The sequence below is a fragment of the Petaurus breviceps genome, unplaced genomic scaffold (genome assembly GCF_028583685.1).
Source record: "Petaurus breviceps papuanus isolate PSGF00001 unplaced genomic scaffold, PetGlider_PUasm1.0 90740, whole genome shotgun sequence".
Classification (NCBI taxonomy): domain Eukaryota; kingdom Metazoa; phylum Chordata; class Mammalia; order Diprotodontia; family Petauridae; genus Petaurus; species Petaurus breviceps.
In genome coordinates, this window is record NW_027187330.1 from 10,238,019 (window position 1) to 10,310,107 (window position 72,089).

The 72,089-nt window shown below is 38.4% G+C and overlaps 1 protein-coding gene and 1 long non-coding RNA gene across 3 annotated transcripts; one reads left to right on the top strand and one right to left on the bottom strand.

Annotated features, from left to right (window-relative positions):
- Positions 1-13,355: 13,355 nt before the first annotated feature.
- GHITM (growth hormone inducible transmembrane protein) lies at positions 13,356-27,714 on the bottom strand. 2 transcript variants are annotated; one of them, XM_069067313.1, is made up of 9 exons: positions 27,569-27,714; positions 24,170-24,343; positions 23,225-23,324; positions 22,571-22,682; positions 21,643-21,784; positions 20,517-20,625; positions 18,238-18,426; positions 16,968-17,139; positions 13,356-14,754 (listed from the first exon to the last, which is right to left on the bottom strand). In XM_069067313.1, exons 2-9 carry the CDS (start codon positions 24,305-24,307, stop codon positions 14,670-14,672), a joined length of 1,047 nt encoding a protein of 348 aa, XP_068923414.1. In that variant the 5' UTR covers positions 24,308-24,343; positions 27,569-27,714; the 3' UTR covers positions 13,356-14,669. The 2 variants fall into 2 exon arrangements, with proteins under 2 accessions (XP_068923414.1, XP_068923415.1); XM_069067314.1 differs by lacking the exon at positions 27,569-27,714 and adding an exon at positions 27,356-27,512.
- Positions 27,715-30,249: 2,535 nt separating this feature from the next.
- LOC138145459 (uncharacterized) lies at positions 30,250-41,073 on the top strand. The gene is made up of 3 exons (XR_011164234.1): positions 30,250-30,517; positions 31,974-32,116; positions 40,062-41,073. It is a non-coding gene; the product is annotated as an uncharacterized lncRNA (long non-coding RNA).
- Positions 41,074-72,089: the final 31,016 nt, after the last annotated feature.

Below are 72,089 nucleotides of genomic sequence, written 5' to 3' on the forward strand. Positions count from 1 at the left end.
CCCAATCTCCCACCCTCTCCTCTTTCAATTGTGATTCCCTTTATGGTTTTTATGTTTGGACCTTGGAGGTAAAAAAGGTATTGGAAACACAGAATGGGCCCATTTTAGCATGTAGCCAGAAGAATGTCCTTCCCTGTATACAAGGACATCTGTGATTTCCTCAGAATAGAGAACTCTATGGCACAGCGAGTAGAGCCAGCCTCAAAGCCAAAGGTTCATCAAGTCCTTCATCTGACACATATTAGCTGTGTGATTTCCAACACATCATGTAAGCTCTCGGGGTTATAGACAATTCCTAATCTCTGATTATAAATTACAGAGAAGGTGCCAACTACATTGGTAGAGGGAATTTCCTCACTTGAGGGTCCCCCTATTCTAATGAAATCACAGGTCTGGTCCCTGTTCCTTTTCTAGGAAACCCCTCCTCCACCTCCTCCCCTGATTTAGTATATACATCTTAGAGAATCTCCTTAGACACACAGAGGTAAAGAATCTTACCCAGCTGGTTCAGATGAGAGGTAGAATTTGAACCCAGGTCTAAAGTCTGGTATTCTATTGACTATGCCGTGCTGCCTGACTGATGAAGAGTTCACTAGCAAATGACAAATTTGTTTCTAGAGCAGATAGGATTAAGCCCATTTATGTAACAAGAGTAAAAGATGAGGTTGAGAAACTGTGTTATAATTCTATTTGCTTTTAACATTTCCAAGGCAGCTATCAACTTCTTAAATTACCCAGGGGGAAAAACACCCTCTGGCTTTTGCAGAAGATTCAAAATATTCAGGGATAGGTGAGGATAAACATTAGCAGCAATTCCTGTTAGTTTCAGCACAATTTGAATGGAAAATGATCACTTTGGCTGTTTAGAAAAACAAAATATAGCAACCTTACAAAGACTAAATGGAAATAAATCAACCTTCTTGTACACAAAATTTACTTTTTTTCCCTTTGGCTTCAAATTTTCAGCACCTTTCTTGTGTCTGAAGGCCTAACTGGTGCAGCTGCCACCATAAGTGTTTTTCCTGTTTCATTGATGGACTCTGCGATCATAGCACTCTCTGTTAGGGAACATTTTGGTCACTATGGTGGACTTGGAAGACTGGAAAGGAGAGAGAATGAGTTTTTAGTGTGCAGAATGCTTGAGGGTATAGCCATGGAGGATGCGTAGCATTAACTTGGGTAGGAGGTGATACTTCTAAAGGAGACCTAAGGGGAATCATGGAAGATTAGGCATAATAAGACCCCATTTTAAAGGTTGGGGGTAGTCCTGGATAGGGAGGACACCAGGAGAGCACTTCCAAGGATCATGTGAAATAGATTCTCAGGCAGCTGGCTGGAGGGCTGGGGAATATAGTTCAGGAGGTCAACAAAACCAACTTAGAAATTCCCAGGGGAACAATGGATTGAGTAGCATATTGTAGATTGAGATCTACAATCTTACTCCTACATTTTGCAGGAGACCAAGACCCTCAGAATTCTGAGTAACTTTTCCCCAGGTTGTACAGGTAATAAGTAGCTAACCAGGAATGTAAACCTAGGTCCTCTGACCCCTGAACCAATGCATTTTTCACTATGTCTCTGTAATAATGATAATAATGGAATTTATGTTGTACTTTAACAACAACCCTGAGGAGTAGGTGCTATTATTATTTCCGTTTTACAGATGAAAATGAAGTTGAGGTCACTTGTCTGGGGTCACGGATTAGTAAATGTCTGAGCAGGATTTGAACTTGTCTTCCTGAAAAGTCCAGTGCTCTATTATCATGCAGTAAGCCATTTTGCTGCCTCAAATAAGAGTTCTTTCTATGAGATGATCAGGTGAAGTTAAAGACCTTTCCTCCCAGAAAAGAGGTAGAATTAGGGACAGAGGCAAACTCCTCAGGTGTCTAATTCTTGAACAGTTAAAAGTGAGGAACATTCTTAGAGGAACCAGTGGGACCCAAGTGAGAAGAGATGTTTGTCTGGTGCTGAGATGTGGTAGGTCATTGGCTGTGACCAGGAGCTGCTTTCTGAGAGGGGTTTGAAGGCACATCAGTCAAGGCTCTTTGGGATTTCACAAGCCTTGGCAAGAGTTAGTGTTGCCACACTCAGGCAGTCCCAGGGTGACCTGGAGGGCAATTAATTCACTGGGGGCTTTCCACTTAAGAGGTGTGTTCACATAAAACTTGTAACAATGAAAGTAGTTTCACATCAAACTTCTCCACCCCTTCACTTCTGTAAAGCATCCAAGTAAAATCCAAGGAGATGGTGTATTTGGTAGAAAATTAAGTTTCCTGTTCTTGTGGGGCATTTTATGGAGATTGCTGACACAGGTTTTTCCTTTTTCACAATAATCACAGGCATTTGGCATAATAAATATAAAAAAATACAAGAAGCAGGTACTTATCCAACAACATAGATACAGTGAAAGCAGAAACATGCCCTCAGACTTTTAAGAATCTCTTAAGTCTGCTGTTCAGGTCTGCAGGGTGTGATAGATGCTTGTTGATTCTTTTTTTTAAGCAATTGGGGTTAAGTAACTTGCTCAAGGTTACACGGCCAGTTATTTTTGTGTGGGTGCCAAGTATCTGAGGCCGGAACCGATCCCGGGTCTCCCGACACTGGGCTGGTGCTCTTACTCACTGTACCACCTGGCCGCCCCTATTGCTTGTTGATTTTTACTTTGACTGATGCCTTAACACAACCTGTTAAAGGCTGTCTGTATCATCCTTCCTCTCTCCACCCTAGAAAAAAATAATCCCAACCTCTTCTTACTTTCTCTGATTTTGTTGAATCAGAGAAAGTAAGCCATTTCCAGTGGCACCTTAGCTGGAAACTCAGGTGTTTTTGCCTCTTCCATTTATCACACCCTACATCTAATCCCTTACCAAATTTAGTCAGTTTGATCTCTGCAGTAAGCCTCACATCTGATGTATTTTCCTTATGACTACAGCCCCATAACTTTATTCTGGACTATTGGAATAGCTCCTAATCAGTCTCCTGCTTCATTTTACACTAATTACCTCCATACATTCTGTTTTCAACCAGCCAGCCATTGCCTGATCTCATCCTGCTTTTATCTTCCTCTCTCCAGTCCTAGAACAGTGTCCCTTCATATCCTTAGTCTGATAAAACTTCTCTTTTCTTTCAGGGTGGAGCTTGAGTCATCTCTTCCATGATGTATTCTCCTCATTGCTGAATCTCCCACAGCTCTCTGTTTGATCTCTTGTGTACTTATTTCATCCTGATTTATATTTATCCTCTTTCTAACTAATAGTACCTTGAATTCAGAAACCATGTCCTTTTTTCACCTTTGTGTCTATGTAATACACTTTTCATCTTTGCAAGCATGTTGACAACAAATTGTTTTCATCATTGATGACAGTGGAGCTGCACTGGATTCTGAGACCCACTGTGATATATGAGGAAGGAAAAATTATACTGAAGAATGTAAAGTCCTGGGGAGTTCTTGAGACTCCTAGAGCAGGTTAAGTGGTTTGTCCAGTGATCATGTAGCTCACCTCTCATAAGAGGTGGAATCTGAACCATCTTAATTCCAAGCCATGTACCCCATTCATGACACTCAGCTGCCTTCTGTGTACATGCTGTAGGCAACACCATTTTTTTTTAAAGCAATCGGGGTTAAGTAACTTGCTCAAGGTTACACGGCCAGTTATTTCTGGGTGTGGTGCTGAGTATCTGAGCCCGGATTTGATCCAGGTCATCCCGACACTGGAGCCAGTGCTCTTACTTGCTGAGCCACCTGGCCGCCCCAGGCAACACCATTTTGAAAGCAAAGCATTATAGAAGGCGTCTCCAAGAAAAGAAGATATAAAACAATTAGAAAATGCCAGGGGTTATAAATTGCTTTAAATGACAGTTTTTTAAAATCTCAGAACAGGGGATCTTAACCTGGGTGCATGGACCCACAAAGAGGTGTGTAGATACATTTCAGGGGGGTCTGTGAATTTGAATGGGAAAAATTACTTATTTTCAGTAGCATTTAACTGAAATTTAGCTTTTGCTACAATTAGGTCCTTTGGCTTAGAGGGAATGGGGGTCATTCACAATTCTTGAGCAAGGGACTGACATGGGAATAACCATGCTTTAGGAATATCAGTTTGGCAGTTTTGTGGCAGATGGATTGATGAAGGGAGAGACCAAATGCAGGGAGACCAATTGGAATTGCAATAAACAGCCAGGAGATGATGAGGGCCTGAACTAGGGTGGTTGTGATCTGAGAGGAAATGAGATGGATGTGAGAGAATGTGAAGAGTAAAGCCAACTTGGTAACGAAAGGATATGGGCAAAGGTGGGAGGACTGAGAATGAAGAATCAGAGGTGGTGCTTATATTGTGGACAGGGATAATTCAGAAAAATAGTAGGGCCTCTGGCAGAAATAGAGAAGCTGGGAAGAGCAGTGGGTTGAGGAAGGAAAGAAATGTTTTGTTTTGGACATGTTGAGTGCCTAAGAGCCATCTAGGTGGAGATGTCAAACAAGAAGATATATGTCCACCAAAGATGTTTGCCACTGTGATGGAAGAGGTCCTGTGCAGAATCTGAAGAGGATAGAGATGGCAAATTCTTCCAGTTGCTTTTGTTTGATAACATGGTGCTGAATGCAACAAAGCCCAAGAATACTAGAAGGCTGGATCAATGAGATCCTATGTCATTCAAGAGATTTGCTTGATAATCCACAAATGTTTTTTGAATGTATGAAAAGTTCCTATTGCCATAAAGTTGGATGGACAGTCCATCACCACATAAATTTCAGAAAGACAGGTAGACAATGATTTGGACCCAGAATTGAACTGGAAGAAGAGGGTAGGTTGGATTGTACTGGGGAACTTACATAGCACTTTGAATAATCCCAAGTTCCTTCTTAACACAAAACCATCCTTTTAGCATCAATATTCTATTAGTGATATTGAATGGCTATGAATTATGAAACACCACAATCTGAAAAGAATTGAAATGACTAGTTGCCTAAAAGACAAAGGAGAGATATATGATAGACATAAGAAGGCTGCAGTAGATTTCCAGTAGTGAAGAAATGGCATAAAACTCAACCAGGAAATATATGATTGGAAAAAGAGATAGGCTAGACAGAGAGCAAGAACAATGGATAAGACAGACTTGAATGAAATAATGTTTTCATGGAACACTCCCATGGAAATATTAAGTGAAAACCTTTAGGTGCATTTGGGGATGGGATTATGCTGAAATTTAGCTTTTGCTATAATTATTTAAAAATATTATGCAATTAGCCATTAATTGCATGACAGTCACTCAGATTATCCTAATATTCCATGCAGGGAAAAAAAAAAACAAAACTAATGTATGAAAATTCCTATTGTCCGGACTTTGATATACAATTAGTTGGACAGTCTATTGAGTTATTCATCAACACATTTATCTTGGTGAAGTTATGAGAAAATATAGACAAGAATTTTATAGAGTGAGAAGTCATAGATGAGTTGTGGTCTAAACTAATGAAGAGAGATGACTCACAGATTCACTGGGTTGTAAATTTAGTAATTGCCGTATTTATTCCTTTATCTGGGGGTAAGCCTCAAGAGGCCAGTGAACCTATCTTAACTAAACTGCCTAACACAGTGCTATGCATAAAGTGGGCACTTAACAAATGTCATTTGCATAAATGATGAGGACATATATGGAACCAGAAGGTCACTAAACACAAAAATCATAAGAGATCTAACTTGGTAAAACAGGCTTATTTTTTTATAATCTCATTAAATACAAAAGTTGATATATCTGAGTCATAATTCATCGGTAAACCAGATTATAAATAACCTGATTATTTTTTTCTATTCATTTTCTCATAAGGACATGGTTTCACGTCAGAAAATGTGTTTCATTTAAAAAAAATCTGTAGCAACTAGCTACTTCTGATGACTTAGAGTGGATCACTCAAGAAGGCCATAAAAAAAATGGGCCTGTAACACCCAGTGACACGTTTTCTTTACGAATATAAGTAGGAATACCTACTTATTTCTACCACTTCTTAGAAATGCCAGGGATTCCCAGAAGTACACAGAAGAGGGATAACTTAAACACTTAAAAGAGTTGGTAGGTTTACTGGATACACATCATGATGAGTTTACAAGAGAATTCCTTACCACCAAGTTAATTTGATTAATTCAGCTGAGATATCCAGGCTTCCTGCATTTACCTTATTTGACATTCCTTTACAGAATTATTTATTGAATTTGAAATCAAGACAATGTTTTAGATGTTGAAAGGGATATTAGGGGCATTGTGCTGGGTGTTAAAGGAGTCAAAGTTAACCTCATTTTAGTGTTTGTCAGTTATTCACCAGATTTGGAGGTTACATACCACTAATTGTGGTTTATCAAATCTGGGGGATACACATACATGCCATTAGTAGTTGTTTACCAAATCTAGAGGGCACACACATCTTTATCAAACTATACCACTCAAGTTCTTATCTTATTACAGAAAAACTAATAACTATTCAGTCACAATGGAGTCAGTTATGTCAAAGCAACAAATTTATTCTCACCACAGGGCATATGAAAAATGTTTTAAGAACACATACTGTGGATTTTACAAATGCCAGTGGTCCATTAGCGAGAAAGAATGCACACACATTCCCCTTGATCTGTGCCCCTAAATCATCTTCTGTCTCTTTACAGGGGCATCAAATGTCATCCTTGAGCTTCAGACCACCCCAGACTGCAAAATAAGGTGACTCCTCATTCTATCATTCATATTCAAACAATTGCCAAGGACTGTCATTCTGCCTTCACATCACTATTACATTTCCTTCTTTCTTTTGACACTGGATCTTCTCCATGCTGGCCCTCATCATCGCGTGCCTACCACACTTCTGGTTGGTCTTCTTTGCCTCATCACTCCCCACTCTAACCCACCCTCCACTTGGCTAAAAGTGATGTTCCTGAAGCACCGGATTGCCCATGTCACTCCCACCCCATTTCAATAAACTCCAGTGGCTCCCTATTACTCCTAGGGTCAAAACCCGTTTGACTTTCAAAGCCCTTCCTACCCTTTTGTCTTATGTTTACTTCCCTCCATATATTCTCTGGTCCAGTAGCATCGCACCTGTTCTTCACACAGGACCCTCCCTCCACATCCTATGTGCTTTTTCACCGTCTGTTTCTCATGTCTAGCATTCTTTCTCCATTTCCTTAAGCTTCCCTGACTTACTTCATCTCAGTTAAAATCCCATCTTCAAGGAGCCTTTCAGAGTCCCCCTCAACATGAGTGCCTTCCTTCTCTAACTAGACCCAATCGATCCTCTTGGCTTCGTTCGTACACAGTAATTTGCCTCCGTCTCCCTCGCTTGACTGAAGTTCCTTGAGGGAAGGGCTTCTGCCCTTCTTTGCATTCCCAATGCTTAGCATAGTGCCTGGTACATAGTAGGAGTTTAATAAATGCTTGCTGACTTGAAAAATAGCGGGAAGTGAGGTCCTGCCCTACTGCGGCCAAATAATGGTTTTAAGAAATTGGAATTAGAAAGCATATGTGATATTAAAATAATTAAAGCACTGAATGTCATGTAGATGGTAAAAATTTGGTGGGAAGACCATTGCAGTAAGGATTCAAAAATGCCTGTTTAAAAAGTCCTAGCTCTGTTCTCTTTCTGTTCTTACCAAACCACTTCAGCTCTCTGGAGCTTACTTCTCCACTCCACCCAATGAGGGGGTATAAGGAGACCCCCATCTAAGATCTGTTAAAAATTCTCTAACTACAACTATGGTGGATCCAGCTTTAATCATCAGTAAAGATCACTAATCCTTGGGAAGGGTAACAAAGCAGTACTAGAACTGAAGGGGCCTCAGAAAGTCCTTTCATATTATTTCCCCTTCCTTTTCTCACGAGCACCAAAGAGTGGGTGGTGAACAGGAGAGAGAAGGTAACACCTTCGTTCAGGCAGACCTGTTATCACACTTACAAAGCATGAAACTGTCTGAAACCTACTTTTTTTCATTTGTCTCTGCTTTCGTGTCAATACAGGTGACAGAACTGGGGGGAGGAGGGTGTTCTTGAAGATTATGCTGTACAATCCCTTCATTTTATATGTGACAAAGGCCCAAGTAGGAGAGGTGACTTCTCCCACCTCCCCCCCAAAAGAAGAATTCTGGATTTGGTCAAAATTGAGAAACTAATGTAACCCAAGTTTCTTTTTCTTTTCTTCATTCACCCACTTTTTCATGTGTTCCTCCTGTCTTTCCTGATTTTTACTTATTTAAATCTGTGCTCAAGACAGGCTGGGATATCAGTCATTTACACCTTATTATAAATTTGCACCTCTGTGTGTTGTCTGCTAGAAATGCTTGAATTTTATGTTCAGTCTCTCAGCATGGAATAAAATGCTGATTATTCTGTTTAAAGAATTCATTTATAAGTCTGGGAGAGAGGTATAAATAATCAATCAATCAATAAGAATGTTAAGCCAAGTACTGTGTTGGATGCTGGGAAAACAGAAAGTCAAATAATTTCTACACTGAAGGAGTTTACACTCACTCTGTCAAGGAAGACAACATGTAAACAAATATATATGCAGAATAAATATATGCATGATGAATTGAAAACAAATACAAGATACTTCATATGCCTCTCAGAACTTATGAGTTCTTAACCAAACAAGGAATAGAGACAAGTTCAAAAGACAAAATGTAAAGCTTTGGCACAGACAATATTAATGTATCTAGGATAAGAGAAATAGTTAAATGGGAAAAAAAATTTTATATCAAATTTCTTTGATAAGAGTTTGGCATCCAAGATATTTAAATAATTTTTCCAAATAATTTTTATTGATGATTTGCTTCTTACATCATCATAATTATTCAAAGTATCCCTCCTCTTTCTCCTCCTCCTCCGAGAAAGTCATTCCACATAACAAACTGTATTTTTTTACAGGAAAAAAAATCAGCATAACATTGAAAAAGTCTAAAAACCTATCTGATGTATAACACTCATGGGCCTCCCATCTCCACAAAGGAGTAGGTGTCCTCATCTCTTCACTCAAGTACTCCTGGATCTTTGTAATTTTGAGTCACTTCTGATTTTTTTTTGGTGTGTAGTTCTTTCCCATTTACATTGTTGTAGTTACTGTATGTGGTTTTTCTTGGCTATGCTTACTACACTCTGTATCAGTTCATACAGATCTCTCTATGTTTCATCATACACACAATTCTTTACAGCACAGTCATATTCTATTACATTCAGGTACCATAATTTGTTTAAATCATTCCTCAGATGAGGATCCACTTGGTTTCCAATTCTTTGCTATATATAAACTATGTACATACACTTATTTATATACATATAAACCTACATACATATATGTGTGTCAGTGTATCTAGCTATAAGCATTTCCCGATAAGTGGTCAAAAGACAGGAAAACAAACAGTTCTCAAAAGAACTACAAAGTATTTGCAACCACATGAAAGAATGCTCCAAATCACTAATAAGAGAAATGCCAATCAAAACAACTGAGGTTTTATCTCATACCCTATACAAGGGGCAGCCAGATGGCATAGTAGAGCGCAGGGTCTATGGTCAGGAATCTAGCCTCAGAATCTGAGGGGCCCTGGGCAAGTCACTTAACTTGTTTGCCTCCGTTTTCCAATCTGTAAAATGGGGATAATAATAGCACCTACCTCCTCAGATTGTTGTGAGGATTAAATGAGTAATTGTAAAACGCTTGGCACACATAGTAAGCACTATATAAATGTTAGCTATTATTATTATCATTACACATTGGCAAAGATGACAAAAAAAATGGCAATAATCAATGTTGTAGGGACTGTGGTGTGATTATAGATTAGGCATACTAATATACTCTTAGTGGAGCTGTGAAAGGACATAACTTTTTTTTTCCAAAATATTTTTTCCCTCAATTACATGTAAAAAGATATCACCATTTTGGAAAGCAATTTGGAATTATCTAACTAAAGTGACTCAAATCTCCATGCCTTTTGATCTGGAGTCTTTCACTGGGTCTTAAGGACCACTGATAAGAGGAAAATCTCCATATACACCAAAATATTTATAGCGGTTCTGCCTGTGATAGTAAAGAATTTAAAGTAAGTTGATATCTATTGATTAGGGAATGGTTAAACATAATGCAGTACATAAATATAATGAAATATTACGGGGCTGTAAGAAATGATGTACAGAGAAGCACCGATGTATCTACACAAACTGATACATAGTGAAGCACAGCCAAGAAAACAATATAGATAATAATCACACCAATGTAAATAAAAGGAATCACCACACACCAAAAAAGTAAAGTGAATGCAGCAAAATTATAAAGATCAAGCATAACTTGGCATATCCCTTCGTGGATGTGGGAGGTCCACCATTAACACAATGCACCCATTTTTGGACTTTTTTTCAATGCATTGATTAGCTTTGCTGATTTTTTTCCTCTTTTCTTTTTGTCTTTAAAAAATACTATTTGTCAAAGGGGCTAAGTGGTACAGTGAATAGAGCACTGGCCCTGGAGTCAGGAGGACCCGAGTTCAAATATGGCCTCACTTGACACACTTACTAGCTGTGTAACTTTGGGCAAATCACTTAAGCCCCAACTGCTCTCCAAAAAGCAAAAAACAAAAACAAAACAAAACCAAAAAAAACCAAACTATTTGTCATATTAGAAGGTTCTTTGGGAAAGCAAAGTAGAGGGATACTGGGGAAAACTGATGATATAAAAAACAAAAGACAAACAAAAACTTACTAAAAAAAATTACCCTCTCAGAAGGGCAGCAGCTGCTTCATGTCACTTTGGCAGTAACGTGTCTCAGTTACAAGACTAGGGGGAATCATTCATTTATCCAATATACATTGATCAGATGCCTACCAGATGCAAAGAATAATCCTTGCAAATTAATTTGATGTCACTTGGGAAAGAAGTCTCCAGTGGAGTGGCTCAGGGATCTCTGCTAGGCCCTGAGCTGTTTTATCTTTAGCCACTGACTTGGATATAAGCATAGGATGACCTATATAGGAAATTAGCAGATAACAAAAAGGAATGAGAGATATTAAGCACATTGGATGAAAAGTGTTAATACTGAAAAAGATGTTGCTAGGTGGGAGCTTTAGGTCAAATCAAATAGGATAAAATGGAACTCAATAGGAAAAAAATCAATTATACAAATATAAGCTGGAGAGGCACAGCTGGACAACAGTTTATTGGGAAAAAAAAGGTGGAGCCATGGATAGAGCTATTGACTTAAAGTTGGGAAGACTTGAGCCAATCCTGCCAACATTTACTGGTTGTTTGATCCCAGGCCTTAGGTTTGATCACCTAACCTCTTTTAATCTGTTTCCTCAACTGTGAAATGGGAATAAGAGGGCTGTTGGGAAGATCAAACAAAACATTTTTAAAGCACTTTCCACACCTTAAAATGCTATGTAAATGCTATTATCTGGGGATTTTCGTGAAGTATGAGCACAAAGGCTACCATGTGATATGGTAGGTACCAAAGGAGGCAAATTTAATCTTAGGCTTCATTACTGGTGGCATAGTGTTCAGAAATTAAGATATGATCATTCTGTTGTACCTCTGCCCTGGCTAGATTATACCTGAAGTATCATGTTCAATTTTTGGAGCCATATTGTAGGAAGTACATTGAAAGGCCCTGAGAATTTGCCATATGACAATTAAAGTAGAGGTTCTAACACTTGTTTGGTCACAGACCCCTTTTGATAGTCTGGTAAAACTTATGGACCCATTCTCAGGACAATGCTTTAAATGCATAGAATTACAAAGGAAATATATTGAAAGTTAATATTCAAAATAATAAAATTCATGGATACTGAAATCCATTCTCAGACTCCTTAGTGATCTGTGGACCCTAAGTTAAGAAGCTTTTAATTAAATGAACTGGCGATGGTTAGTTGGAAGAAGACTGGGTATCTGTGTAGGTTTGGGTTTGGGCCAAATGGTAACAATCTTCAAGTATCTGGAGAGCTATGATATGGAAGAGGGATTTGACTAGTTCTGCATGGCCTTGGAGGGCAGAACTAAGTTCAGAGGGTAGGAGTAAGGAAAAAAAAATCTAACAATTAACATTTTAACCAGAAATGGAATGAGTTGTCCATCTCAGGAGACAGTAATTTATTCTTTATTGGGTGTCTTTAGTCAGAGCTTGTATGACCACTTGGGTGTGCTGCTGAGGGTGTTTAGAGGTAGGGGGTCATGGTTGTACTGGTGTCATTTCCTTCCATTTACATTGTACATACAATTTTTTTTTCTTATTGTGAAACCCCATGTCATAAAAAAGTAACTCCTTCATGGGAAAGGCTGGAGAGATCAGAAGCTCAGAGATGGCAGATGAGAGGCAAAAGATACTTTAAAAATATATTGCTCTCACAAAGAATGCAGAGTAGGAAGAATTCTGCAGTACACTACATAGTCTGGGACATGTTTTTTTTTGTGTTGTTGAATACAAAAATTTGTATTCAGGTTGGCTTCCTTCCTAGATGATAAAAAAAAGCTTCAAAATGCTTCATCTCTCCACCTTAAGGGCAACAATGAAGAATTCCTTAAGATACTACCCTCCCTCCCCTCTCCCCCGCCCCATAACAACATATTTAAAAAAGATAGAATTGGCAAAAGTGAATCCTGACTTGTCAAGAGGTTGGAAGGTAGAAGAATAACATAGGCCAAAGAAAGATCATTGCATATTTGAAATAAAAGGAACTAATCTCTCTCAAGTTAGAAGAGGGAACGATAATACTGGGTTGGAGTCAGGATCCAAAATGGTCTTGACATGCTAGAATGTTGGGTTGAGTCGAACTAAATTTAATAGGGATACATGGAATATAAAGTTCTATAACATCTTAAAAAAAGAACAAGTTTGTTAAATACAAGATAGAAGTATAGCTCAACAAGTCTGTTCATTGGTGGACTGAGAGTTTAATCAATCAGCATAAGGAAGTCAAGAGAGCTAATGCTGCCTCTAAGCTGTACTGAAAGAATTAGTACCCAGGAAAGCCCTACTGCACTCTGCCCTGATCAGAGCACATTTATATTGGAAAACTAACCTCATTTTTCTAGAAATGTCACCTTTTAAAGATGTTTATTTCTCATCTACATGAAAACCATATCCTCTAAAAACTGAAAATTACCTCTTGTGCATTAAGGCAGTAAACTACTACCACTACCTTAAAGGTAAGGACATGAGTGAAGTAAGGACTCTCAAAAGTTTTCTTTTCTTGTAAATCTAAAATCAATTAAAATTTCCACAGTATAAAACTGATAGCATCATGTCTATGGTTTTGTTTTTTTTTCCAAGGAGAGCCCCAAACCATTTCCTTTCGTGTAAGTGTAGTTCTACTGGAGAAATTACAGACCAATCAACTATCAAGCTAGATCTTTATTATTTCAGAAATAAGCACATCATATCTTTTCAATGGATAGATTAGCTATTTCTGGATAGCTGGTGATAAACACATCTTGCCAGAAATAGTAATCATATCATTGCAACGAACTTACAGACTCAAATTTCACTCATTAAAAAACTTTCAAAAATAACTTATTCTTTATCATAAATTAACAAGCTTTACTTACAATGAAGTTTTTTTAAAATTAATTATGGACTGAGGGGGAAAAATCTATGGAAAAATTAACATTAATGCAAACGATTTTAAGAAAACAGAACTAATTTGGCCTCTAATTTTAGCATTTAGTGGGGAAAGGATGCAAAAACATTGATCTCTGATAGTGCTGGAAAGGAAAATGATTCCCTATCCTAAAGGACAAACAGGATCCTTTTAAACAGTAAAAGAAAAAAATAAGCCACAATCTTTGACCTATGTTGAAAAAGCAACATCTACATGTGTCATACACTTACTGCAAGGTTGGAATAGGCAACCTATTTGATACTTTTGGAGCTTTAAGTTTAAAGCAAAAATATGTCTCAAAATAAATAGTTCTAGATGATTAAAAACAGAACTTATAAACTATGATAGAAATACTTGGGGTAAGTTAACATTGTGAGACTGGATATGTTGCCAAGTATCTTCCCTATATTTGAAATATGAGTATTTTATTGAAATTCCAAAGGTACTGTCACAATGACACTTAGCTGTCTTTTAAGGATAGAGGTTTCACCTGAGGAATATCAGGTGGGTGTTAATTATGTTAAAGACAGCTATCCATCAATAACTAGACCTGATAAACCCTATCCATTGCCAGGTAGCAAGTGGCAATAATTAACATTCTTAGAGCTGAATCTAAAACTAGAGACAGGTCCTCTACATCAACTCTGGGTGGGGGAAAACTATTTCTTGTACACACCTGACTCCTTTTTGGATGGCAAATAAGAATTTGTGTTAAATACTATGAAACAAGCAAAAATATGGACAACCAACAGAATGTTGAAATAAAGTGATTCTACTGAAAAGTTTGATCCTTTTCCATTAGCACTTACTCAAAGACGAAAACTGGAAAGTTTATGTGCTTATTTGCAAGAGAAGTGCTGAATTTATTCTGAAGAAAGGTAGAACTTGAAGCATCACATTGTACTGGAATATCTTAACCATGCTGAAGTGGCTCTGAACTTCTGACTTCAACCAAAGTGCTTGTACAAGAAATGATTTAATAAGTACACACACCAAGAATACAAGCAAAGGTATCTGACGAAGTTTGGATGGTTCAAAATGTAATCAGTTCATTTCTTCCTGTTGCTTCCAGTTGCTAGCATGGTGGCTACTCGCATAAAGATATTTAGTGTATCCATGTAGATTCCCATCATGCTAAAAGAGAGAAAGAAATTAATAATAATATGCTAATGAAAGTTATTTGATAGATTATCTAGAAGCAACTCTTACAATCACATATTCCAACAGTAAATGAAATTCTAAATATGACTTTAATAAAGGAGTAGGCATCTGTAAATAATAACACTTTTTGTCTTGACCTTGTATTTGACTTGGAATGTGGTAGTGTTAAAAAAAAAAAGGACAAATTAACCTCAAGTTCTACCATATTTTGTTTACCTTGAAGTTTGTGAAGTAGCAACTGATCAGGTTTGTGTCAAACAAAATGAAGCAAAGTGACAACTTTTAAAAACCTGTCAGACATTAGTTTGACATTTGCATACGTAAATGATATCCTTTAACCCCTTGCTGCCCCTCTCCCCCTTTTTCCCAGTAGCACTGCGAGTTTATTACTAATTGAAATGTTATTTTTAGAAGAAAAATTAAAAAATTTGTTGCAGAAGAGTTTGCATAAACTCAAGTGTCAGAAGTGAATGTCACCTATATTTCACGTTTTAAAAGGAAGCAAAAAGAACATCTGCTACTTTGTCAAAACCTAATGAAGAATCACTTCAAATTATTATAATCCTACCACTTAAAAGACCTCAAAAATTTAGGAAAAAAAAATTTATTGCAAGCATTTTTTCCTTTTGAATTTTAGCTGCTACATGTACTTTGGACAGTTTTCAAATATGCTACCTGCATCTTTACTACGAAACATTAGTCTTCCTAAATACCATAATGCCAATTAAAAATCTTTTAATACTTTGTAAATGTTTACAACTTATTTATTAAATGGATTGACTCTATGATGCTATCATACCATATAGCTATTACTATGTTACTACAGGTAAAATTGAGTAAAAAATCTATCTAGTACCTATCAGTTCTATAAATAAGGAAAGAATTCATGACCAAACAAGAGAGAGGTTCAAAGAAGGTAAATGAATAATTTTGATTATATAAAGTTGAAATGCAAGGGAAAGCAACTCTGAGGTATTATCTCACACATATTAGATTGGCTAACATAACAGAAGAGGAAAATGACAAATCCTGGGTGGGTGGGGAGTAATATGGAAAAATACATACATTAATGAACTGCTGATGGAACAGTGAATGTTAGTCTAACCATTCTGGAAGACAATTTGGAAAATACCCAAAAGGGTTATAAAACTGCATACCCTTTGACCCAGCAATACCACTACTACGTCCGCATCTCAAGGAGGTTTAAAAAAAAAAAGGACCTAAATGTACAAAAATATTTACAGCAACTTTTTATGGTGTGGAAATTGAGAGGATGCCCATCAACTGGTAAAAAATTATGGAAGAGAATGTGACTGAATACTATTGTGTTGAAAGAAATGATGCATAGGATGGCTTTAGTAAGACTTGAGAAAACTTTTATGAACTGATGCAAAGTGAAAAGAGCAGAAGCAGTACAACATATATAGGAATAACAATATTGTAAAGATAACCATCTGTGAAAGACTTAGTAACCTATATATAGTACATATAGTAACCTGATTCCCTATAATTTCTTCTTTTTATTTTTGGAGGCAATCAGGTTAAGTGACTTGCAGCTAGTAAGTGTTTGAGGCCATAATTGAACCCAGGTCATCCTGACTCCAGGGCTGGTGCTCTATCCACTGTGCCACCCAGATGCCCCTGATCCACTACAATTCTAAAGAACTCATGGTGAAAAATGTTATTTACCTCCAGAGAGATTACTGATGGACTCAGAGTGAAGACTGAAGCACAATGTTTTCTCTTATTCCCCCCCGCCTGAATATGGCCAAATACAGACATTTGTTCTTCATGATTACATATTTGTAATGGGTTTTTGTTTTTCTTGCCCTCTCAAGGGGTAGGGGAATGAATGGGGGAAAAGAATACTGAACTGAAAGTAAAAGGTGATTTTTTTTTAAGTGTGCATCTAAATAGAAACTGATTTTAATCCAACATTTGGTTTTTTTAAAAAGAAATTTCTGAAAAGAATGAAAATAGATACAACTGTATAATGCCAGTAGCAATGTAGTAATAGTTTTTCAAAGTAATTCAAAACCCATTAAAAATGAAACCAATCAGCTCAAACTATATATTTTTTTCAAGTTAAAAAGTCTAAGGATTATTTCATTCAACACTGCTTAAAAAAAAAATAAAACATGAAAAAAAAAACAGCCTGTAGTTTTCTAACACTGGAAAATACTTACGAGTTAATGGGGTCATATCTTTCTGTGCCATATATGGGCATTATTTCTGCACGCTTGATGACTTTTTGGGTATCATATAGAAGGAACATGCTGAAAAGAACTAATCCACCATACATTGCCACAGAATAAAGACCAGCACCAAGTGCAGTGGTAGGTGGTAAAAACATAGATCCTAAAATCAAAATGGGAAAAAGCAATTTTAGCATAGTTAAATTTATAACTTTCATGTACTTCTCATTTCTGTTTATTCCCAAGACCAGAAAACAAGTCCCCTACACATTAAACAACATAATTAAGAGATTATGATATTAAGTTAGGTCTAATGACAATCAAAATAGAAAATCTGCCCACTGAACAGCTAGCTTTTGTAATTTTGTTGTTTAGCCAGTCATTTTTCAGTTGTGTCTGTCTCTGTGACCCCAATTTGGGTTTTTTTTTGGACAAAGAACAGAGTGGTCTGCCATTTCCTTTTTCAGCTCATTTTACAGATGAAGGCTGAGACAAACAGGGATAATTTGCCCAGGGTCACACAGCTAGTTAAGTGTCTGAGGCCAGATATGAACTCAATCAGATGAGCCTTCCTGACTCCAGGCCTTGCACTCTATCTACCGTGCCATCTAGCTGCCCATTCTTTGTAACAACCACGAATTATCCCCATATGCACAGAATCTTAAGACTCAGAGTTGGAAGAAACCTTAGAAATCAATTAATCCAACCCTCTCATCTTTAGAGATGAGAAACTAAGGCCCAGTGAGTTTAAGTGACTTGACCAAGGCAGCAAGTACCAGGATTGGGGCCCAGTGCCCTTTCCATTATGCTACAAAGCTCTGTGCCTCACCTGTTTTATTAGGCCTTTTTTTCAGGGGTAGAGAACCGGGGGCTTCAAGGATACATATGCATGTTGGCCCTCTAGGTCCACTCAAATGCAACCTTTTGACTGAATCCAAACTTCATAGAATAAATCCTTTTAAGAAAGATTTGTTGTGCAAAATTTGGACTTAGTCAAAAGGCTGTACCCAAGAGGACCTAAAGGGCCACATGTGGCCTTGAGGTTGCAGGTATAACTGATGATTAGTGATATTTATTTAGACCAACTGTAATAATATCCATTTAAAAGCCTATGTCATAGGATGTCAATAAAAATTACATTTAATATGTAATATATTTAAATGTATTTACATAACTCCTAAAAACAACCAATCTCCTAATTAAATTATTCAAGTTGTTATAAATCACACAGGACAAATATATCAAAAATAATCATGCTTACCCAAAGAAGAAACAAAAACAACACCCAGGCCCACTCCTAATGGTGCTCCCATGTTTAGAAATTTTTCACTTGGAGCACACATGGCTACAGTAGAGAGGCCACCCACAATGCCTGCTGTATACCAGAGAGCTTTGAGGATCAGAGGGCCACCCAACAAAGTCAGAGGGGCCACCACTGTACCCATGACACCTAGGGAAACAAAAGCATTTAAATATTAGCTAATACTTATGATATAAACCAATGTATATTTTATACAATTATTCAGCAAGACATTTTTCTTTACTTATAGTAGTTGCATAGTCACAAAACCATATGGATTCTCAAAAAATTATGCTACATATTGAACTGTCACTTTTGTCAGAAACATTCTTGGACCTACCTGAATTGTAAGAACATATATCACATATTACCAAAAAGTAAGACTTAGAGAATACCAATCTAGATGAAGAAAATTTTCTTTAACCTTTTAAACAGATGCAATCCCAAAGATAAATTCTTATGACAATACAAACGTATACCAATGTCAAAACACAGCAAACTTAAATGAGTAGCTCAAGGCTAAACATGATAGCAGATTTCATAAGTCAATTGCTTAAAGGACAAAATAGAATAAATGGTAATGATAATTTTACTTATACCATAGGACCCTTAGGGAAGAATGCTCCAGTTATCTGAAGACTACACTTTCAGCTTGTAAAGAGCATTTTAATTCTTTTGTCACACATATGTAAATAAGCTTTTTATAAGCATCAAGGACAAAGATATTGGTATTTTAAATAAGCAAAAGTAAACTGCAATGTCTTCCGGAGCTAACAATTTATCTCTATACTAAATTGCCTGTGTAATCAATTTTGTAACATTTTCCTAGGACCATTTCCATTATTAAATAAGAGATATTTAGTGTAGTTTTATAATGACTAACTTAAAATATTTCTTCTCACTAAAGACAGGAAATTGTCAATGAATATAAGTCTCTCATAGGGCATTCATGATTTGCCATAGTTGCAATTCCCAGCAAAATTTTGGAGCTGATTGACAATTTCAAGTGTATTTTAGTGGAAAAAGCAAGCTCCTTACTTATGAAAACAGGATGTTTCATTTTTGTGTTTGTGTCCCTAGCAGTAGGTAGTATACAAATTTAATGTCTGTGAATTGAAAGGTAATGTAAATATGCTTTTCATTATAATAACATTCTAGAATGTAAAATGAGAAATATAAGGCATAAGGAAAAAGGATGGTTATGTTAAACACTTTCAAAAATAATCTAAGAAATTCTTAGATCCCCCAGTAACTTTGTATAAAAAATTATAAAAACTTTCTAAACAGGCATACAATAGAGGCTTGCTATTCATACAATGATAACATGAGGATTATCACATTGTATAATCAGCATGATTCATAATACCCTTTGATCCCTTTAAATAATGTGCACAGTACAATTCTATGCTGTCATGGTCCCTGAAAGTATCCTGCCATAGATAATCTTTTTGTGATGAGCTTCTCTGACTTCAGTCAGTCTAATCTTCAGACAGAAGACAGTATATGGGCCCATGTTCCAAGTCTTCTGAGCTTATGAAACTTGAGTTAATGTTCAATGTTGGATTAAGATAACCTGAGGTCACTTTCTATGCCATAACAAGGCATCCAACATTGAATTTTGTCCATCTATACTTAAGAGAGTCAACAAGTATTATAAATCCATGAAGCAACACGTAACACATTTTGAAAAACACTTTACCATGAAAACTAATAAAAACAACTAGGCTTCCTGAAGATGTTTTGCCTCTAGAAACTGATTGGCAAGCCAATAGCAATTTCAAGAACCTCAACACAAACCATCTCTTGGTTTTAGGGGGAAAAAAGGAAAGAAATCCTAAAGAGTATAGCATTTTAATTCCAACATTTTTTGCTTCAAGAAGCCATCCATTTCTCTACCTTAACATACTTAAACTCTAAACTCAAAATAGCTACTATTCTTGTGTCATACAAGACAGACACTATTACTATTCTCTAGGGCTTTGAGATTGAAATGTTATCTTTTCACAAAGATTAAAAATACGATGTCTTCATTAACCTTTTGTACAGTATTAAAATACAACTTTAAAGACTGATAATTTTGTTCTACTTATCCATAAAGGGACATTAATCTTATCACAAACTGCTTCTATTCTAAATTAAGATGACAACATTCCTTACAAATTGTTTTCTGTAATAAAGCACCACAGAGAACAATCCTTGAAGATAATTAAGAATATATTTTTAAACTATGGAAGACATACCAGAATGGAACATCCAAGCAAGATGTTTGAGGCCTGGGCTCCGTTCATATGATATTGACCGAACCAGCATTCCAGCTCCAATCATGGCTGCAAAAGTTGCTCCAATTGTCTGTAAGATGCAGAGTATTACTAGGAAAAATAATCCTTGCTTTGATTTGTTTTTGTAAACCCAGAAGTGCTAAATATTACCTTTTATCTTCTTTAGGGCTTAAAAAAGGGAAAATAATATACCTCCCAACCTCAAGCCAGATATGGAGTTACGCTTCCAATTTCTGAACTTTCTTTAAATATGTTTAAGCAATAGCTCCCTCTACTGCTAAAATGAGTCTTAGAAATTCTTTGCAACAAGCTGGAAGAACAGGAAGAGGCTGGGACATGTAGAAATTTTCAAGCAGTACATTCAGCTCTCATTAGCTGTTGACCACCAGGCAAGTCATTTAACCCCTTAGTGCTCAGGAAACTTTTTTTTTTTTTTTGCCTTTTGAAGGGCAATTGGGGTTAAGTAACTTGCCCAAGGTTACATGGCTAGTATTTTTGTGTGGGTGTTAAGTGTCTCAGGCCAGAACCGAACTCAGGGCCTCTTGACTCTAGGGCCAGTGCTTTACTCACTGCGCCACCTAGCCACCCCATCAGGAAACTCTTTTTAGATTTTATGGTACAGATGAGTTGTCCAATCTACACGGTAGGGAGTTTCCACTCCAGAAAACCACCAATGAACCCCATGCCCCCAAATTATATTATATCAGTACATTAATATGCTATACCAAATGCGTATTTTGTTGTAGTCTATTGTATGAAATATGGTTGTTTTCTACAAAAAATTTATTAGAAATCAATTCTTCATACAATGCTATAAACGGACATTGTCATATTATAGTAATTCCTCAGTTATCAGGCACAAGTTGTATGGAAAAAAGATTTTTCTACAGGTAATACTCAAAATAAATGATGCCTGATCTTTTAAGTGCCAATAACTTACATTGTTCATATAAGTTTTCCTAAAATGTATTCTTGAATTAATACCTGCCCTTTCACTGATTTTCCTCCAAACCATCATACTAATCTAACTGATAATTCTCCCTATCTTCAACATATCCTTTAAAAGATAAAATTCCAAATGACTTACCAACCAAGAGCCTTTCATCATAAAAGTCATTAAAGCAGGTGATCGGCTAACTGCTAAGGCAGACAATGCTGTTAAACCAACACTCCCCGCGAAATACATATAGGTGGCATGAATTCTATCCTTCACATACTGTGGCCAAATTCTGTAAGGAACAAATATGACAGATGGTTAAGAATGTTTGAGGGGTTAACTTCATGGATTTTAATATTGAGTTCTTATCACACTTTGATTTAGTTTTAGTTAGTGTAATGGGAATGTAAATTTTAAAGATCTTCCCTGCCCCTAGGCTAAAGTGCACCTGGAGCCTGGGGTAGGGTGGATACTTTTTGATTGGCCAGTGGGTCAATAAGGCTGTTACATTCTCTGAGCCAGGAGAAGGCTATATAAGCCCTCATATGTAGCTTTGTTTTGGGGCTCACTTTGAGAAGTGTTCTGTGATTTGATCAGATGAAACTCTGGGAAGCCGTTGTTGAGAGCCCCCCCGGCTTTGAAAAACCCAGATGTTGATTTGGTATGGATGTAATGGTTGGACAGTTTGGAAAACTGTCTACTTGATCTGTTTCTCTGTCTTGATAATTCTGTCTGTATATTCTGAAGTTCGGGGTGCTGACCTTTTTCCCCTGAACTAGGTAAATGATACATATTTGACTGATTAAAGTAAGCTTGTTAACCCATTCTGAGTTGCTTTCCTTTAACAAAGCAGATCTAAGAACCTGTGTTGGCAGACACCCTGGGGACGCTGGGGTGCTTGCTGATACAGTTAGTCAAGTTCAGTAAAGCTGCAAGAAGCAGTTCCATTTTTATTAATATGTTAAGTTTCTATACAATTGACTGGTAGCAAAATATTCCTCAAATGGCTGGTGATATGTGCAGTGAGAAAACAATAAAACTTAGTTAAGGCCAGTAATACTTCAGGGGATTTACTTACACTGCTTTTTCAATAGCCCCAATCTCATTTGACATTCCCAAGCCATAGAAGCAGAGTGCTCCAAGTCCAACAGCAGCTCCTCCAGCAACAAACCATCTTCCCATTTGATCAACTGCAGAGGACAAGAGAAAGGACTCTTAGCATCTGAATTAGCAAGTATTAATGTAAAAATCCTAGTGTAAAGTTTATCTTAGGGGAAAAAATATTAATATTTGCCTTGTAGCAAATATATTTTGCATATAATTTTACCTGAGGTGAATACTAATTTATATAATCAATTTTTATAACTGAGGGGCCAGAGGAAGGTTCAACTTGCTTAATAAAATGTTTCAGTTAATTTTGCCTTTGAGCAAATTAAATCCTGATTCTATACCAAGAGAATCAGTAAATAACAAAATGCTATCATTCTACAATGCAAATCACATTTAGTTTTAAGTTATTTCTTTCAAGATCATTTGTTTAGAGAAGATAGTCATACAAACATTACTTCCTGGAAGAGTGTCTTTAAAATCACATAGTAAAATCCAGTATGCCACATTTCCCTTCCAAAGTGGCTACTGAATTCAACAGTTATAGAATTCTGGAATTATTAATTTCCTGAATACCAATGAATGATATTGTCAAAGTTGAAAAAAAGTTTAGACTGTTGCCTACTTTTAAACACTCTTTCTGCTGATGGTTCGAATGCTGCTTCCTTAATTTCGTGGCCAGTTTTTCCACGTCGGATCCCAAATCTTGATTTGGTGGCATAGCCCTGATATATTTTTAAAAAAGAGAAAAAAAGTGAGTTACAAATAATCTAACTAGCTTGTGAAGTGTATTTCTACACTGACAATATGTGTTGATGGAATTTTCTTTTAAGTTACTATGATAATGTATCTGACTTAAAATATCTGAAATTCAAGTCAAGAGACATTTATCAAGTACCTACTGTGCTATGTGCAGGGGGGTATTCATTTAAAAGGTTACACGGCCAGTTATTTTTGTGTGGGTGCCGAGTATTGAGGCTGGAACTGATCCCAGGTCTCCCAACCCTGGGGCTGGCACTCTTACTCACTGTGCCACCTGGCCGCCCCTGATGTATTTTATTTTTAATGAAGTTTTTGTAAACAGTTAAAAATCTATTTTTCAACTACAGTGGCATTATCACTTTTTCCAAATATAAAACTGAAATAAAAAGACTATTAGATACAATATTGCAATTAAAGAACTCACTGGATCTAACAGTGAATAAAATGTATAAGAGGAGCAGGTGAAAAGAACTGATCATGTTACCACTGAAAAAGAAAGGTAATTTGTGGGGACAAGGTTTCAAGCATAGAAAAACAAAGAACGCAAGAGCCTGTATGTCCAACAGAATATCCATTTCATCATGCCATAGCAATGAACCTCTGGGGTTCCTGGGGTTCCATAACTCTCTGTTATGTTCCTGGATAAGTCTTGTGCCTCCAGCCATTCTATAAGTACTCTTATTGTCTCAGAAGTGCTTTTGTACTAGATATCAAGGGCCTGGGAGTTCATGCTGTCTTCTTGTTTAGTGTAAGATATGTTTTCAAAGAAGATACTACAAAATGTTAAATAAATCCAAATTTTACTTACCCTGTTGGATTGCAAGAGCCATTGATTTGTCTTTAGAATGGAATTCCTCAGAACAGGAGAGGTCTTTGTGAATGGTGGGTGGAGAGTCCTGGAAGGTAGGGTCAGGGTCCGGAGACACACAAACCTTGCTGCCAGCATGGTATTCCAACAGGTTCACTGATTATTTCTGAAATGCTTTAAAAAATTGAGATCTATTAGGTAAATAAAGAAGTAAGATGGAAAACCTCAGAAAAGTTGCACTTCTAAATTTTTATTTAAAATTCTGAGTAGGAAGTGAAAAGGCTCCAGGCTTTCTGTTCCTTAGAAGTTGTGTGACCTTAGCTGGCAAGAATTTCTCATCCTTCTTGGGACTCAGTTAACCTCCCTGTAATATCAGATGGTGTTGGCCTCATATAATGAATATATTAGTATGAGAATCAAGACAATTTTATATAGTTTTTTTTTTCTAAAGCACGAATAATGGGAGGTCATTTATGTAAGTGCTCACTCTGTGCCAGATACTGTGGGGAAGGTATTAAATAAAGATGGGAATACCAAATAACCTATTTGCTTTCTAGGAATTCCAACTGACACACTGGGAGGGAGAAATAAAAACAATAAAAGTTGCTGTTGTTTTAAAATTTTGATGATAAACAACTGCTGTTGGTTATTACACAGTCAACATCCTTTATCAAGTACCATCTTCTTGCCCTTCTAGCCGTGTCAATCTCCCTAATGCTGACCACCTATAGAACTCATTGTGGTATTTAATACCATATGAAAAGGTAGCGAAAGTTTAAATATTATGCACTTAATATTGAATGAGATTTTTGTGCTTTATGGACAAGGATTTTATACTTTCTTTATATAAAACTACAGTATTTACCTATCTAGCCCTTAGTAGGCAAAAACTTTTTGAAGTGAGTGAAGAACCAGTCATACTCAGTATAATGAATGCTTTTTATAAAAATCTCATACCATTATACTGAAAAGCACAGGGGAAATAGTCCCTTAAATCAGAGGTTTCAGGTGCAAAAGAAAATATGGATTGGTGATTGTATTTTAAAATAAGACTGTAGCTTATGAGACTGACCTAGCCTTTATGGAATAGTTCTAATTAACTGGTTAAGTGAATGCTAACATCATAAGGCATTATCCATTTTTTCAAGGAATTAATATCTAAGTGGTAGAAATTGCTCAAGATCACAGGGATTTTTATGAACAAGGATTATAAAGTATCAAACAGTAATAATTTCATTTAGATATCCCATAAACCACAATGTCCTTTCACAATGTATCAACATAAGGTATGATCCATAACACATTTCATATGTCTAACCAATGAACTTTCACCTAACTACTCAAAACAATTTAAACTTCTTTCCCTCACACTGAAATTACCACAACATTTTGCTGGGGTGAGATTCCTATGGTGCTTGAATAACTCCAAGGCTTATGCTAATCAGCTGGAAAACTGGTGTCAGGTGCCTCAACTTCCTGTTATCAATTTCTTCCATGGACCAGTAATAGTACTAGTAACTAAATAATAACTAGTAACTAAGCCCCCATAGTCAACCAATCTATCAACAAACATTTGAGGTTCCCACTATGTACCGGCACACTGTCCTAAGTAGTAAGGGATTCAAAGCAAAGCAAAAGACAGTCCCTGACCTGGAGGAGCTTGTTGTTCCTGAAGAGGACCATGCCATCAAGGAGGTGATGTCATGCCATTCAAGGATTTAAGTGAGGGAGGGCTGTGCAAAGTCACCAGCCTCACTTTCTCCTCCGGAGCCATTTGGGTCCAGGGGTCAGACATAGATCAGGACTGGGGATGGCCCAGGATACAGTTAAGGACCTTGGTCTTTTTAAGCTAAGGTGTTTAGCAGGCCTCAGTGTAAATGAGGTAAAGCCCATTCTGTGATTAAGGCTAAACAAAAAATAAGGCAGAGAATTGCCTCTTTACATAGTCAACAAAAAATCAATCTAGGAGGGGAAACCGATCAGAGTTTCTGGCCAAAGCAGAAACAACTGCTATTTACATTTACTCTGGGCCAATCAGGGCCCAAACCAAGTTGGGCTTGGTCTGGGACTTATTATTGTTGGCCCATTCAATTGCAGTTGGAGTGATTTGGGTTAAAGTTGGTCCTTCAAAAAAAGTTTCCAGAGATCAAAATTTATATTCCTTTTGGGCAGAGCACCCCCAAATAAGGGCATGGCAGCCTATGTGGACAGAGGGAAGGTAAAGGAAGAAAGAAAGCTGTGCTGCCCAATGGGTCAGCTGGCTCCCCAGTGGGGCAGCTGCTTTTGTATTCACAGAGGTTGCTGTTTGTCCTTTATTCTATTAGAGGACTACGACACTAGGCTTATTACCACACCACCCAGCCATTGAGTTGAGAGAACACCACCAGTGAAAGATGTGCTCCGAACGCTTTCACCCAATTACATCAGAAGCGCTTACATCCCTGGAAGGCCAAGGTCAGGAACCAAGGCACCCCATGTACATCCCTCCTCGGACAGAGGAAGGAGGCCAGAAGTCTGGTGAACTACGCTGCTGCCCGAGCCCAGAAGGGGTGGGACCCCTCCTCTATTCCAGCGGGAGCCGGGGGGTGGGCAGCCTAGCACAACGGAGAGGATGGGCACTCACGCCCAGGGCTTGCGTTTAGGATTTTATCTGTTTCTGGGCTGGCCCGAGCTTCCAGTTGGTAAAACGAGGGGAGTCCGGCCGGATGATCTCTAAGGCCCTCCGCGTTCCAGGCCCCGCCCAAGCACCATGACCTTCTTGGGGCTCACTTAACCTTTCCTTTTCCCCAAGGTCCTGCTGGGGTTTGGGCAGCGCTCCAGGGAAGGGAGCCCGGGGGCGGCTTTATGCGGGGGTGACTCAGCACATCGTCGCCCCCACCTTCCGGGTGGATCACCGCCCTCCTTCTACTCTGGGTCAACGAGAAGGCCCCAAATTCTGCCCCTTACTTGCGGTCCGGCCTTAGGAACCGCGGCCATTTCTCACCCCCCCTCCCTGGGCGTCAGTTTCTCCCCCGTAACATGATGGAGATGGCTTCGGTGACCTCTAGGTCCTACACTCTGACCGGGGGGGGGGGGGGGGGGTCCCTTCCTTCGCTCTGGGCCTCAGTTTCTCCCTCCATAACACGTTGGGGATGACGTCAGCGACCACTACTACTACGGTCTAACTTTGGGGAAGTCGTTACTCACCACCCGAGAACCTCGGCAAAGCAAAGGGGGGTCGGGCTAGATGACCTCTCAGGCCCCTCCCCTGACCCCTGACCCCCCTTTTCGGAAGGAAAAAGAATAAGGAAAGCGGTGACGCAGGCAGACAGCCGCAGCCCCAACGGTCCTCAACAGATCCGCTGGGACAGGGCAGACCGAGAAAAGGAGAGGGGAAGTGGGGTAGGGGATCGCAGGTACCTCACTGCTGGTAAGCTCAGCTGCGCGTGCGGCCTCCTGATCTGGTCAACCGCGCAGATGCCGGACCCTCCGCCCCGCCCTCCTCCTCCACCACCTCCGCCTCCGCCTCCTTCGTCTTCCTTCCTGCCTTCCGAGCCCGCTCGGCGTGCGCAGCTCCCGGAGGCCACGTACAGAGAGAACGTTCGGAAAGAGCCAATCAGGAGGAGGTCGCTGCCAGCGAAAAGGCGGGCGTAAGGGGGAAGAGCCAGGCGCAGCCACTAAGAAGCCTGGCGGGATGACGCACTCTTGCGTCACAGTGCGGGGCGGGGGCGGTGCCTAGGAATCAGGCGCGTCCATGTTAGGTAGGGGCAGCGTAGCAGTCCTGTCATGTGACCTTTGTTTCTTGCCGCCTTGTCCTGGATTTGCTCCCCAGTTTCCAGATAGTTCCTAGAGAGTGGCAGGCTCCATCCTCCGAGGGTTTATAAAATTACATTTGAACCTTGCCCCAAATACTTTAAGCTCCTCACAGGTTACTTTTCCACACCCGATTAATTCTTATTAGGCCTGGGGAGGCTTTAGGGGGTTGGAGCCAGGTAGACATGAATTCAAATTCTGACTGGGACACTTACTACCTCTGTGACCTCCCGAGTCCTGTAACCTCTGCTTAGCTCAGTCTCAGCATCTGTAAAATGGGGAGAACAAATGCCACCCAATTTCTAGAGTGGTTGTGCTGATAACAGATATTTGCAAAGTACTTTTCAAGTCTTACAATGCAATATAAATGCTATTATTTTTAAAGTGCTACGTAAAGGCTGCCTATTATTATTAATAACCAGACTGCTGCAAAAGGGTCCCATGATACAAAAAAGATGAAGACCCCTATATTTGGATAAAACGTCCAGTTCAGTCACTCTCCAAGTCTCCAATTAGGAAGAATCCTAATTTAGGTAGAGGTTGGGCTCTCTGCCTGGCTACGTTTATCTGGTATCTCTGTGGGTGAAGCAAAATTCAGGTTACTGGAAATTTTTGGATACTGAGGGAATTTGGGGAGAGTCTGCCCTTTTCTCAGGACATCCATTTTCACACGCCTGTATAGCTGCTGACCCTTCTTGGTCTGTCCACTGATACCTTTGCTTCTCAGAGGTGTGTGGGGCATGCCCTCTGCTTCTAGACCCTCAGAATTTCCCTTCAGAGAGAGCTCCTCCTCTGAACACATTTCTTAGGTTGGGACCAAGTCCCTCACAATAGCTTTGGGTTTAAAGAGGTGTTCTGGTTCTATTTATGCCCAATTCTAATTGATTGGCTTAATTTAGGAGGGTTTTTTCCATAACAAAGACAATTACTTTTAAATCTGGGGATTTCTTTTTTTAAAAATTTTTTTAAATTTTATTTATTTATTTTTTTTGTTTTGTAGTTTATAGGATTCAATTCCACAATTCTTTGAGTTTCACATTTTGTTCCCCTTCCTCCCCTCCCTACCATGTTGGCATATAGTCAAGTATATAGGATCTGTAAAACCTTTCACATTATACATTAGTCAGGTTATAAAGACGGATTGGCTCAGATGGAATGAAAAATGGTAAAGAGGAAATAAAACCAAACAAGAAAAGGAAAAAGATCAGGTATTTTGCTTCCATCTGGATATAAACTCAGTTCTTTCTAGTTCTTTCTCTAGCTGCACACATTTCTCTCCATCATGAGTCTTTTGGGATTGACTTATATCACTGCATTGCTGAGAGGAGTCCAGTCTATCAAAGTTGGTCATCACACATACGTTGTGTCTGTAATTGTGTACAAATTTCTCCTGGTTCTACTCTTCTCACTCAGCATCAGTTCATATAAGCCTCTCCAGGTAAATACGAAGTCCATCTGCTCCTCATTTTTTATAGCACAATAGTATTCCATAACATGCATATACCACAACTTGTTCAGCCATTCCCCAATTGATGGGCACCCCCTTAATTTCCAATTCTTTGCCACTACAAAAAGAGCTGCTATAAACATTTTTGTACATATGGGTCTTCCTCTGACTTCTGTGATCTCTTTGGGATATAACCCTAGGAATGGTAATACTGGGTCAAAGGATATGAAATTATTTATAGCCCTTTGGGCATAATTCCAGATTGCTCTCCAGAAAGGTTGGATCATTTCACAACTCCACCAGCAATGCATTGGTGTTCCAATTTGCCCACATCCTCTCCAGCATTTGTCATTTTCCTGTTTTGTCATCTTAGCCAATCTGACTGGTGAGATGTGGTACCTCAGAGTTGTTTTGATTTGCATTTCTCTAATCAATAGTAAATCCGGGGATTCTAATGTAGTAAAGTAAGCCCTGATTGGGATTCCAGTCTAGACCGCACTGGGTGGGTGATCAAGTCATTTACTCTGTTTGAGTCTCAGTTCTTCATCTGTAAAGTGGGGGTGTTATTCTAGCTACCTCTAACTTCCCTTCCAGCTCTTTAATCTGATGCTTCTGTGTTTCATGACCCTTTCACCTGCTCTCATTTCATCAAACCTCTTCTTTACTACCTACTCATCTCCTCCTCTACCACACCATCCAGCAATGGGAATTTGATCCCAAACTGGATGGTTTTTCTCCTGGAATTAGAAAAGCCTTTGGAAGTTTCTGACCACTTTAGGGATTAAAAAAGAAAACAGTTAATGCCTCAAAGAGATCTGAACCTTATTGTCTTTCAGGTCTGGATCCTGTAGCTATCCTTTCAGAATCTGAATCACAACCAAGTTTTTGAAATGGCCAAAGGAGAAGAGTTTGTGTCAACATACTACTTAAGCATCCTGAACTTTCTCTCCTAAGGACAGTGATTCTCTGGATCTGCTACAGCTAGGACGTAGGGATGGGGCCCATTGCACCCAGACTACTGACAGTCCTCTGATGGGGATGGTGCCAACAGAAGAAAAGTCTGAGGCTGACCTGGCTGTGGTCTGGACCATAGAGATGAAGGACAGAAGGTGAGAAGTTGACATTATGATTAAAAATCATGATGTGGGTGTTCAGTGAGTACTAGGACTAAGAGGAATGGAGTTCGACAGTTATTTAGACTTAGGCTATCCCTCTGTGTCACCTTGCAGGTTTTCCCAAGTAGCACACGAATTCCTATAAAGTGGCTTAGGTGCTGGCTTAATCATTATCAGAGCTATGGGGGGGGGGAGGGAGTAATTAGGGTAGATAATTTAGAGGTGTTTGCTTTCCTGGCCTTTCTTCATCCTAATGCCGAAGTCAGAGTTGGGAGAGTTGGTTTAGTTTTGAAAGAATTCAATCAGACATTCTCTTTAGCCAAAGGGAGCTTTATTAATGCAAAAGCTGAGATTCAGCAAGGAGCTAAACAAAGGCAATGATATAGAAAAAGGACCAGATTTATATAGCCAGAAAGCTACATAGCCTATAAGGTTTCTAATGGGAGTTTTTAATTAGGGTTGGAGATTTAGGGACAGGTTGAAGAAGATGAATGACACAAGATAAGGAAGCCAGGAAATTTTATGACCCAGGATAGGGTGGGGGGGAGACAAGGAATTTTATGATCCAGGACAAGGGGAAAGTTTACTTTAGGATGCTCTCAGGCTCAGGAGGGCTTCCCAAGGTACTAAAGCAACCCTTGATATTATTTTTAACTCTTAGGGCACTTTTGTATACACATCACTAAGGTACCTTTTCTCCTACTCCACAAATTTACGAACTTCACTGTGGTAAAAGGAGAATTGAGTCTTACTTCTCTCACAGGTGACCAACAACCACAATTAACCTAATACTTCTGCCTTGCACCAGGTGAAAGAACCTGATGATAATGACAGGTTAGTGACATCAAATACTACCGATTAAGTTACCCTATCTCTCCATATCATATTGAAAAGTAACACAGACACACAGCCTTTGTCCTCTGGGAGCTTGCAATGCAAAACAACACATTATCCCACAAAGGGCTACGAGACAAAAATTAAACAGCAAACAAGTTAGGGCTCAAAAAAATTTCTTTGGATCTAGGAGTCAGTCCCCAAATATATTACTTTATTTTCAAAAGAGACAAAACTAAAATGAAAAATAGACCCTGACCTAAAAGAATTTCACATTTTACTGAATGGAAACAATAGTCAAGTAGGTAAATAATTTGAAGATAAGCACTAACTTCCATGATGGAGTTCTTGACTTTTTTGTGTGTGTTCTGGACTCTTTGGCAGTCTCTGAGAAAAAAAAAATGTTTTGAAATGCATAAAATAAAATCATAGAATGATGTAGAAAGACAATTATATTGAAATACAGTTATCAAATTATTTTTCAAAAACAAGTTCATGGACTGCAGGTTAAGAACTGCTTTAGGATTCTGAGAGGTACATATGAGTAGGGGGTCCATTAGAATGCCATGTTAACAAGAACTTTTTCCAAAAATAAAAGTTTTGTTTTTCTATTTAGAGATGACCCTGACTCTACAGTAGGAGTTCTTTTATTGTTTGAGTCTTGAGTAAAACACTTGGCCCAACTCAAGTTTGGAAGAGAGCTTAATTGTGGCAGAAAGCAAGTGGAACCAAGCAGATCAGAAGACTGGCTGCTTGCAGGTATGTGAGGACAGAGGGCTTATATAGTCATTAGACAGGGAAGTAGGTGGGTGAGTCTATGACTTTAGGGGGTAGTCAAGGGAGGTCTCTAGGCATTCCTAGAGAGGCATTTCCCAGGGGATACCAGGCAAAGGCCTGACTTGTGCTCTAGGGAGTTCATCATATTTATACGATGTTAATGAGGGTCCTGTCTTGATTGGTTTGGGGCTAAAAGCTGTTTCTGGTCCTTGACACAAGCTGAGGGTGGGGATTGATAGTCATGGTTAGGATTCTAACTGTTCTAAGAACTGTTTTCATGCAAGCTGTTCTAAGTGGCTTAGTGGTTAGCTATCATTATTATCATCATTATTATCACTGAATAGAGTAGAAAGGGAGGAAACAGCATTGTAACTCATTTTCTCAGAAATTGGATTTAAATTTAATCTTGAAAAGAAATATGAGATTTTAATTAGTATGTGGAGTGACATGAATGGTGAAACTGTTTCTGTCAGTGAAGAGGGGTCATCTACTGTTATACTGAGGGTTTTAGGTGACTAGCTATCAACTTTCTTGTAGCCAAAATATTATAAATAGTTACTATCAATTTACTTTTGATTTCATTTGTTAATTGTATATAAGTAACTACTTTTGGGAAAGGAGGTTTTTGTATCCAGTAAATAATGTTTGATGATCCAGGGCTGAGGGTCCAGCTCATTAATTACCTAGTGAGAAAGCAGTTGCAATTTTATTAATTAGAAAAGAAATATCCAAATGTGTCCCTGGATCATTATAGAACTCAGGTTAATAAAATTAAATTTGAGAACAAGTCAAGTGTCAGACTGAGGGATGCCCTACAAGTTTGTTCATCCAAAAACACTATTTGACTATCTAAATATTTTGCATATAATTATTCACATACATGGTGCTCTCCCATAGAATGCTAGCATCTTGAGGGTAAGAACTATATAGTTTTTATCTTTGTAGCCTTAACAGTTAATAGTGCTTGACATGCAATAGACCCATAATAATGCTTATTCATTAAATGATTACATCATAGGTATGAATGGGTAGATAGGAGATGAAATGTTGAGTTCATTCAAATGGTTTGTGGTCGAGGTTAGCTGAAGCATAGGCTGTATGAAGGGAATAGTGTGAAATGTCTGGTAAAGTAGGCTGGAGCCAAGTTGCAGGGTCTTCAGTGCTAAGCTGAAGAGCATGTATTTTAGGTACAAACTTCCTTTTGCGCCTTCTGTCCTGGTCTGGTGGACAGAATTTTATGAATATTTCCAGGGCAGATGTACCATGGTTTTGTATGAGAGTAAAAGGACAACATTTTCTTTTTTGTTTCTACTTACTATCCTGATGAGGCCCAGAACTGTGACCCTGAAGCAATCAATCCTTTAAATCAATGGCTCCTTAGGGTGTCTTAGATCTTTTTTCCAGGGTTGAGTCAACCCAGAGCTTATCATCCCAGGAAAATACAGTTTGGAATCTTTTTCTTTAAGTACTTGCCCTTGTCGATCTATGTTGAATTTCACTTGTCATACTCTAGAATTTTTTAACAAAAAGTAGAACTCAAGCTATATTCATTCTTTTCTTCTTTTTGTTATCTGTTAATTTTAGCCAGGTAAATAACAGTTGTTTCAATGCTAGCCAGAAACTCTGAGGGTCTTCCCCTCCCAGACTGATTCTCTTGTGAAAGCAAATTAGGTCATCTTTGGCCTCAATTTTTACCTAGCCTTTAATTACTGAAGGTGTGTTACTTCAGACAAATTGAGACCTTGGAGAGACCTTAGCTTAAAAAGACCAATGTCTCCTACTGCACCTAGGGTCACCAGTTATCCTGACCTAGTCTTGCTACTAGTCTCCTATGATTCTGTAGCACTCTGTCTGTTGGTCTGTCAGATAAAGGCACCCTGTCTGTTGTTTTTAGACAGAAGTCCTGAAGGAAGACTGTACTGCTGTTACAGAAGTCCTGAAAGAGGACTTTACTGTTGATTTGTGTTTGATTTCTCAGACAGAAGCCTTGTCTGTTGGTTTGTGTTACTTTGTCAGACAGAAAGTGAATTGAGATGAGAATGCCTGGCAATGTTTATAAATATTGTTGTAGCTCTGTTAAGCTTTGTCTTCCTAGAAACAGAAGCTTCAAAGAACTTGGAGTGGAGCAGTAAGGTGAAGTAAGAAACAGTTTGTTGGTTTTGGTGTCTCTCTCATTTCCAGCTTACCTCCCCTTGACAGGCGAATATTGTTGTTCACAGTGCTTTAAGAAGCAGACAGTCTCTCACTATAATCCTTCCAGGAAGAGGAAGGAGCATAGAACCTGACCATTAGCTCTGCCTGCACACCCTCCAGACCCCTTAGGTATTACCGTATGATCCACCGTAGGATGATTGCGCCCTCCCCTCCTACCAGCAGGGAAACCCACCAAGGTGTGTCGTGCACACAATTTGAATGTGAGTTCCTTGAGATCATTGGAACCATCCTACTTTTGTATTTGTATTCCTAGGGTTTATTACCATAGTAAGTATTTAATAAATCCTTCATCATTCACTAATTCAAGCAATATTTTATTTTAGTCAGAAACAGAAGACTCCAAATACATCTATATCGATAAGGCATCTATACAAACATACAGTAGATTCACATTATATAAATCTGGTGGTATATAATATTTTGTGTTTTACTAGTGTTATTTTCTTAAAACAATCCAAGTATTTCTATATCCAGTAAATCTTTAACAGCTTAGAGCTAAACCTCATTATAGTAAGCTCCTTTGTTTACTGAGTAAAGACCAGAGTATGCCCGGGTAATGCTGATTCATTGCTTTGTGCTGGAACATTTGAACCACAGCAATTATATTAGTAACAGTGCGTTTGCTGCCCAGAGGATCATTTATCTTTGTTTCCAGTAGGTGGTGATAGCTGTGTGCAATACCTTTCCCCATATTGTCCTTGTACTGAAATAGGAAGATATCCTGTTTGCTTTTCTATCTTTCTCTGACATGTCTGTTGCCATTATGTGTTTGGTTCTTTAAAAAAAAAAGAGAATTTCTAAGAGTCATCCTGTAGATCACTCTCCTTAGAGTAAAGGCCATATCTGCTCATTATTTACAGAATTTGAGGCTGGCTTTGCCTATTAGATAGCTCAGACTTAAAGAAAAAAGTCAGTGTTTTTACTTGCATTACCTGGAGTGGTTCTTATAATTAGGACAGCTAGAACAACTATCCATTTTATCTAGTTAAAATGACCTACATATACCGACGGCTATTGTTACTCTGATCTATATAGTTCTACTATGCTATGTTATGCTATACCATACCATGCCATGCCACACCATGCCATGCTGCACACCATACCATGCCATACTTGCCCTCCCTGGGCCTCAGTTTCTTCATAGTAAAATGAAAGGGTTGAATTTGATGATCTCTAAGCTCTAGCTCTAAAACCTCAGTTCTTTAAACTTCCCTTTCCATACCTATAAAACAGCATTTCCTTCACAACATTTGTGTCAAAACTTAAAATGGGACATTGTTTTCATTGTACTGTTTGGTCTCCCCTTTAGTACTATAAATATTATTAATAATATGAATCATGCAACATGCATGCTTACACAATAGTGTACAACCAGGTTTAAATGGGTTTTCCTTATAGCATTGTTTCAAGTTAGCATAGGTGTCTGAGGCCTAAAAGAAACCAGGAAGCAGGCCTAATGAGAAAATTAATATCTTGAACTTGTTAACTTTGATTTTTATTGCTTTCATGGAGATCCTGAATATGTAGGATTGTATTCTTATCTTAGTCTCTAGTGAGAGAGGAATAATAGCAGGGGCAGGAATAGATTTGTAGAAAGAAGATAAAATAGTATGAATGTGAACTGGACATGTTTGGGGCGCTGATTAAAATTTTTGTAGTCATAATGGTTTTAAAAATGATATTTGTGGCTCATTTATAGCTTTAACATACACTCTGGTGTGTTAATTGAAGGATCTTGTGAATTGGAGGCCCATTAGGAGATGCCCTGAGAATGGATTGCTTATTTCTAAAACAGTAATAGGAGACAGCCAAGAATTCTGCCACAAACATTCTCACACAGATTTTAAACCCGCTTACTCAGCATGCCCATGCTGAGAACTGGTTTGTTAAGTGTTTTTGACACTCTTCCAGAAATGCACATATCATCCAGGATTGCAATCATTTTCCCAAAGGATGCTACAGGAAATATATATTCTTTTTATTGGAGTACTCTTCCTTGCCAGTTGCCCTAAACATGACAATTAAAAGACAAAACAGAACCCTCAAAAAGCCCATTTAGCCCAATGCATTGATGAAAGCAGTAGCAACAACAAACTCATAATTTCATTAACAAATAGGGTAATTATGAAGTTTGAAATTTAAGCTCATAAGTTTGCATTCCTGACACCCTCTTGCAAAGAGTGACAGCTTAACTTTATCAGCTGTTCACATGGCTGTGTTCATCAGCAGAAAAAAATAAATGAGTTTGTGCTTAATACAATTTCTCCTTGGAGTGAGCTTGTGTTGAAGTTTTTCAAATTAGATCTGAGGCAAAAATCTGAATGCTCTATAGCTCTGCTTCCTGCTTAGCATTCCAGGCACCTCTCCTGGCATATTGCACAGGACTTGAGGGCTTATCTATTGCTGCTATTTATGTAAGGAATATCTCTTTAATCAGAGACTTCTCCTTGCCAGCCTTAATAATAAATATTGTAACAGAGATTTTTGGAAACAGCATTGTTGCCTAGAGCACCAAGAACATAGTTCAGTAAAGATTTTAACACCCCTAGAAAGTTCAAGATTTTTAAGACTGTGTCCAGAAATTGAAGAGAGGCAGTATAGCATTTAAATGTAACTCTTTTCTAGTGGAAAGATACTATGCTTTTATTTTGGAGGCAAATATTTCAAAACAGTTTTTCTATTTGAAAATACATATGTAAATTTGATTGCAACCCTTTCACATTTTAGTAGATGATTTCATCAGTTGCTATGATCAAAACTGTCCATTGTTTGGTGGCCAACCTTCTGGTAAAGATCCATTCAGAGCTAAGTTAGCCTTGGTCCTTGGATCAACGACACACAATTTTTTTTATTGAAAATCGTCCCAGCTTGGTAGAACCTCTTAGAATTTGCAACCTATTGGCACAGTTATCAAGAACTCTGTGCCAATGATAACAGCAGCAAATAGTTATTAAAGCTTATTATGTGCCAGGCAGGGCTCTGAGCCTTGCCGGATACAATTAAGGCAAAACCAGGGGTCCTGACTTCAAGAAGCTAACATTCTAATGGGGGAGACAGTGATTAAACACCTAGGTAAATACAAGATCTATCAAATGTAAATGGGAGGTGATATCAGAGGGAAGGCAATAGCAGTGGCAGTTCTGGCCATAAATAGACACCAAAATAAAATTCACTGAAAGAAGGATAAATATCAAAGCAAAATGATACCTTATGATCTTATAGGTTGGAATGAAGGTACCAGGTGAGGGAACATGGTTTTGAAGTCCATAAATGCAAGAATAGGCAGAGGTGTGCTTGTCAGTGTTTAACAAGAATCTCTCTGAAAAATAAAATGTAAGCATGACTCATTTTAAAGTTTAATCTGCATTATTAACATTTCTCCATCATTTTCTTAAATCTAGAAAGTCAACAAGACAGTAAATCAAGTCCTAATATGTAGCATTTACTGGTTTCCAAGGTGAATATGTGCACACTGAGAATTTTAAAATTGGCTTTTGTGAGCTGTTTCAGTTGACTCTAGTACACCCCAGGGAGCATGCCTGCAAAGGGAATAAAGGCTGGCCACAAAGGCTGCTCCACAAAATGGAAACCCTAGGAGAAACTTCAATGAGAGAAGGGGGTGGGCCTTGCAGAAAGATATTTCAGAGTAAGGTCACAGGAGTGGTTGAATGTTCTAGGGTGAGAAGGTCCCAGAGGCTGAGGGATGTTCCCAGATGAGACAGCAACAGAAACATGGATCTGAAGTCCAGAAAGTCAAGAACGGGGTCAGGAGAAAGAGATAATGCATACAGGCAATGGGGAGCAGGAAGGGGTATATTGGTTTGGGAAGTCACAGATAGTGAATGGGGAAAAAGTGGTTTTGGTTGATCATACTTGTCCAGTAGCAGTTTGGTTTGGGTTCCAGAAAGGGAGGGAAACTCCATATGTGGTGGTAGGGAAGATGGTAGGATTCAATGGTCTGTTGGGAGACTATTCCAATGAATAGTAGATGGCAAGAAGATGGCCTGGGTAGAATTTCACTTTCTAATTTAATTAATTTTAATGATAAATTCTGTGTTTTTTTTTTTTTAAGGTTTGGAGTCACAAAAGACTTCTTGAAAACATCCCTTGATTTCAGTCAGTTTGCCTTATAAAACTCACAAGAAAGTGATTTTTTTTTTTTTTTTTGCTTTTTGGAGGGCGGAAGGTAGGGCTATTGGGGTTAAGTGCCTTGCCCAAGGTCACAGGGCTAGTTTTGTGTTAAGTGTCTGAGGTTAGATTTGAACTCAGGTCCTCCTGACTCCAGGGCCAGTGCTCTACTCACTGCGCCACCTAGCCGCCCCTAAGAAAGTGATTTTTAAAAGATTAAAAATAACATGTTTCTCTTTAAAAAATAAAGTAATGAAGGAAAAATAACTAGAAAAAGATCAGCGGGCAACTATGATAAAGATTAGCCACTAACACAGAAATTGAGGCTTAAAGTTTACCAGTAAGCAGTTTGACTGCTTTTTACCAAGCCAGACGTTGTTGTTTTTCAGTCATTTTGAACTCCTTGTGACCCCATTTGGGGTTTTCTTGGCAAAGATCCAGGAGCGCTTTGCCATTTCCTTCTCCAGCTCATTTGACAGATGAGGAAACTGAAGCAAACAAGGTGAAGTGACTTGCCTAGGGTCACACAGCTAGTAAGTATCTGAGGCTAGACTTGAACTCAGGGACAGTAGTCTTCCTGACTCCAGGCTCAGCACTCTAGCCATTGTGACCCCTTGTTGCCTCCATTTGAATTCTACTTGTTGACAATTTTAGAATCCTGTGGTTAAGAAAGACTTAATTAGGGTCATTTTGTCTGTCATAGGGCTCCAACTGTTATAGGTAGATAGAGAGTTCACTTCAGAGTCAGAAAGATCTGGATTCAAATTTTGCTTCAGACACTTAGTGGCTGTGTGACCCTGAGAAAGTCATATCACTTCTAAATGCCTCAGAAAACTCTTTAATATTAGAAACTATAGAACAATTGCCATTCTGCATTGGTTGAGGGAGTTTCATTACCAAGAGTCCCTCACACCAATGAAATTCTAGGCCAAGACCCAAAAAGATTTCACTTAGAATGCAGGTCTTGCACCAGAAGATCCTCTTCTATGTTCTGAACTCTAAGCCAGAAGTAACTGTGAGACTTCTCTCCCTCCAACAATTACCTTGTGTTTATTTATTTGAATAAATATTGTGCCCCACTCCCTAGCAGAATGTAGGCTTTTAAGGGGCAAGGACTTTGTCATTTTGGTCTTTGCACCTCATTTCTTAGCACAGTGTCCAGTGAAAGTTTGAGTGTGGTAGTAGGCTTGGAGAAGTTTTTGTAGCTTAAAACTGCCCTCAGACTTTTGTGTGCTAGGCTCTTAATAAATGTTTGTTCATGGATGAAAGAATTCCTGTTGCTGAGATTTTTGGCATTTTCTCATCTCCTTTTGCCTGTGCATTACAAAGCATCTGGCCAGAGCTCAACAGCCTCCAAGAAGAAAGGTTCTTACTGACCTGAAGCTCTTTTCTTGGAATTGCTTGGCTGGCTTCTAGTCACTTTCTGTGATCCCCATTAGTTAGCTCTTTTCTTCCTTTTGTGTCCTAAAGGGTAGGGCCTCCCACCCTTTTTTTCTCAAATCCCTCATCCCCCAGATTTGACAATGGGCTCTCATTGGCTGCTCTCATTACCTTGGCTCTCAAATTTGCTCTCTCCTTTTGCTAGGACTGGCTCCAGGCAACAACAGACAAGAAAGTCATCTGGACTGAGGTTCAAGTTTGCCATGAACTTCTCCTACTTCCCCTTTTCAGAAGTTCTTCCTTCTTGGGGTGATCCTTCTGTGATGTGCCCCACTCCTGCTAATTTCTGCTAAGGAATTAAAAAGTAAATAATGATTCCACTGCTTTTCCTCTTTTAATTGTTTCCTATTTGTACTGTATGTAGCTTCCTTTGAATGCATCTATTTGCATGTCCTCTCCCCGTTAGATTGTGAGCTCCCTGTGGGCAGGGACTGACGTTTGCTTCTTGTTGTATCCCTAGCATTTAGCACACTGCCTGACGATAGTAGGTGTTTAATAAATGTTTATTGATTTATAGGGGTCCCTTCCAGAAACCCAACAACCTTCAAAATAGAAAGGAATTGGAGCTTAACTCAAAGGCAGAAATCAACTCCCAACCTTCAAGAAGTTTGGCCAATAATTGTCCTTAAATTAGGGAAGCTTAATTCAGCTTTTCCCTTAAAGCAAATGTCCCTGAGGCATTTTTATTATTTTTCCATGTTATAATAGTCATTGAGGTCAGCCACATGTTGGGAACTTTGCAAAAACCTTATTGTCTCAATAGATATAATTTTAAAAAATTAGAATGCTGTGTTTTAATTACTGATTATTACTGCTAACTTTTCCTAACAATAAAGCGATCAACTCCCTGTGAGCATATAAAAGAAAAGGCTAGGTTGGGTTCATTTTATGTATGCCAGCTGTTTGTTCACTCTGACATTCACTCTTCCTTTTACGATTTGGGTTTGTATTGAAAGGGGCAGATTGGCAGGCACTTTGTAAAGTGCATGAACTTGGCCTACTTTGGCTTTGAGGGGAATTGATTCCTTGTCTAGGGGTTTGGTTTTGTTCCACTGACTGCCTAGTATACTCTTACCATTATATTGCCATTACACTTAAGATGACTTAATTTAATTATTGTAATAGGATGTTACACTAGTAAAGATAGTGCCTCATCATTTTGCCTCATTCAAGTTTCTGATTAATCAAGTTTCATCAACATGTTGACCTGCTAGAGACTCTGTGAACATGAGATCATGCCCACAAATGGGACCTGTATATTCTGTACCATACATGGACCAGGCAGGCCATTTCCATGGTAGACCTGATATCTTGGGGAACAGAAATGATCAACCAGCACACATTTATTCATTAAGCACCCACTTTGTGCCAAGCACCATAGCAGGCACTGCAAATGCAAAGACGGTGTTCCTGCCCTTTTGGAGTTTGGGCTGGGTGGAGTGGAGAGAACAGATACAAATAAAGGATAGAGATAGGGATTAGACTTATTTCACTGGAGTAGGGAACTCCTAAGTGAGAAAACACCCTCTATGGGTACAAGTTGACGTCTCTTTGTCTTATACTTTTAGAGAGCTATCTGGAGCACTTAGAAGTTGAGTGACTTGTACAGGGTCACACAGCTGGTATGTGGCAGATGGGACCTGAACCCAGATCTTCTTGGATTGGAGGCCAGTTCTTTATCCATTGCTGATAGGAGGGGCTATGCTGCTGTCACCTTGCCCTGAGTGCTTATCAAGTCAGTTGCATCCATTGAGGCAGTATGTATCTATGGCAGGCAGGCAGGGAGGGATCTGGTGGAGTTTCAAGAGCCCCCACAAAACTGCTGAGCCCACGGCCACTCAGGCAACAGTATCAACACCAGAAAACCTTTGAACAGACAAAGCCAGAGTCTTCAGGACCACATTTGTAGACTTCAGGTTATGTAGTGATAGTTTAGCTATAAAGCCATAATTAAATTGACAACAAAACTGAGTGGCTTGGCCCTGACTTGCCAGGACGATTCAGGCTATACCATGGTATAAAGTGTGCATGGGATCTTCACCCATGGTAAATCAGAATCTGGCAGTAGGTTCTTATCTGGCAAACCCTTATTGCTTCCATGGCCCCCTCTCCTTTATTTTAGGGAATCTCACCATTGAGTGAAATGTACCCTCTTAGTGATTTTCCATAACTTGACCTAATTAGGAGCTTCATCATTAGTGTCTCGTTTTCTTACTGCGTGCTTAGAGACTTCACAGTGAAAACATAAGTATCCTTCCTAGTTCAGAGACTTCATTATCTAGGCCAACTTCTTCCTCAATGGACCAATTGATTTAGAACTGGAAAAGACCTTAGAGGCCATATAGCCCAACCCCATCACTCTACAAATGAGGAACCTGAGGCCTACAGGAGTAAAGTGATTTACCCAATGTCAACCAGCTTTGGTCTTCTGTTTCCAAATACAGTGTACTATCCTAGTACCATGTCGTCTCACTAGCTGGTGTAGAAGAAAAGGCACTGGACTGGGAGTTAGGAGCAGAGCTATAATCAGTACAGGAGACAGGTTTGTTTGCCTGGGAGCAGAGATTTATCCAAAGTATGGAAATTTACCTCAATAGAAAGAAAATTCACCAACCTTTGATACCACTGACCATCCTAATGAAGGTTAGGGTGGAGCCTTCTGACCAAGTGTGAGCCAGAGTGGATTCTCAGTTGGACTCCTGCTAAAATAATCAAGTGAAATATTTGTAAAGCTCTTTTGCACAGCACCTGCTCATAGTACGTACTTAATAAATGCTTGTTTCCCCTCTCCTTCCTAATTTGACTTCTGAGGTTGAGTAAGGAGAGATGGGGAGGAAAGAGAAAGGGGTGGAGCTATAGTTGATGGACTAGAGCTTTGGCCCTGCCCAGGGGTAGAATGAACTGGTTCCCCCAGTGCCTATAGAAGCAGTCTTTCAGGGGCTGCTGCTGACACATTCTGCCTTGTAATAGAGGTGGCCCAGTTTGGGGAAGAGTGGTAGGCTGCTCAGCAGTACCCCCTTCAATCTAAATCAGCTCATGGAGAGTGGGAAGGGTCCTTTGGGGGATAAGACCTGAGAAGGGAAACAGTGATGACCTTTCTCTAGGATCAGGGAATGTAGATGTGGGTCTAAGGTGGGAGGAACCAATTTGAAAATGTGTTAAACTGCCCTGTGTGCTGAGAAGTACTTTCAGTGGGCATGGGCCTGGCAGCCTTGGGCAAAGGAAGTGATTTCCCAGGCCTAGGAGTTCTTAGCTGCTTCAGCAGGCCTGGGGAAGCAGTGGGAGGAAGCTAGTATCTCAGACATGGGGACTTTCCTTTATAGTTATATTCTCTCCAGCTCCTCAGGCTTTCCTGTTATAGTCAAAAGGCCTTTCCTCTTTGCTCAGTGGCTTGTCATATAAGTTAAGAGAGCAAGGGGATAATGGTAGGGGCAGAGATTATAAATTTCAGGAGCGAAGCTGAGCAAGAAAGAGCACCTGCCTGGGAGTCAGGAGACCTGGGTTCTGATTTGTGCTCCTAAAGCAATTCTGGGTCTCTGTTTTCTCCTCTGTAAAATAGGTGCATCAAGGGAAATGGTCTTTAAGGATTCTTTTAGATAAACAGTGTAAGATACTTTAATAAATTTTTATTTCTTTCTTTAAATATTTCCCAATTACATGTAAAAAATTTTAAAAATTTTGAGTTCTAAATTTTCTTCTCCTTCCTGCCCCCTCCCATCCCTTAAGAAGGCAATCCATATATTGATTATATATGTGAAGTCATGTAAAACATTTCCATATTAGCCACATTGCAAAAGAAAAACACGTATGCAAACAAGAAAAGTAAAGTTTAAAAAGTATGCTTCAATCTGCACTCACAGTTCATCAGCTCTCTCTCCGGAGGTGGAGAGCATTTTTCATCATGTGTCCTTTGGAATTATCTTGGATCATTGTGTATCAGAGTAGCTCTCTCTTTCACGGTGGAGCATCCTTACAATGTTGCTGTTACTGTGTACAGTTTTCTCCTGGGTCGGCTCCCTTCATTTGCTTCAGTTCATTTAAGTCTTCCCAGGTTTTTCTGAAACTATCCTGTTCATCATTTCTTAAAAAGAAAGAAAATCACCACAAAATGAAATGAATGTAGAGTAGCAAAAATGAAGGGGTAAAGCAGTTGTCCTTCTAAGATAACTTGAGAAAAGACAGAAAAAACAGAAAAGACAGGAACTCTAGGGACTGAGGTTTGGCCTGAGTGAAGTATAGACACCTACAGGCTGACTCCACTGAATCATTTCTTATAGCACAATAGTATTTCATCACAATCATATGCCACAACTTGTTCAGCCATTCTCCAATTGACGGGCTTCCCCTCAATGTCTAATTCTTTGCCACCAGAAAAAGAGTTCCTATAAATATTTTTGAACAAATGGGTCCTATTCCCTTTTCTTTGATCTCTTTGGGATACAGATCCAGTATTTGTATTGTTGGGTCAAAGGATATGCACAGTTTTATAGCCCTTTGGGAATAGTTTCAAATTGTTCTCCAGAAAGTCTGGACTAGTTCACAACTCCACTAACAGTTTATTAGTGTCCCAATTTTCCCACATCTCTTCTAGCATTTGTTATTTTCCATCATGTTTGCTAATCTGATAGGTATGAGGTGGTATCTCAGAGTTCATATAGGATACTTTAAAAATTATTATTATTTTTTTGGAGAGGGTTTGGGGGTATGGTTGATTTTAAGCTTTGTCTGCTTCCCAAAAGCATCTATCTCTGGGGACTTCTTCCCCACCCCCTACTCTTTTTTTAAGCAATTGGGGTTAAGTAACTTGCTCAAGGTTATACGACCAGTTATTTTTTGTGTGGGTGCCAAGCATCTGAGGCCGGAAACAATCCTGGGTCTCCCGATGCTGGGGCTGGTGCTCTTACTCACTGTGCCACCTGGCCGCCCCTCTACCCCCTACTCTTAACATAGTAATCAGTTTTCTTAACTGATCTTAGTATCTATTATCAAGAATAGCTAGTTAAAGTAGAAAGTTATCTCATGGTCTGCTTCCAAAGGGATGGGCAGTTTCCCTAGCAGCAGTGGAGTCCTCGCCCATGGACACTGGTGTTTCTCTACCCCCACAGTCGTGTGTAGTGATACAGCCACCTTCTAAGATCCAAGAGCATGCCTACCATGATGAGGCTTTGGAATAGACTTTAGTGGGGGGATAGGTAAGACATAGTATGTTATATTCCAAAAACATAGACCTTATCTTCCCTAGTGGTGTTTCAATTAACCCAGCATGCCTGTATAAAAAAGCCTCATCTACTTGGGAAATCTTGCATCTAACATGATTTCCTCCATTGATGAAGAACAAGCTGTGGATATTTAATATATGTTCACAAGTCAGTTCAATTGGATAAAGCATGGTGTTTGTGAGGCCAAAACTGCAGATTTTGTTGCTGAGTAGGTCAGTCAGTTTTGACATTTGGTTATAGCCCCTGATCCATATCCAAGCAAGCTGCCTTGCAAGTGCCTTTTCTTGGGCACAAAGTGAATCAGAAGAGAGAGAAGATGGCTAGCAAGAATCCATTTCCACTCCTAGGAAAACAATTAAAAGCTCATGTCCTACACAAAGGAGATCAATGGTATCATCATTATGTAACATAACTCTACTCTAGAGGTTGTTTTCCTCAGTAAAGCAAAGTGTTTTAGGTTTTATCATCTGGGAAGGAAAATATTTACCTCTAAAATATTTCTTAAACAGGAGAAATTGTCAGATTGTAAATCATTAATCATTGAGTTAACAAGTGGAAGACTTTTCTGGGAGATACAAAAAGGTATATACAAAAAAGGTATATGTTCTTGTACACATTTTACTTATAATGAGAGCTCTTCTAGAATAGGGGTGTTTTTTTTGGTGGTATTGTATATTTCAATCATGGAGGAGAAGCTACTCTCTTTAAATATCTCAAGTACAGACACAGACAAGATAGACAACATATTCTACATGATGTAGAAGTCATGAGAAAAATTGAATAGAGACAGATTTAAAAAATCAAGACATTTTTTCCCCTCACAGTGTTGCTTCTTGCACACTGGCTATACATTTACTAAAGAAGTACTATGTTTAGAAATACACGTGTAGAAAGATATGACTCATTTCAATGACTCACATATACCTCAAACCACATCCCTCAACAATGGCTGCAGACAGAAACTTGATAAAGAAACCAACCTAAGGTGGACATCATATGATTCCACATCAAATAACAGTCTGTCCAGTGAAAAGTGGACTGGCTTTAGAGTCAGAAGATTTGATTTAACTCTTGGCTCTGCTACTGTGTGACCTTGGGTATATTATTTCACATCTTTAGACCTCAGTTTTTTAATCTGTAAAATTAGAGGTTTGGTCCAGATGACCTCTAATGTTCCCTTTAGACTCTAAAGTCTATCATCTTATGTTTGTTAGCATCACTGTTAAGTGAATAAGCGCTTATTAAACACTTCCTATGTGCCGGACATTGTCAGAGATGTGGGGTGGGGCTGCACCATTGCTCTGACTTATTATAACAGTTCATAGATTCAGAACTGGAAGGTACCTTAGTGTCTATCTAGTCCAGCCTCCTTATTTTATAGATAAGGATACTCAGGTCCAGAGATAAATATTTTGCTAAGGTTACAGATGTGAGATTTAAACTAGTTTTTTTTTTATAGTTCTTGTCTTTATCCAAATATCAGCAATATTATTCTAAAAATATATGTATGTCCATCAGAATAGTCATTATTTAATAGTTTTGCCTATTTTTCTTTTATAAGAAGTCATTGTTATTGGAGGGTAGTAGTGATTTAATTTTTTTTTTTAAATTCTCATTGTTTTTGGATTGCCATAGGTACATTTTTAGCATTTAATTTTCTTTCCTGTTTGCTATCAATGCTAATAAGAAAATGAAACTGTAATACTTGAGCATATATGGGTAATAGAGCATGCTAGCTGGCAGGGAAAAACCGTCTTGGGATTAATTAAAAGTTTGCTATGGGTAATACACAGGGAGGATAATTGCTCTGAAAATGATTAAGAGCTGACTACTTTCATTCATTCATTCAGCAAACATTTGAGGGTCTACCATGTTGTGATAGTCTTTGCTGGGTGTTAGAGGATATGCAGAAATAAATAAGGCAGAGTCCCCATTGTTTGCTAACATTTGAATCATTTTAGTAGTGTATTATGGTCATTGTACTAGAAAGTAGAGATATATGTTGGCAGCTGCATTCTTTTTTTGTGTGATTTGCTCAGTGCAGGTCTAGGAAACTTTGGGGGTAGAAATACCTTCCATAGATATAGATTGGCAACTCAAAATTTTTGGGTGATAGAGCTTGTGGGTACTGTGTGAGATTAAGTGACTTGTGCCCATGGTCATGTAGCTAGTTTATATTAGAAGCAAAACTTGAACCCAAATCTTCCCCACTTAACGTCTATATTGCCTGTCTCATCTATTGCAGAGATATTTGTCATATTGTCTTATCACCTCTATTAGGCAATTAAGCCCTTTAGAGTAAGTGTCACATCTTTTATGCCTTTGCAGGACTTTCAAACAAAGCCTATTACTATGCCTGGCATATTGGAAGCATTTAGTAAGCAAAATAGTGTCACATATAAGGTGAACATTTTCATAATTTGCGTAAATTAAGTGAGTCTGAATAAACAATATGAATTGTATATTTCAGAAATTGTTTGGTGAATATAATCAAGGAAGAGAACTAGTCTGTAGAATTCCTAATAAAAACAAGCAAACAAAACCCACAACCCCTTTTGTTTAGATGGAGGATTTTGTAGCCTGAGCCAGCCAGAGAGTCACTTCATCCTTCCATTTCATTTTGCTTTCATAAAGAGCTTGAAATTAAATGAGATGAAGCACAACAAAAGAAACTATCTGTTGAATGCTAGTCTGGTGTTGGGAGTGAATTGATGCACTTGTCCTGGTCCATTATTCATGGTTTTAAGAAACATGATTTTCATTTAGATAATGAAATTAATCATATAGATTAGCATATTTAGTAAGGGCCATATGCCTTGTTTTACCCTCTTTGCATAGAATTTGAAATAGGTTGGATTTCAAACCACCAAGATTCTCAATTTTCTATCTAATACTTTGTAGCTTTACTCCCAAGAATACACTATGTAGTTTTCTGGGCTTGGGTTGTGAGCTTTTTTTCTATGGGAAGATTCAAGTAAAGTTTAAATTATAGTTATTTGAAAGAGACTGAGGAGGAAGGCAGATAAAATTAATTAGTTTACTTGCAAAGTGGTATATGTTAGTCTTACTCTGTATACACTAGGGATATAACATATCTTAAGGTAAGGTGCATACCAAATATTCTATTTAAACATACAGATTTTCTTCACTCTCCCAGGCATTCTCTGTCTAGACAGAGAAGAAAATCCAATCCCTTCTAAATTATAATGATATATATGAATATATATGTGGATATATATATATATATATATATATGTATGTGTGTATTGGCTGTCTTCTGGGGAACCCAGAGAAGTTCACAAACAGTCGACACTTATTAACACTTGATTATTTAGTTGCTTATTATCCATTTGATGCACTATCCAGTTGATATTCTTTTATTTTTGTTCTGTTCTGATTCTGCCCCTAGGTCTTTTTATCTTTCACTACTTTTAATACTTGCCCCAAGGGGCAGGGAAGGAAAGAAGAGATTGTAAAATTTTTATCAGTAGGCTTTCTGTGGGTAGGGAGAAATGGAATTTAAAAATAGGACAGGGCAATAGGGGTTTTGTCACTAGGATGTTGACATGTGTAGGGTACTGATAGCATCTTGAAGCAGAAGGACTGAAACATAAACAATTGATCTTAGCACCCAGGTGGCAAGAATAACTAGTTAAAACAAGAAATGACCAGCCCTTCCACAGCTGTGATGCTATGTACCAGTCAGGCTCTTTGGTCCAGTTGTTGTTGTTCAGTCATTTCAGCTGTGTCCAACTCTTTGGGACTGCTTTTGGGGTTTTCTTGACAAAGATACTGGAATGGTTTGTCATTTCCTTCTCTAGCTCATTTTACAGATGCAGAAACTGAGGCAAATAGGGTTAAGTGACATGCCCAGCTGTTAGACAGAGCTCTTCAGCTCCCTGCAGGTTCACTGGATCCGGGCTGATTGAAAGAGATAGTGGAGACATCCAAAAGGGTTAATATTACTTTATTCTCAAAGCATCCACCTTTTCTCTTATGTCTCATGGCAGCTGGGGAGATGGGGTGAGGGGCATGTAGCTGCCCCTGTAGCATCCCCAGCATTTCTCATTCCTCATTCTGCATTTATTGGCCAGTGCTTGTTTGATTTAGAGAGAAGCAGACAAAGAAGGCATTATGCCAACAATAACTTCATAAGTTTACATTAACTTTGGTTGTATTATTATGTGTCAGTATAAAGTAGTCACAGTGTTGTGTTTACAGGTTCAGCTCAAATGTTTGTATTACCTGTGGTTAAATAATGGTGCACAATGACAGTGGGGCTGTTTAGGGGCCTGGGAACTTGTATCTTTAAAAAAACTAAAAACACAGATCCATATCACATACACAGCTAGTAAGTGTCTGAGGCTAGATTTGAACTCAGGAACATGAGTAGACCTGGCACTCTTATCCACCGAGTCACCTAGCTTCCCTCTTTGGTCCATTCCTATGGACCAAATGGACCAATGGTCCATTCCTACTCCTATAATTCCAAATGACTTAGTCTTAAAAATGTTTTGTTTTGTACATGTTTTGTGCCACTTGTGCTAGGTTTAAATTTGCTAGTTATGACTTCAAGGAAGAGAAATATATATATATATATATATATATATATATTACCTGGGAGTGGGGACAGCAACTTATTCTCTTCTCAGGGTTTTGTTTTCTTCATCTCTAAAATGAAATTTCCGGCTCTAAATTCTGTGATCCAGTGTGGCTTATCCAAGGTTCCACACTCACAGACACAGAATTTGTGCTCAGGCTTTTTGATGACAAAACCAATGCTAAGCTATTGTCTCATTTATTTCCTTTCTTTCTTAGCCAATCTCCTTGAAAAAAACTATGCATACTTGATACTTCCACTTCTTTCCTTCTCACCCTCTTTTAAATCCTCTGCAATCTGGCTTCTGACCTCATCACTCAAGTGAAACCACTCACTTCAGTTACCAATGGTCTCTTAATAGCCAAACCTCTATCCCCACCCTTCTTGACCATTCTTCAGCATTTTGCACTGTTGCTGAATCTCTCTTCTGAATACTCTGTCTTTTATGGGCTTTTGTAGCATGACTGTCTCTTGGTTTTCCTCCAACCTGTCTTATCACTCCTAACTCCTTTTTAAAGTTTTATCCACATTTAACTTGTTGCCAAATCTTGTTTCTGTTTTCATAGTATCTCTTGACTAGGTCTCTTTTTCTCCACTCACTAACCTCCCTTATTTCATCACCTATTATAAATGCTTGACTTTTGCAGTGCTCTTCTATAATTGTGCTCCCTGCCTGAATCCTTTCCTCTATCCAATTCATCTTCTACACAGCTGCGAAAGTGACTCCTAAAGTGCAGGTCTGGCAATGTTACTTCCGTAGTCAACAGACACCAGTGGTTTCCTATTATCTTAATGTAAACTTCTCTATCTGACATTTAAAGTTCTTCACAAGCTTACCCCAGCCTGCCTTTCCAGATTTATTATACATGATTCCTCCTCACACATTCTGCAGTCCAACCATACTGATCATCTTGCTAATTCTCAAACACACAATACTACATTTTTCACCTCGGTGTCTTTGTGCTAGTGATTCTCCATGCCTGGAATGCTCTCTCTCCTCACCTCTGCCTCTTGGAATCCCTGTTTTCCTTTGCCTATGTATTGGCTTTGCTAGCTTCCTTTAAGAATCGGCTCAAATCTCACCTTCTTCTACAAGAAGATTGTTTTGGTCCACTGACCACTTCCAATGCTCTCCCATCTGAGAGTACCTTCTACCTACTCAATGTTTTATGAAAATTAGGTATATACTTAGTTGTTTGCATGTTGTCTTCCTCATTTAGATGTAAGCTCCTTGATGTTAGAGATTGTGTCTTTGCTTTCCTTTTCATCTTTAGCTCTTAGCACAGTGCTTGACACATAGTAAGCCCTTAATAAATACTTATTGACTGGCTGAAGACTCAACTCAAATGACTTCTTTCTCTATGAAGGCCTCCCCAGTGCTCCTAGCAGCTAGAACCTTCCTCTGAGATTGCTTTTCATCTGTCTTGTATGTGTGTTGGTTATGCTCTCTGTGCATGCTGTCTTCTTGGTCACAATATAAGCTCTTTGAGGGCAGGGACTGTTCTGCTTTTGTGTTTGTTTTCCCTTGGGCTAGCATAGTGCCTGGATTCTTTTTGAATGATTTTTTTCATCTCAAAGATCTCATTTTCAAGATATGGTTTATATTTAGATTAATTGATATCGTTTATATTTATATTGAGATATCTCTCCTTTTATCTCTCATAGAATGGTGTTTATGTTTCTATAGTACACTTCTCATATATTATAACTGTTTGTGTATGTGTAATGTTCCCCTGCTGAATTGTAGGAGAAACTGTAAACTCTAAGAAGGCATCTAAATGTTTATCTCAGCCAATATGAAGCATAGCACACAGTAGGTGCTTGGTAAATATTTGATGAATTGATTGAATTTATACTTTAAGGTTTGCAAGTTGCTTTCTTGACAACAACCCTGTGCAGCAGGATGTATGAGTATTATTATCAACATTTTCCAAATTGGGGAGCTAAATTCAGCAAGGTTAAATGTTTTGCAGTCCTCACAGAGGACAGTGCCTGGCACATAGGAAATGCTGGCTGACTGACTGATTAACATAGTAAATATCAGAGCTGGAACTTATTCCCAAGTTTTCTGACTATAGTGTACTGCTCCTTTAACCAAGCTAGTATTGAACCTGAAACTATTTAAGATGTTTTATGGTGCATTCCTTTCTATGGAGTATTATGCATTATGCCAAATAACAGATATCATTTATATATTTATAATGGGAAAGGGCAGCTACTTGCATATATTTTAAAGGAGAGAGAACACTAGTATAAATTATTCCAAATCTCATTTATAATTGGCTTTGAAATTATATACACACATGTGTTCATGAGTATATATATATATATATATATAATACACACATATACATATATTTGTACCCACACAGATTTATGTTCTTTCCTCCTGATTCATAGTTTTTATTTCCTGAACACACTATGATTAGAAGGGAAGAAGGCAGAGATGAGGAGACAACGCAAAGCCTGTAGGGTGGCAGAGAGAAAGTCAATTAGTTATTCCCAACTCATAAAATGGATGAAACATTACAGAGTATTGACTGTATTAATTTAAATGCTACCTGCTTAAAAAGAGTGGCATCATGAAAATAGCTCAGGATAGTTTCTCAAATTGCTGTTTATATTTTTAATTAGCTTCTGCACACAGGTCAGCAGTCCTCTGTTCCTTTTGATATTCATTATGCTTTGATTTAAAGTGATCCCTTTCTACCTGGTTGGAAGGATATTTTCTTCTTGGGAGGTTTATTAGCAATTACATATGTAAATGTATTCATACTTTCTTTGGTATATTCTCCTGGGAAGAATTACACAAGAAATTATTAATGTACATGAAAACAACAGTTAAAAATCCCAGAGGATAACTGAGGTGTGGAATATTTCTACATATTTTAAGATATCTAACAATATTGCTAATGGGGGTAGGTTGGGATAGGGTTGGCAGAAGGGAATGTTAAAATAACCATATACTCTACTGAAATATTTTTTTAATTCTATCAATGATTTTATTTATTTTACTTGAATTCAGTAAAGTAAAATTTGTTATTTTAATGATTATCAAGTGGTAAATGGAGGTCATGGTACATAGCATTTTCGGCAAGAAGAATGTAATATGAGGCTATATATCAGATGGGGATTATTACATCAGGCAACTTTTACAAGACCTCTTTGTGCAGTGTGTATTTTTCATTCTTTATTCACTCGAGTTTTATTTTCATGCTCACTTAAACCTTGTGGATCCAGCTTAATCAATTGTCCTACTGATCTTTTATCAACAACACCCTCATCAGCACCACTAAGGATAATCAGTCATGATAATGTCATCAGCATCACAATTATCATAATAAAGTGGTTTTGCTAGAAATGTGTTGGCTACTTGATAGAATTAGACACTATTCCTGCTCACTGGGGTCACAGTTTTCATTCTCTCCAAGATCTTTTGACTTAATGTCTAAGAATATTTTCTAAGGGACAGATGAGAACTTGCATGTCATCATTTTCTGCAGTCTTATGTGTGAATATTATAGAACTGCTTGTAGCATGCCCAAGAAATGGATGCATATTTTGATGTATGCAAAATGTGATTTAGAAACTTTGTGGAGGTAAGATCTTCTCCATGTCATCACAAGCCAAGGGGAGAACCGGGGTGACTAAACACACCCTATGTTTAGTCTTCTGTAAGGTTCTAGGGAAGAGCAATATGGTCACAGTTCCATGACAGATTGTTCTTCCTCACTAAAATGAGGCTGTCTTACAGGATATTTGGGACTTTTGGTGACTAGCATGTGGAGTTTGGGGGTAATGGTAGAAATGTAGTCTTGGGATTATTTTTGTCTTAGGATTTTATTATTCTTATGTGGTTGCTCTCCTCAGTTTATCTTTGTCTGTGAAGATAATATGCCACCCCCCCCTTCTTCTGAAACTAATTCCAAATGGATTTTTGAGATCCCATAATAGAAAAAGAAGTATGCAGTGGCCATACTTTTAGTTCTTGATGTCTTCTGGGAAGAAGAGACATTTAAGGAATATAGCTTAGGAAAAATTAATGCAGGATCCATAACTAGGGTTATGCAACCTTTATCTCAGGATACTAAAAATTAAAGGCCTGTTGGCTGAATCCAAACTTCACAGAACAAATTAGAAGTGATCAGCTTGTGGGGAGTAGGTGGGGGGGGAGTGGAGAGGGAGGGAAGGTGGATGGTGGGGGGGGGGGGGGGGGGGGGTGTGTGGGGGGGGGGGGGGGTGACAGGGGGGTGGGAGGCCTGCATCTTAGTCTGTGGGTTTGAAACCAAAACCAAACAAAACCTATGGAGAATGGAGATATACTTGCAGGATTATAATGTAAGACAATCTGAGGTAGAAGCAGCTGAGGTGCTGTGGTCATGTTGCTGCTGCATGGCTACTTCAGAGCTCTTGGCCTGCGGATTGTAGGGAGACCAAGTGACCATTCAGAGGAGTAATTGCTCTTGCTTTAACCTGCTTGGATCTGGATCACTGTCTTGGTTAGAGGTTCTGGGGGTATGTGACCAGGTACCAGATCCTGTGGAGGCTTTAGAGAGGGCATCCAACTAATAGCTCCAGCAGCTGCAGAAACCCCAGTGATTTGGGACAAAGCTCCCCTCTCTGGAAGCAGAGTTCTACTGTGTAAAAAAGCTCAAAAGTCAAGTAATTGAATGGCAACATGAACAAGCAAAGGAAGCAAAGCAAGCACAGCAATCCAATTTTAGATTCCTTTTTTGGGGACAAAAAGGATCAAAGCATGGAATGGGAGGAAGACAATGCAGTCAGAACTCCTGCACCAAAAGCTTCCAAGAGAAATATGATCTGGTTACAGGCCATAGAGGAGCTTAAGAAGGATTTTGAAAACCAAATAAGAGAAGTAGAGGAAAAATTGGGAAGAGAAATGAGAATGACGTAAGAAAATCATGAAAAGAGAATCAGTAACCTGACTGAAGAAAATAGCATCTTAAAAAATAGACTAACTCAAATGTCAAAAGAGACTCAAAAAATCAATAAGAAGAAGAATTCCCTAAAAAAGCAAATTGGCCAGATGGAAAAAGAATCTCAAAAGCTCACTGAAGAGAATCATTCCTTCAGAATTAGATTGGAGCAAATGGAAGATAATGACTTTGTGAAAAATCAAGATACTATTAAATAGATCCCCCCAAAAGGAAAAAAAATAGAAGACAATGTGAAATATCTCATTAGAAAAACCACTAAACTGGAAAATAGATCCAGGAGAAATAATTTAAAAATTATTGGACTATCTAAATCCATGATCAAAGTAAGAACCCAGAAATCATCCTTCAAGAAATTCTCAAGGAAAATTGCCCTGATGTTTTAGAATCAGAGGGCAAAATTGAGGTTGAAAGAATTCACCAATTACCTCTTGAAAAAGATCCCTAAAAGAAAACCCCTAGGAATATTATAGCCAGGTTCTGGAGTTCCCAGATCAAGGAGAAAATATTACAAGCAGCCAAGAAGAAAAAATTTATTTTATTTTATTTTTTTAAAGCAATTGGGGTTAAGTAACTTGCTCAAGGTTACACAGCCAGTTATTTTTTTTTTTTTTGTGTGTGTGGGTGCTAAGTATCTGAGGCCGGAACCAATCCCAGGTCTCCCGACGCTGGGGCCGGCACTCTTACTCACTGCACCACCTGGTTGCCCCTAAGCAAGTGGGGTTAAGTAACTTGCTCAAGGTTACTTGGCCAGTTATTTTGTGTGGGTGTTAAGTATCTGAGCCCGGAACTGATCCCAGGTCTCCCAACTCTGGGGCTGGTGCTCTTACTCACTGTACCACCTGGCCGCCCCAAAGAAACAATTTAAATATTGTGGAAACACAATCAGGGTAACACAGGATCTGGCAGCTTCTACATCGAAGTATTGAAGGGCTTGGAATATGATATATTCCAAGTGGAGGTAAAAGGAGCTGCAATTAAAACTAAGAATCACCTACCCAGAAAAACTGAGTATAATATTTCAGGAGAAAATATAGTAGTTCAATGAAATAGAGGACTTTCAAGCATTCTTGATGAAAAAACCAGAGTTGAATAGAAAATTTAACACTTAGATACAAGAAGCAAGAGAAGCATGAGAAGGTAAAACAGGGAAAAGAAATCATAAGGAACTTATAAAAGTTGAACTATTTGCATCCTTCCATGGAAAAATGATAATTGTAACTTATGAAACTTTTCTCAGCATGAGGATGGTTAAAGGGAATATAAATGTATTTATATGTATACATACATTTATATGTCTATGTAGAAGGGTATATGGGCATATGAATGTATATGTGAGTGTGTGTAATACATATGTGTACAGTTATACATAGAGGGCACAGGATCAATTGAATAGGAAGGGATGATATTTAAAAGGTAAAATAGAGAGGTGAGAGAGGAATATAATGAGAGGAGATGGGGAGAGACAAAATGGGGCAAATTATCTCATATAGAAAAAGCAAGGGGAAACTGTTACAATGGAGGGGAAGAACAGGAAGGCAAAAGGGAATGGGTCAACCTTACTCTCATTGAATTTGGCTTAGGGAGGGAATGACATACATACTAAATAGGGTATCTTGCCCTACAGGAGAGTAGGGGAGAAGGGGATGAGAGGGGGGATGATGGAGGGGAGGGCAGGTTGGTGGGGAGGGCAGGTTGGGGGAAGGGTAGTTAGAAGCACACACTTTTGAAAAGGGACAGGGTCAAAGTAGAGAATAGAACAAGTGGGAGGCAGGATAGGATGGAGGGAAATATAGTCATTCTTTCACAATATATCCACTATGGAAATGTTTTGAGTAGCTACACATGTACAACCTATATTGAACTCCTTATCTTCCCAGTAAGGGTGGGTGATGAGGGAGGAAGGGAAAGAATCTGTAATTCAAAGTTTTAAAATCAAATGTTTAAAATATATATATATATATATATATGTATATATTTATACATATTTACATGCAACTGGTAAATAAGATGTATAGGTACTGGGGTATGGAGATCCATCAGGGGGGAAGTAGGAGGATATAGGAGAGAGCAGATTGGGGGAGGAGGTATACAGTGGGATCACTCTTTTGGGGTGGTGGGTAGGGGAAAAATGGGGAGAAGTTTTGTATCTCAAAATCTTGTGGAAATGAATGATGTAAACTAAAAATAAACATTAAAAAAATAAAAAAAACTCACTTGGAACCAGTGTCACAGATAAAAGACTAGATGGACCATAAATCTTTGATATGAGGTCTAACCTGGTGCCCCATCCCCCAATCATATTGTTGTATTTTGTGTCAAGAGAATACTACATAATACATGTTGTTTCACCTGCTGGATGTAAGCTCTTTGAATGAAAGTACTGTTTTTATTTTTGTCTCTGTATGCCAAGGTCTAGCATAGTTCCTGTCTTATCATAGCTGCTTAATACATGCCTATTGACTGATTGTTAATTCTTTTGAAAAGTATCTACCTCATATGCCTCAATAAAATATGAAACTCAATATCCTTGGGGCTCTATACAGGATTTATATCAATACAATGTAATGACCTCTGTCTAATTCAGTTTAAGTCAGTTTAGAAGACTAGGACTGATCAATGTAGAATCATATAATCTTGACATTTCAGTACTCTAGTCCCTGACCTTATTTTGCCAATAAAAGTCTCAACCTTGGGTTATCTTCTAGTTCTAAGCAGTCAAGACAAGATACAGTATTTAATATTTTCTAGGCAGCCAATATAAGGCTCAGGGCTGCTTTTTTTTTAGGGTATAATTGTATGGAATACTGGGCCATAATGAACCATATTGGCTGATATTTCACAGAATAAGGAAGTCCTAAAAAGTTAAGATGGATTCAATTTTGACAGTGTTCTTCTGGTGATTTAACCCTATTTCCTCTCACCAAGATATTCTTGAAATCTCAGTTTTAGATGTTCAGTACCATTTGCCTATTGAATGCTTAAATGATCATAAAAATACAAAATTGTGTCTCGAGTCCAGTTTAAAGCTCTTACCCTAGATGCACCATTTCTGATAGTGTTTTGAGGTAGATTGCATAGAACTATGTAAGATGAAAATTGGTGATGTTACTGGCTTCAAATTATGCAATATCAAAGTATCAAAATGGTATAAGAAAGACAAAGAAAAATATCTTTTGTTTATCTTGCTGTGAAAAATTTTATGTAGAGTCTGACTAGGGTCAGAATCCATGTGAACTCTAATCTTTCTTTTTTTTACAATGTCTCTGGAGCACAGTTAATGCAACTATGTGGCTCTTTTCTAAGTCATGACCACTTTTATCATCAAACTGAGAAAGGGAGTAAACTTGATGAATACCCTTGAACAGTAGTCCATTAAAGACTCTTAAATGTTTCAGAAGATATATATACAAAATCAAAGGTAATTGCAATGATCCATGAAAGCTATGGAAGTTTTAACAATTCAAGACAAACCAAAAGGATTTGAAATGAAAATAATTGTATTTTCTAGTAGAACAGGTATGAACAGGCAGTAATTTAAAGTCTAATGCCAACTCTTGATTTTTTAAAATACAGTGCAGGAAGTAATTAGAGACATGTATAATCAGAAAAAAGGATGATCCAGGACATGTAACAATAGCACGGAATGACTGATGAACAGCCTTTGTCTTACTTTTAACCCATAAAATGTCATGGGATCTAGAGAAGCATTTCTCAAATTTTTTGGTCTCAGGGACATCCAGGTGGTGCAGTGAGTAACAGCACCGGCCCCAGAGTCAGGATGACTTGGGATCGAATCTGGGCTCAAATACTTAGCCCCACACCCAGAAATAACTGGCCGTGTAACCTTGAGCAAGTTACTTAACCCCAATTGCTTAAAAAAAAATTTTTTTTTTGTTCTCAGGGTCTTAAAAATTATTGAGGATCTTCCAATGAGCTTTTGTTTATGTGGATTATATCTGCCCATATTTGTTTAATTCTAATAATATCTTAATTAATTTACTGAAATTAAAACATCCTGGTATAATTGTGAAAATAGTTTTGAGCTACTGGACACCCTAGTAGAGTCGTGGGAACTCTCAGGCATCCCTGGACCATATTTAGAGAACTACTGATCTAGAGGAAGTCTTGAATGTTGGATGGGCTCCCCATGACTGACTGATTTATAGGAGGACACACACAAGAGGGCAAGAGTTACAAGGCATGTGTAGGATGAATGATTCATTTGCAGCCCTTGTCATTGGAGGGAGGAAGCATCCTTGGATCTGGAGTCAGGACAACCTAAATTTGAAGTTGTCCTCAGACACTTACTACCTATATAAGTATGGGCAAGTCACTTAACCTCTATCTATCTCAGTTGCTTCATTTGTAAAATGGGGATAATAATGCCTACCTCCCATGACTGTTGTGAGTATCAAATGTGATATTTGTAAATCACTTTGCAAACCTTAAGGTGCTGCATAAATGCTAGCTATTGTTAGTAATAATAATGATAATGATATGTTTCTTTAAAATGAATAAGCATTTATTTTGTCTCCCATCTTCCCACTGCAAAAGAAGACAAAACCTTTTAACAAATATAGTTATAAAACCTCAAAAAACTAATGCAGAAAAGCAATATTCAGCACATAGTTTTACTGGCCACAATGAAGTAAAAATTACATATTCAATAAAGGGCCATTGAATAGAAGCATTTAATTTTTGAGGTAGTTAAGAAATAAACTTGTGGGTTGCAAATAATCACCCATGAGAAAAATGACTAACAGAATAAACTTTCCACAGATAAAATCCTGAGGAAAGGTAGGTTCTGTCCTCAATAAATTTTATTTCAAAGAAACAGGGAAAGTATTTGGAGAATGAAAGTCAAGGTGCTGTACTGCACAGGCCTTGAAGTTGATATTTCTTTCAGTGAATCAACTGAAATGAGGATTAAGTTGGAAGTTTCCCTAGAAGATCTTTTTCTCTTTAAATTCCAACAAACTTTCCAGTAGGCAATGAACTTGGAATTTTTGAAAATGAAGAATTCCAGATATTCCAGCAATAATTTTCAGACATTCTGGGGACTAACAATATCTTTACTTGGGGAGAAAAATTTAAGTACTCTAGAAAAAGAGACTGACAAAATTCTATAAGAATGTATTAAGCATCTATCATGGGTATAAATTCTGTAAAGCATTGAAAGAGAGATAGTTTTAAATATGACATGGTTCATGATCTCATGATGTTCAGTCTAGGAGGTGGTCATGTCATGTATATAGATTTGTATAAATCACAATATTATATTATAACCATATTAGAGGCAGCTAAGTAGTACAGGGGGTAAAGCATTGGCCCTGGAGTCAGGAAGAACTGGTTTCAAATCCTGATAAAGATACAGGCTGTGTGACCCTGAGCCAATCACTTAACCTCTCTGTGTTTCAGTTTCCTCATATGTCCTATGCATAGAACAGTTTGAATTTAGCACCTAGGGTTGTTGTGAGGCTCAAATGAGATAGTATCTGTAAAGTGTTCTGCAAACCTTAAAATGCTATGTCTGAGGTCTGAGAGGGAAAGGTCATCACTAACTTGGGGGAAGAGATGGTTCATGGAGGTGACTTTGAGTCGGGCTTTAAAAGATGGGTTGGAATTCCGCAGATGCAGACAGAGTTTGAAGTCTTTCTAGGCATGTCAGTCAACAAGGCTTTATTAAGAACTTATTATATGACAGGCACTGTGCTAAGTGCTGAGGATACAGTATAGACAGTCCCTGTCCTCAGGTAGCTCACATTTTAATGGGGAAACAACATGCAAAGGACTAGATACATACCAATGATAAGCAGAGTATATGGAAGGTAATCTCAGAGTGGAAGGATCAATTAGGGAAGGGGTAAGGGGGAAGGTCACCTGCAGAAGGTGGGATCTGAGTTGAGTCTTGAAGAAATCCAGGGAAGCCAAGAACAAAAACAAAGAGGGAGAGCATTCTAGGCATGGAAGATGGGCAGTACAAAACATGAAGCCAAGAGATGGAAGAACAGACTGGCCAATGTAGCTAGATTGAGCAGAGATTTGGAGTAATGAAAGCCAGGGTATATTTAGGGGACAGAGAGCAGTCCAGTTTGAGCAGGACCAATCTCAGAAGAGAAGAGTCTGGAAGGAACAATCATTGGTATATATTGAAAGCAAATTTATACTTTATTATATCTGCCAGTTTCCCCAGTGGTTAGCAATGTGGTTAACAATTTTCTTGTGAAATAATACTGATGGTTTTTTGTGAAGACAATTTCTGTACTAATTTGTTGGGGAGACCCTGGCACACTGGCATAGAGAAGATGCTTATGTGAATGGGGAGTCACTCTTTGCAATGTTTTCCCTGGATCATAATATTATAAATCACTTCTTTTTCTTAATAGAGGGACAGCCTAAATGGGGATAGCTCAAGATTGTCATGTGACCATCAGGATGTCCACATAGCCACTCAAAGTAAAATACTTTGAAAATAGAAAGTGATGGCTCATTGAATTAGTAAATTAATTCCTGGTTCAACTGTTCAAAAGTCTTATTTCAAGTCAAAATGAAGGGGCTCAGGGCATCATACCTGTGCTATGGATATTGTCCCCTGAGCTAGTTTGATGGCCAAATCAATTGGAATTTTGTTTTCTCAGCATGATAGATCTTTTCAGGTATCTAGGGAAGCTCTTTAATTTGGATCACAAATGAGACCAAATGCCACAAAAGTCCTCCAGCTTCCAGTTAATAACTGTAGATTGCTCCAGAATGGCAAGGTTTTTTTTAAATTTAGGGAAATACAGGAAGGCTGTCACATTTTTGATTTTGCTGCTAAATGATGGAGGGGAGTTATAATCCATTTTAGTTAATTTACTACTATATAAAAACAAGGATGAGTTAGGAATATACTTCTTAAATTAAAAATCACTTAACATTCTATAGCAGTTAGGGAGAGTGTCTAACCACAAAATAAGCAGCAAATGGATATGTTTTTAAGGATTGTTCCCATTAGGAAGAGATGACTGAACATGTTGGAAATATTTCTAGCTATAATATAGAGAGCTATCGAGGCTTTGAGTTTGATTTGGGAGATTACCTCTATGGGGTTCTCTAGAAATTTTTTGTATTTACTTGTCTCAGTAATATTTTCCTGTTTATGTTGTTCATTGCTTAGCCATTCAGTCATTTGCTATCTTCATTACCCTCTGAACCATACTGTCCATGAAGTTTTCTTGGCAAAAATACTAGAGTGGTTTGCCATTTCTTTCTCCAGTGGCTTAAGGCAAACAGAGGTAAGTGACTTACCCAGGATTACACAGCTAGTGGTGTCTGAGGTCACATTTGAACTCAAGTCTTCCTGACTCTGGGTCCCACACTCAATCCACTGAATCATCTAGCTGCCTCTGCTAATGTTATGGTAGTCCCCCTTAATACCCCATGTCCCCAGCTCTCACCTGTTGCTCCAAGAAGCTTTGCATGTCCAGTGGCTACACCCTGGCAAAACCATTTCAGTAGAGAGGCTAGACCATGTAGAGGATAACATGCAGGCCTCAGACCTAGAGGTGAGTTAGTGGAATATCTACTCTAAGCATATGAAGACTTACCTCTGTAGAATGGACAGATGAAAACAATTTGTTCCAGTAGTCATGAAGATGGTCCAAAACAAGCATTGTGGAATGCTTAGAGCTTGGTAAGACATTAAAGACACCAAGGTCATCCACTTCATCCTGGCCATCATCTGCCATCTTGACTTTTGTCTTGCAAATGGACTTTAATGACTCTGAAAGAAAGTGAGCTGATGACTTTGTGGAAATCTGCCTCACTTAAATCCAATTCACTTGCTAGTCAAGACATCACCCAGTGATGTCATTGGTTTAGTTTGAAAAAGGACTAACAACTATTGATATCATGCACCTTAATTAATTCTTGTATATATGTAGCTGTTGTTTGTTCTTCGTTATATACATATGTATATATGTATGTATAGGTCTGTTGAAATACTTGTGTGGATCTGTTGGTTTACTGAAGTGGGTATTACACCTGCCTCAGTCATGCCTGCCTGTTCTCTAAGAGCATTGTATACTTTTTTCATGAGTTTGCTGTAGGTGATCTATCAAGCATGCTGGTGCCTTCCTCTATTCTCTTATGATCATTATTATACCAGTGGAACATGTGAGCTGTTTATCAGTTTTCCCTCTCTTTTGGCATGTGGCAACCAGTCCTTCAATTTTTTCTTTCATTCATACATTTCTTTGATCCTTTACTCTGTTTCTCTGTCATAACTTTCTGTTTATAGTATGTTATAGCCTGATATGTGCCTTTCCATTGTCCTCTGTGTTTAAGTCTTTGGAGACTGTAGTATTCCATGTCTCTTGGGCATACAACAATACTGGAAGAATATTGGTGAAAATATTGACTACGTTTCAAGGAAAAGTTTAGGGTAATTAAAAGATTTTTTGTAATCTCAAAAATGTAATCCAGCCTGCTTTTCTCTTTTTGTTAATTTCTGGGACTTTCTATATCTATACCTATGCCTGTATCTGTATCTGCATCTGTACTGGTACCTATATCTATATGTCTGTTTGCTTCTGTATCTATCCCTATCTCTAGCTATAACTTAACTATTCCTATATCTCTGTCTCTATATCATTTATAGCTTGCTTTCTGTCTTTCTTTCTCTTGCTCTCTCTGTCTCTATCTTCTCTCTTATTTCTCTATGTATTTGTATATCTCTTAAGAGAAAGCAGTGTAGGTGCAGAGTCAAGATGGCGGAGTAGCAGCAGGACCTCTGAGCAGCTCTGGCTTCCACCTTCCCCAAACAATGTAAAAAGGGGACTCTGAATGAACTTTGGAGCTACAGAACCCACAAAATGACATAGAGAAGCTAACCTCCTGCTGAGGACAGCCCCAGGAATCGGCCAGCGCAGCACTCTGGGAGCTGAGCCCAGGGCCATGTGAGCCAGAGGTTTTAGTCCCAGGGTGGTTCTGACAAGCCCCTGGCTGGAGGGACTCCAGATCAACAATAGCTGTGGCCGTTTCCAGAACTATCAACACATAGATGCGAAGGACAAAGTGAGAGGTCAGTGCAGTATGGACTTTGGGACCCAGTAAGTGGGAATGCATTGGCTTTTGCCCCTGGAGTGAGAAGCCACTGAGACACTCCATGGCAGCTTCAGCTCCTGGCCTGCAGAGTATAGGGGGACCAAGCGACCAGTCTGAGGGGTAATCGCTCTTATTTTAACCTGCTTGGATCTGGATTGTAGTCTAGGGTGGAAGTCTTGGGGTGTGTGTCCAGCTTGCCAGAGCATGTGGAGGCCTCAGAGAGGGCACCCATCCAATACCTCTGGCAGCTGAGAAAACCCCAGCATTTGGGACAAAAGCTCCCCTGTCTGGTGGCAGAGTCCTACTGTGGCAAAAAGCCCAGGGATTAAGTGACTTAGGGGCGACATGACCAGGCAAAGGAAACAAAGCAAACAGAAGATTCCAACATTAGACTCTTATTCTGGGGACAAAAGGATCAAAGCATGGAACAGGAGGAAGACAGTGAAGTCAGAACTCCTGCACCAAAAGCTTCAAAGGAAAATACGAGCTGGTTACAGGCCATAGAGGAAGCATATAAGAGAAGTGGAGGAAAAATTGGGAAGAGAAATGAGAATGATGCAAGAAAATTACGAAATGAGAGTCAACAGCCTGACTGAGGAAAATAACACCTTAAAAAATAGACTAACTCAAATGGCAAAAGAGGCTCAAAAAGGCAATGAGGAGAAGAATGCCTTAAAAAGCCAAATTTGCCAGATGGAAAAAGAATCTCAAATGCTCACTGAGGAGATTCATTGCTTCAGAATTAGATTGGAGCAAATGGAAGCTAATGACTTTATGAGAAATCAAGATGCTGTTAAACAGATCCAAACAAATGAAAGAATAGAAGGCAATGTGAAATATCTCATGGGAAAAACCATTGAACTGGAAAATAGATCCAGGAGAGATAATTTTAAAATTATTGGACTACCTGAAAGCCATGATCAAAGTAAGAACCTAGAAATCATCCTCCAGGAAGTTCTCAAAGAAAACTTCCCTGATGTTTTAGAACCAGAGGGCAAAATAGAAGTTGAAAGAATCCACCGATCACCTCCTGAAAAAATCCCCAAAAGAAAACTCCTAGGAATATTATAGCCAGGTTCTGGAATTCCCAGATTAAGGAGAGAATATTACAAGCAGCCAGGAAAAAAACAATTTGAATATTGTGGAAATACACTCAGGATAACCCAGGATCTCGCAGCTTCTACACTGAGGGATCAAAGGGCTTGGAATATGATATTCCAGAGGTCAAAGGAGCTGGGATTAAAACCAAGGATCACCTACCCAGCAAAACTGAGTATCATGTTTCTGGAGAAAATATGGTAATTCAGTGGGATAGAGGACTTTCAAGCATTCTTGATGAAAAAACCAGAGTTGAATAGAAAATTTCACATTTAGATACAAGAAGCAAGAGAAGCATGAGAAGGTAAACAGGGAAAATAAATCATAAGGAACTTATCAAAGTTGAAATATTAACATTCCTACATGGAAAAACAATAATTGTAACTGATGAAACTTTTCTCAGTATGAAAATAGTTGAAGGGAATAGAAATATATATATATATACACACATGTATATATATATATATATACATATGTCTATATATGAGGGTATATGGGCATATGAATATATATGTGAATGTGTGTATTTATGTATAAAGGTATACATAGATAGAGGGCACAGGACCGATTTAATAGGAAGGGATGATACTTAAAAGGTGAAATTAAGAGGTGAGAGAGGAATATAATGAGAGGAGATGGGGAGAGACAGAATGGGGTAAACTATCTCATATAGAAGAGGCAAGGGAAAATGGTTACAATGGAGGAGAAGAATAGGAAGGCAAAAGGGAATGGGTCAACTTTATTCTCATTGAATTTGGTTTGGGGAGGGAATAATACACTAAATAAGGTATCTCACCCTACAGGAGAGTAGGGGGGGAGGGGATGAGAGAGGGGATGATGGAAAGGAGGGCAGGCTGGGGGGGAGGGAAGTTGGAAGCACCCACTTTTGAAAAGGGATGGGATCAAAGTAGAGAATAGAACAAGTGGGAGGTGGGATAGGAGGGAGGGAACTATACTCAGTCTTTTACAATATATCTACTATGTTATTGTTTTGCATTTGCTACACATGTACAACCTATACTGAACTGTTTATATTCCCAGTAAGGGTGGGTTACAAAGGAGGAAGGGAATGAATCTGGAATTCAAAGTTTTAAAATCAAATATTCAAATATATGTATATATATATATATATATATATATATATATATATATACTATTATTAATACTATTTTACATGTAATTGGGAAATAAGATATACAGGCACTGGGGCAAAGAGATGCACTGGAAAAGTCGAAAGGGGTATGGGAGAAAATATGGCAGAGAGCAGATTAGAGGAGGGGATATCCTGTGGGACTGCTATTTTGGGGCGGTGGGTAGGGGAAAAATGGGGAGAAAACTTGCAACTCAAAATCTGGTGGAAATGAATGATGTAAATCAGAAGTTAATAAAACATTTGAAAAATGGAAAAAAAGAAGAGAAAGCAGTGTAGCATGGTGCATAGAGAGTTGGACTTAAAATTCAGAAAGTCCTGAGTTCCAGTTCTGTCTCTGGCACAAACAGGCTTTATGATTCTAGGCAAGTCACTTAATCTCTCTGTTCTCTATGTACTAGGCAAGTCACTTAATCTCTCTGTTCTCTATGTAACTTTCTTAAGACCATAAGTTGCAGAGAAAGTGCTAACCTGCATTGGTAGAGGAAGTTTCCTTTCCTAGGAATATATTCCAATGAAGTCATAGATCTGGACCCTGTCCTATCTATAATTATATCTATATCTATGTACATATCCTTGGTTATGTACATTCATGTCTCAAGAGAGGTAGTGCTAGTGTTTGGATTTGCATGGGATACACCACCTCCTAGCTCTCTCTTAAGGTCATTTGCTATGTCAGCTGGTCTGGGATAGATTATTTCCTTAAGTAATACATCAAAGGAACCATGCCATACAAGTTTATCTCCCTTTATAATATTTACCTTTGGAGATTCATCCTTTTAGGTGTAAGTGGCCTGCCTATTATACTTCCTTTAGAGCCTTTATTCCTATTCTAGTAACTTCTATTCATTTCCAGTTCCATTCCAAACTCGTTCATCCATTGCCTAGCCTATTTGTAATGGTTTTTTTTGTGGAGGGGATAACAAATTCTCCTACATCCTTGAACTTTTTAATCAGTATTCCACTTGATACCCTCCTCAAGTCACAACATCTCTTATTACCTCTATACTGTTGTCCACTTTTTCTCTTACTCTCCATGATTCCCAAGGTCAAGAAAAGAGGAGGGTATAATCTTTTTGCCTCAATGATGATTATAGACAATTCTTCATCCATAAGTAACTTGACTTGATTCACGGTCTATGAAATATGCTAGTATCACCCTTCTCCAGTTTTTTTAGATAGATTGATGAATCAGTCAACTGATAGATAAAACATTTAATTTTTATTAAATTAAACTGGTTTTATTTATTTATTTATTAATATTTATTAAACTGGTTCCTATGTGCCAGGAGCTGTTCTAAGCATCAGGAATACAAATGGTTGTATAAGTATAAGGTGGTAACCAGCATAAAATATAGTTGCTAGGGTCCCATTTTCTTGAGGGTCAGGTTTATTAACATTTTACCTTCACAAGGGGTCTCTGGTACTTTGAGAGGATAGGGAAGTTTCTTTCTCTGCCATTGTTCAATCCCTATCTATTGCATACCACCTTCCTACTTTCCCCATTTTAGCCTCGATTGCTTAAAGTCACTGTTCAATGATTCTCGTAATTCCCTTGGGTCTCAGTTTTCTCATTTGTCAAGTGAGTTATGATTGTCTATTCTTAAGATCTTCTTCTCAAACCCACCCCTCTTCTGAATTTCCCTATTTCTGTGAAAAACACCACCATCCTTTCAGTATCCCGGGTTTACAATCTCAAGGTCATCCTTGTCTCCTCAATCTTACTGACTCCACATATTCAGCAATTTGCCAAGTATTGTTTCTATCTTTATGACATTTTTTTTACTATTTTTTTTTTGCTTTTTGGAGGGCAATTGGGGTTAAGTGACTTGCTTGCCCAAGGTCACACGGCTATTTTTTTGTGTTAAGTGTCTGAGGCCAGAGCCAAACCCAGGTCCTTCTGACTCCAGGGCTGGTGCTCTATTCACTACACCACCTAGCCACCCTCTTATGATGTTTCTTACATATGTTTTCTTCTCTCCACTCCCCTGTCAATGACCCTAGTTCAGATCTTTGTCACTCCAGGCCTGGACTATTACAGTTCCATCCTAATTGCCCATCTTTCATGAAGCCTTTTACCTTCCAAACCATCTTCCACAAAACTGCTGAAATGATTTTGTTAAAGCAAAGGTCTGATCATGTCATCTTGCTATTCAGCGAACTCCCTCCTTATTACCTCTAGTATCAAATAGAAATTCCTTTTTGAAAGTTCTTCATAACTTTATTCCCTCTTACCTTTCCAAACTATTAGACATTTCTCTCTAACTACTCTATAGTTCATAATGACACATATTAAGTGTTTAACAAATGTTCGTTCCTTTATTCTTATTGTTGTCTCTCACATATGGCATTCCATCTCCTTTCTTTCAGCTTTCACAGTGATTTCCCCCCATGCCTGGAATAGTCTCTCTTCATCACCTCCAGCTCTTGGAATCCTTGGGTTCCTTCAAGACTCATGTCAAGTACTACCTTCTGCATGAGGTCTTTCTTGTTTTCATAGCTGCTAGTGACTTTTCTTTAGTGATGCCATGTGTCCATTGGGTACGTGTTCTGCATTTACCTATGTAATAGAGATTCTCTGACCACTTCTAGCCAAAAATGTATGGTTCATTGTTAAAAAGGCTTGATGCTTGGATGTGACACAGCAAACTTCAAGCGATCCCATGGTCTTGTGAGAGTGGTAGGGGGTTGGTGTTCTGTATTACTTAAAAAATGGAAATACAACCTCTGGGTCCTTATCATCCTTACTTTCTAGGATATTTGGAAAGTATACTTGCAGGAGAGGGGCCATACTTTGCCTTACCCTGTAGCCTGGATACTGCTCTTAACATGCCTTCTAAATCAGGGGGCACAACTAGGCAAACCTGAACCTGGTTCTCTGGCTTCCTTTTCTGCTTTGTGTTTTCTCCCTGAGTATAGGTGACTGAACATTGATCTCAATATGGAAATGCCCAGCATTGGAGGCAACCTCAGGTGTTTGAGAGGTCCAGATATCCTAGGTTCTTCAGTTGGAGCTAACCGGTAGCAGGGGGAAATTCTGCGTTAGAAAATATACCACCTGCAGAGAGAAGGGTTCAAGTCTTGGCCTGGCTTGTTAGAAGACAATATTTGAAGGAAATTGTGCTGAGCTGAAGTGAATTGTAAAATGTCTATCACTAGTCCTGCCAAATGCTTTATATTTTGATGGTTTTAAGACTTATTGTCCCAGGAGAATGTAGCAATGATTACATTACTGAATCTTGTTATAAGTCTTTCTTTCAGTGTATACTTGTAAGTCTTATGTGTGTTAAGTATTTCTTTTGTGTAGAGGAAGTAAATAGCTCTCCCATACCTGATTCCAATTGTATGTTAAGTATCTTTCTATTCCATTTGGAGATACCTTAGATATGGACCAAATTAATTTTCATTAATTTTCCAATTAATTTCCCTTTGTGGGGTATAAAGAACTAAAGAATTTGAGAAAAGCACCTAATCACTCTCAGTAGAGACCAGATTTCCCAAAGATTTGAACCATTTCACAACACATGAGTGTAGAGCTTAGGGGTCCCTTAGTGGGAAGGGAGAGGGTATAGGCAAGGACTGGCTTCCTTATATATCAGACCTTTGCTTTAACAAATATATGCCAGTAGTGGTTTTAACTATTAGATCTATATATGTGTATGTTGTCTCCCTATTAGAGAGTATATTACTTGAGGGCAGGGACTGTTTCACTTCTGTCTTTGTTTCTCTAGTTTATTGTTTGTTGAATCTTTTTTACTAATCAATTTTACCATTTTAAAGTCAGCATTGAATAGTCTTTTATGATTACTGTTTTATAATATAGTTTTAATTCTGGGATTGTTGTGCCACTTTTATTCTTACTCCCCTCACCTCCAATTTTTTTCTTGAGATTATAATCAATCAACAATGAGTAACATTTATTAAATGCTTACTATATTCTAGGGTGGTGGCTGTGTCAGAGAAGAGAAGAGGATGTATAATGAGAGACATTGTAAAGGTAGAAATAATAAGACTTGAAAAGGTATTGGATAAACATGGTGATTGTAAGTGAGGAGTTGAGGATAACATTAAGGCTGTAAATCTGTGTTGTTGGCAGAATGGTGATGCTCTGGATAGTAATGGGAAAGTTGGAAAGAGAGGAGGTTTTTTCTTTTTTCTTTTTGGAGGGGGGAAGGCAAGGCAATTGGGGTTAAGTGACTTGCCCAAGGTTACATAGCTAGTTAAGTGTCAAGTGTCTGAGGCCTGATTTGAACTCAGGTGACTTCAGGGCTGGTACTCTATTCCCTGTGCCACCAAGCTTGCAGAGGATTTTTGCAGAAAGATAATGTGTTCTGTTTCGTACATATTGAGTCTGAGATCTCTACTATGGGACATCTAATTTGGGAGATCCAAAAGGCAGTTGCTGGTGTGATATTGAAACTTAGGAGAGAGATTAGTGATGGATATATAGATCTGGGAATCATCTTCATGGGGATGATAATCTTATTTATGAATCTGATGAGGTCACCAAGAGAGATAATATAAAGTCAGAAGGATGATGACCCAAGACAGCCCCTTGTATAGGACACCCACAAGAGTATCACAGCAAGGAAGACTGAGAAAGAGTTTGCCATATATCTTGGAGGAGACCCAGGACAGAGAAGTGTCATAAAAACATGGAGGAGAGAATTAGCCAGGAGAAGGGAGTGAGCAAGAGTGAAAAGGCTATATAGACAGACCAAGAAGGATGTAGATTGAAAAAACGTCAATAGTTATGTCAAATGATGAAATTGTTGGTAACTGGAGAGAAGTGTTTTTATTGAATGTTAAGGTCAGAATCCAGGCTGCAGAGGATTTAGAAGGATGAAGTGAGAGGAAGTAGAGGCATCTATCTGTAGGCAGGTTTCTAGAGCTTTTGTTCTTCCAAATGAGCTTTGTTTATTTTGTCTGCTTCTATAAAGTGGCATCTTGTTATTTTGATTGTTATAGCATCAAATCTATTGTTATATTGGAATAGTTCATGCTACCTTTCTAGCCTTAATATACATTACTCTCCTCCATGCAGTCTATATGCCAACCGTACTAGACAACTCTCTGTCTGCCAATAGACCCTGAACTTCTATGCCTACATGCTTTTTCTTAGGCTGTTTCCTTATATGTAATTCCTTTGCTACTTTTCTCCCCCTCCCTCTTTCTTTTCCTGTCAAATTACTAAGCGTTCTTAAATATTCACTCAAATGCTATTCTCTCTGGAATGATTTTCATGGCCTATCCATTTGGTAATGACCTTCCCCTTCAGATCTCATATATTACTTTTATTTTTAATTCTCTCTGTTGTACATATTATAATGGTATTGTGTCTTATAGATATCTCTGTTGGTCTAATATCCCCATTCTAGAAGGCAAGGAACAAGTCATATCTAAACTTTATATCATCCCCTAGTCTGGTGCTTATGGTAGGTACTTAAATTTTAATATATTGCATTGAATTTAAATGTTCTTTATTAAAATATAATATAGATAAAATAGAAAAATGAATCTTGAAAACCAGAATAAAAAAACTGAGCAAGTTATAAGGCAGAAGGGAAAACTGATACGTTTTTGTATGTTATTCTTTTTTTTCCCTAGATATGGAATAGCTAGTTTTTTCCCCACACAGAAAGGGAATACTAAGCACTAAAGAATCATAGCATGATTACAATCAGTAGGGACAGCTAGTATTCAAATTTTGTTGGGGCTTTTTCAATAGGGCTGCTCTTTAGGATTTTCCTCCATTTCACCTTCACTGATTGAATGAAATGAAAGTCCAATGAAAGTAGAGTGAGCTCTTTTCTGTGGCTTCTCTGTGAGTGACCCTCTTCCTCTCAGTCTGCTGTCACCTCTGTTGCTGCTCTTTTTACTCCTGTTGTGATTGTGGCTGAAATTATTCCCTGCAGCTTGGTGCCCGTGTTGGGGAGAAGTCACCACCTGCCATTTGAGATCTCACAAGACCTCTTACCCAGGGAAAGAAGACACAAACTGTAGGCAGCCCTATCCCAGACACAAACACTGGGGACCTGGGGGACCATGAACTCATAGATCTAAG

What these genes read in the sequence shown, in the direction of transcription:
- GHITM (XM_069067313.1), bottom strand. Translation starts at nt 24,307, where the DNA reads ATGCTGGCAGCAAGGTTTGTGTGTCTCCGGACCCTGACCCTACCTTCC. An exon ending in GGCTCTTGCAATCCAACAGG is followed by an intron (nt 23,325 to 24,169) that starts GTAAGTAAAATT and finishes AAAATATATCAG; the next exon opens with GGCTATGCCACCAAATCAAG. An exon ending in TGATGAAAGGCTCTTGGTTG is followed by an intron (nt 20,626 to 21,642) that starts GTAAGTCATTTG and finishes TGCATCTTACAG; the next exon opens with ACAATTGGAGCAACTTTTGC.